A 66,045-nucleotide genomic window follows, 5' to 3' on the forward strand; every position below is an offset into this window, starting at 1 on the left:
TATTGAGTGGAAACAATTTAGGCGCCAAGTGGACAACAATTTTGCTCGGAATTAGAATGAGGAGAGCAATGAAGGTAATATCGACAGAAAGCCCAGGAAGCTTCTTGAAATAGAATATGTAGAATGGTTCATGAACATTATGTCTGACGAAGCTAATCATAATTCTTGGCTTCAACATCTACTCAAGAAAGAAGTACAACACACATTATACAGTGGAGCTGTATTGTGCATATATTATTGGCATGATACAGATATAATATAATAAATACCTTTTGAATAATTGTGAAAAATCTGGGGCGCAGACACAAAAAGGTGTGTCCAATAAACCAATGAACAGCAGTAGTAGCAGACGATGATGCAATCAGAAGTTTTAACCTCTGAGACATTGTTGCACCAAACATTTTTGAAGTACAGATATCAAGCAACCAACCAATGAACAGTGGGTGTAGTATAAATGTGTATAAAATATTAACACCAATATTGGCAACAGTGATTAGATTTAATACCCCTCCGAAGAATATACCAGGCAACCTTGGAAACAAAATTGTGATCCCACTGAAGAATATACCAGACAGTCTTCTACAGAAAATTGCGATCATAAGGGGCTTGCCACCCAAGTATTGATGAAAAGTAATCAGCCCAACATAAGATACGCCCGTAGTAAAGAGAAATATATATCCAACCAAAATAGTAGAAGCTGTCGAAATATAGGGGTTGACTTCACCCACATTGGCAATATTGAAAGGCGACATGCACCATAAATTTATCCTTCCAAGTGAGAATGGGAGAAAACCGAAAATGCAAGCAATGGCCATGTCAGCTATTAACACCTGATTAGACAAGCACATAGTCAGGATTTTCTGGAACTAAGTACCAAAAGACAAGCACAAGAAATGTTAGGTACTCGCAGTGGCGGAGCCAGAAAAATACATGGAAGTGGGGGGCGAGTGCTGTTAATCCATGTTGGGGAGGACCAGACAATAGAAATACAAGGTTTTAACAGCAAGTAAACAGTGATCTAATAGAACAATATGCATGTTCGCCTGGGCCTGAGTCCCTGCTGGCCACCCCCTGTCTCCGCCACTGGGTACTCGCTGCCTAAAAGGATTCAACTAAGCCACAACCCTATAGATACACCCAGGGTAGAACTAGCCTCAGTAGCAGGCCCAATATTTTGAAGATTGGTATTACGAAAATAATAAAGCAAACATATTGTTTGAAAGAGTAAAATCTTCAAAAGAGCAGGTTTTGGCACCACCATGCACGCCCATGTTAAAAGAAATAATCTCCAACTACGACTTCTGCAAATTTCATTAAAGAATGGGCATATTTGAGGTTTGTCCAAAAGTAATTGGCTGCGGAGATGCAATTTTCTTACAAAAAATAATTGCATGTACACAACGAGCTATAAAACGTATATTTGTATTTTTCTTTCAAATTTTATGAATTCACTTTTGTTTCTCAGTCAGGTGAACTTGTGCTTGCGTGCATTTTATAGTGTGAAAGGATCTAAAGTTGAGGATGACAAAGAAAAAACAAATACTGGTGTCAGAAAGTATAATGCAAGCGAAAGAAAATGGGAAAGGTGCAAAATGACAGAAAACGAATTGTAGCAAGAGATATCAAACTCATGAATACTTTCTTCCCTGAACAAGTCTCTACTAACTAAACAAATGCTTCCTTCTGTACTAAATTTGGTGGTTCACGTTTAGTACATATCTAACACATACAGTTTTCAAACCTTTTTGAGTATTCAACTGAATACTCATGAATTGCACTGGTGGGGCCACCCCTGACTAGCCTAAGAAGGTAACAGAAAATAATACATTTGCGGAGAAACTAAAGCACAAAAAGAGCATGGCAGGCTTATACAGTTCTGGTGGTGCACTTAAAATAATAACCAGAAGAAATCGCATCTATATTCTGGAATAGTCCTCCCACTATTGTCTCTATTCATGCTGATGAACAGTAAGCAAAATTGCAAACTGGAGAAGAAGTAAAGAATTGAACATCGTCTTATTTTACTAGTTTATCCCATGTTATCAGCTTTTTTTTACTGAACCTCCCACGTTATCATCGTTTTAGCGTTGCTACCATTTCTGGCAGTAACCTATACACGTAAACGATGATACACTTTGAAGTGGAGCCATACTAAACTATGACTAACTATAAAACATTGGGAGAATCATGACAAAGATGTGCTAATTGTTCCAATTGCATAACACAACTGCATTAATTGGTGTTTTACTACAATATAAAAACCTAGCACCACTCCAGTAATATGGTCTAATAGTCACCCATTGTAGCACATATAGAAATAAAATAAATAAAGTGGCAGGCAAAAGGAATTGGTTGAGAAGAAAAAGACATACCACCCAGCAAGCTTGAACAATAAGTAGCGCAAGGACGTGCAATGCATCAATCCCCCTAATCCCTTGACACCGATTTCCCAGACGTTCAACCCAGCGCGTGAATGGCGCTACAGCGAATGGCACATACATCTGCGCAAGCACAACCGAGAGCACTGCCCGAGCGACAATGGAGGTGGTAGAGAGGCTTAGGGAGAGCAGACCACGCGGCTGAGGAAAGCTCCTGGTGAGCACTAGATGCCATGACGAGAAGTTGGTGAGGTGGTGGGCAGTTTCGCGGCAGACACATGCGATGAGGAAAACGGGGAGCAGCAGGCTCATGAGCTTGCCCGGCAAGCCCGCCATGAACTCCGACAAGGGCAGCCTTGCGGGGGCGTCCTCGGCGAAGAGAGGGAGGGTGGTCATTTCGTATCTGCAGACCTGCAACAATTATGCGATCCATCAGCATGGGCATCACATCAACAAGAAAAATAAGGATAGTCACACCTACAGCAATTAAGCACAAGCACTGCAGCAACAAGATGACACGAAATTTTCCCGTTTCAGAAGGGATCATGGCAGGAAACATCACACCGCACCTAGATCTGACTGAAACCAGCAGTAAACAAGACGGATCTGGACGGATCAGAGCGTGGGCAGCCACGGGAGCAGACAAGAGGGGGGCCATGGCGGATGCGATGCTGGAAACCCTAGGCGGAGCGGAGGAGGCGAGAAGATAACATCCAGACCTGGCAGCGGCGTTGGTGTCTGGTGGCGAACCACTTGAGCTGGCACTCGTCGTGGACGTGCCCGATAGTGCCTTGGCAGGCGCAGGGGTGGCGCAGCGGCCGTCCCGCCACTCCGGGGCAGAAGCAGATTCGGCACAGCTCCTCCTCTGCGTCGTCGCTGATGTCTTCAGGGTGGTCCTCCTCTGGGAGCGCCATCTCCGGCGGAGCGGGATCTGCGGCGGCGGTGGCCATTGGAGGCGGTACTCGAACTCTCTGTCTGCTGTCTGCTGTCTGAGTGCGTCTGCTCTGCTGTCCGAGACACGCGCCGTGCGTGGTTCTATCGCCTCGGGCCGCGTGCGTTCTGTGTCGTGTGGGCCCAAGGGTTTGCAACACCTGTGCTCACGAGTTCAACGAAGTGTGTGAGATCTCGGTGGGTACCTCAAAATTTCGGGCCAAGCCCAAACGAATTTCAAGCATAACTCAAATTCGCCCAAAAATCATTAACATTGAGTGAATTTTGATAGATTGAATTCTGAAAGAATTTCCAAATTTCAGATACTTCTGTGTGGTCCAAAATTTACATGATTGCAAGATTTTAAGCAATCATCGGTCGTCAATGGAGATCCTGTGACCAATAGAAATTCTCCACTGTTTTTTATCGTGAAAGAACAACTGTTAATTAATTATAATCAGGAAAAGAAGATACTTTTTTTAAGCTAGGGGAAGGGGGTATTTTTTTAAGCATGGAAGAGATTCTTTTTTGAAATAAAGATGATCTTAGATCTGATTAATCTCAAGGAAAATATAAGCCACTACAATGGATAGACATCTGGACCTAGAACGACTAGTAAAAAATAAAATTACATTGAAAAGCATACTAGTCTTCCTCTTCCTCCGATCGTACGCTACCCACCGAGGATTGGAAATTGCACTGAACCTACAGTAAAAGAAAGTGACACCTACAAACGCCCTCGCCATACCAAACTTTGAAGACCGCAATATATAACCACTCATCCCTTGAGATGAAATCTATAAATCCTTAAAGCAACATCGGCTGGAGCATCACCCCGTGCAGAACAGTCTTGCAATGACTCACCAAAAGTTCAGAGGGTTGGAGAAACCGGCTAAGCTACAGAACAACATGGAAGATGATGTTGAAGTGGCCACATCAGTAGTCAGTCAATAACTCTCCTTGAAAGACACACTGACTGCCAAGATCTGGAAAGAACCAATAGATCCGGGGACACAAACACTCACAAGCCCTTCGCCTATGCCAAATTGGACATCGTCGAGGTAGGGAGAGAGCTAAGAGACGTTATTCCAACACGACATCGTCTCCACAAACTCGTTGATGTCGCTCTAGAAACAAAAAACGAAGTAAAATAAAATGAGACGGATGGTGCTCAACCCTTTTTGCCACCGACGAGGCTGCCGGACCGAAAAGAGGAGGGGGGCCAAGGCGAAGACGTGTAGGGAAGCAGTGGCAACGACTGCTGGCTAGGGTTGCCGCTGATTTCTAATTGAGCTGTAAATGGAAGGGATTATTAATGAACCGGGATGTAGCTTTCTCACATGAACTATGTTTTTTTCAAAAAAGGACCCAAATATATTAAAAACGTTCATGAGAAGTATATAGCACCCCAAGCATAATAAAAATTACATCAAGTACCCTAAACCGCTGAACGACCACTACCGCTGCCAAAATGAGCCGCCGATTGCCGCTCCCCTACCGGAGCCAGTTTGACCTTTTCGATGACAACCAGAAGTCTTCAGGCACGCGCCTCTTACGAATAGTGTCGTAGAGCCACCGTCATTGCCATTTAACCCTTAAATCGATCTAATGCGCCTCACACGAAATCTCGCCGATGCGCACATACGGCGAGAAACCCTAACCTTGCCGTCTCAAGGAGATGACAAAAATCTATGTCAGAGCTCCGTCGACTCTGTCCAAATGGACGAATTCGAGAAGGATCAGAGCCCGAAAGACCAGCTCGAAGATGAAGCGCTGCCATCTGCCAGAAAGCTGCCCCTCCAAGAAGAAAAAAACTAACTTTACCTACTAGCAGGAGACGAGGCACCGAGATCCCTTCACCACAATCAACCGCCCGAGTAGCAGGCAGTGGGCAGGTGGATCCACAGGCTTGCTAGCCAAGCTTGGAGGCAAACCATGATTTCAACAGACTAGATATGCCTTTGGCTTGGGTTGGACCGATGAGGTGAGGGGTGTGCATTAATGTTGCTCATGGTTCTTGGTTTGTTGAATTTCGTTTTCGTATGTTTCCAAAGAAGTTGGAGTGTGTTTTCACTCAGTTGGATCTGAGCAAATGTGAACTTGATCGGCGAGTGGTCTATATTTGCTGTCGAGTCTGATTTGAGTTATGGAACATAAGTGACAAGGACATTGTTTGATCTTCGTTTTCATTGGTTCCTCATTATAGCAGGCTTTTTGGCTGGAAATTCAAATGGTAGTTTACATAGTTTCTTTTATTATCTAAGTGGTGTGAGTATGTAAAGAATTTTGATCCCTCATTATAGCAGGGGGCACTGCCCTAAGTTGGTCCATATGGTTATGAAACACAATATTATGCCAAAAAATTATCCAAATATGTGCTTGTGTTGTACTGGTGTACTAGTTGGTTGCTAACTTGGTTTTACCTACAACGCTTCTAGGGCCACTGGCTACTTATACCTAGTGCAGTGCCATCTATATTTTGTTATGAGGACTAGGCGGGAATCTCACATATGCATGCATAGGATGGTTATACATTAACAGTTAAGAGAGTAACTATACAATTATAAGGTGCAAGGTTCTAATTTATTTTTGCAGACATTGAAGTGATTCAGTTCGTATGTTTAAAATTGTTTTGATCGCAACTATTCTTTTGTATATTGTTATTATATATACATGAAAATGATTCAAAGCCATTCTTCAGACTTGGGATTACCCGAAACAATCTATGCTCAGAGCAAACCCACAACCTTTGAAGGTTCTAGGCAAGCCCAACCGTCTTAGGATCCCCACAATCCCAAGACAAATGAGTCTCGAACTCCAGGCTCGTCTTTCTTTTCGCTTAAATGGATGAAGAATTTAGGGCACAAGGGGGAAACTAGCAAGCTTTTGGAGTTAAACAATGGAGGAGAGACTGTGTTCGAAGTCACACCTCTTTGGGGAAGAAGAGGGCGCCTTATATAGCGGCCCACTTGAATATGCCTGGATCCAGTTATCTGATACACTCACAATTCCATATGCTAGGAGTTTCAAGCTGAGCTCTAGGCAGTTATCCAGGCGAGTATGATACCTCTTGGACTCACCTAGAGCCTAAGACTCCGGGGTCAGAACGGAAGCAACCAATATGCTCATTGGGTTCTCTCTTGGATTTCTTCTTTGAGGATTTGTTTGTATCTAGGATTCTTAGGTCTTTGATTCACACTCTTCGTTCTTCAAAACCTCTCTTAGTAGTATGACATTCCTATGGTTCAAGCATAAGAAACATCCACATAAATTTAAATATGTCATCTTATTTTCTCAGTTTTGCTTGGGGTTTCCCTAACCACCTTTATTTCATATACATGGGACTGATACCCGATCATATAAATATAATTTACGACTGCCATTAGTCCCATAATCACTTGTCATTTTCACAGCTAAGATGTCCTTTCATGTCTCTTTTTTTCTTCTCTCCCTTCGCCTTCTTCCTTTCTCTCGGTTCCTCTTCTCGCGGGGATCACCTAGATAAGATAGCTCCAGGGAGTTTGCTCCCTAAAGCTAGGGAGCAATTCAGAATGCGGACTGAAATCCATCTATATCGTGCGATTATTGAAATGACCCAAATTACTTTGAAAAATAGATAAAATGCTTTCATGCAAAAAAAGAGGGTAAGATGTGTAATCAGGTTAAAATGTCATTCCCACCTGACCGAATACACATGCGGAATGGTTTTCTTGCTCCTCGTGCACAAGTATATGTCCTTCCTCCCTTTCCACACTGTTGCCGCCTCCAAGAACCACCACAAGGCGCCAAACCTGCTATCTCCCACTTCGATGTCGCACTCAGCGGTCATGGCGCTAGCGAACTTTGCTGACCATGCTGCGGCCAATGGCCACCGCCTGCTACGCCGTCACCATCCACCACAAAAGATATATTATTTTAATCACCACGAGGGAATCGTCTACGTATTCATTATACAATTTTAAGAAAGTCTGCCTATTTATAGATTAGGGAAAGAGTGGAATCATAAACTTTATGTGCAGAGTGAAAACAGAACCGCAAAGATAATATAGATGCATGCGTTGCATTTATGACATCTTGGCACACAAGTTTGCCCTGGAAAGTAGATGCATATACAAAATGAATTTCCCCAAACTCACATGGAATTCCATGTTGATTGTCTTCAACATTAGATTACTCTACCGACATAAAAAAAAGCATCGGTATACATACCTTATGACAGTGTGACAAAGCACAACTGGCACCGAAAACATTGCAAAAAATTAAGACAAGGCAGAACCACAAAAAATAAAGCCAACCATGTTCAAGGCAACCAACCAACAGTGCATCTTGCTTGTAAAATGAGCAGAAAGTTACAAACATCAGTTCAACAATGGATTAGGGAGCGGCATCCACAATAAGTTTGGGCCAGAAGTTAATCTGGCTGGCTGACATCTGTCTAATTAGAATGGGAATTTATCTAAGTAAACCAGATCAAGGAATTTAACAGCTGCATTGATACATATGCTCTCAGTATGTCTGCTCAGCCCATAACGATCCCCTAATAGAATCATGGAGCATAGTGAAGGCTACCTTCGCGAGATAGCAGAGCGCATAGAAGGCGATGCAGCCCAACCACGCGAAATGGTAGACCATGGAGTTTACGGCAGCTGGGTAGCCTAGTCTTGGGAAGACACCCTCGGCGAGCACATAAGGAACACCCAGAGCAGCGACTAGCTTCGTTGCAAAAGGTCCCATCTTTGAAAGAGATTCCAACTTGTCTCCGGTCCAATAGTTCTCAACGGAATCAGCCAGGGAAGGGAGCCCGCCTCTGACTTTGTACCGACGAGCCTTCAACAATAAAAAAATGTGTCTGTTAGAATATTTGCTACTTTTATCCGACTATATATATACCCAAAGTAGAGTGATTCGTGAATTAGCTGCATTCTGCCATAAAAGTGTGCCAGTTGCAAGGGTGAGGAAAAAAAATATTAGTCAACAATGGGGAAGGGAACTAGACAGATACAAAAGACCCCAAGGTTAGAATGATAACTTCAAAAATTAGATTGAATAGACGGAAAACATGAATGCATCTATTTTGGTAGTTGAGTTCAGGAGGTTTTATTTTTATTTTTTGCAACTAGTAAATGGTGAGAAATTATACCCAAAACAATTAATTATGCCTAGATACACATATAGGGTAATAATTTAAGTTTCAAGGTCTGCAAAGCAACAATGGTAGTTGTAACTCACCAATCTTATCCCATAAATCTGTGTTATCCGCCCCAGGGCCCAAGTGCAGAAAAAGTCTAGAACTGGAACACCATTACCAGGCCCGATGAAGGGTGAAAGCAGTGTTAAATCAACCAGCAAACCGATCCAAAGAGGAATGAACACAATCTGGCAACAGACAGTTGAAGTTCCTGAGATGTAGCGTAAAATACTCAAAAAGATGAATACAAATGAAGGCGCGACGACTAAATTACTCACCCATATGAAGAAAATGAGATGCATCTCCAAAGCTACAAGGTGTGTACCCCCATAAGCCACGCGAACAAATGCATCTCTAGAGGCGGCAATAACAATTGATACTATGCCATATCCAGTGGCAATAGCAAACAGATCTAACAGAAAAGGTTGCACACACAAGTAAGCTCAAATAAAATAATTATTTTTTTCTTTACAGAGGAAGCCCACTAATCATCAATGAATAATAATTACCATTGGACTTCATTTGAGCTCGTACTAGCAGCTCAGGGACGGCAAATACCAATGTACGGCCAATAGATATTGAAGATAAAAGCATAGCAGAATTGAATATCACAACTGCCAACCATGATAGCACCACCTGTGGCATTGTTTGAACAACAACAAATTTCCTGGTACAATGTACAACAAAGGTAAGCATCTACCGAAAATTGTGCGGCCAAGCAAAAGGCTTTAGTTCATTGAATGGTCGAAGATAGATTACATTACAAAACGAGCATATACTAGATTACATTACAAAACGAGCATATATGTAGTCAAGCCAAAATAAGTGCAGAGAGTTTTGCTTCGGTACACCCCTCTAGAAAAGTCTACAGATTTTAATGCAGATTAAAGGTGGAGATTAGAAGTTACACCTTCAATCAAAAAGATTAGACTGTTCTGATCTCTTGTTTGATCCATTGGGAGAATAGGGATTAGAACTAATTGATCGTGAATACTCTTTTTAAGTAACTTTAAGGTTTGCGTAAACGTTTTTTGGGTGGGTGGGGGGGGGGGGGGGGGGGGGTGCCGACTACCGAAGCAAAACTCAAGTGCAGATTCGGCAGTTTTCCATGAATGAACAAAACTATGCATTTGGTGCTTACCTTCTATTGTTAACTTCATCGCTGCTATCATAATGTTCCCTCGGTGAGACAATGTTCCACAGGGCATCTCCAGCAGTGAAGAGCCAATAGCATCTTACCCTCCAGACTAACCACTCGAGGTATAAAACTGTATTGTCAGTGAGAAACCTGAGATAAAGAATACCAGAAAGTGCCTCTGCATAGTACCGTGGCCCTTGCCAGAATGATGTGCCCTCAGCAGGACGATCAAAGTAGCTACGATCCACAAATATAAATTAGATGGGTTAACTCGCAAAAGGCTGGAAGATACATCAGATGGAGAACAAATATTATATACTTACGTGATGTCTAGCGGGAACTCCTCAGGTTCCAATTGGACAGCAATTTTAGTAGGAACAAGGATTACTAGAGCAATGAATGTAATGTCGTCAAAAAGGCCAGGAAGCCTCTTGAAATAGAATATATAGAATGGTTCACAAATATTATGTCGGATAAAGCGAATCCTAATTCCTGGCTTCAATACCTACTCACAGAAAAGTACAACACTCATTGTACCCCTGAACTGTAAACTGCATACATCATGGACATGAGACAAATATAATATAATATACTAAATACCTTGCGGAGAAATACGAAGACTCTGTTGCGCAGACTCAAAATGTTGCGTCCAGTAAACCAGTGAAGAGTCATAGATGAAAACGATGGCGCAATCAGAAATTTGAACCTCTGAGACATTGTTGCACCAAACAATTTTGAAGTGCACATATCAAGCAACCAACCAATGAACAATGGGTGTAGTATATATATGTATAAAAGATTAACACCACTATTGGCACCAATGATTGAACGCAAGATCCCTCTGAAGAATATACCAGAAAGCTTTCTAAATAGAATTGCAATTGTAAGGCGCTCCCCGGTCAAGTATTCACGAAAAGTATTCAGCCCAACAAAAAATACGCCCACAGAAAAGATATATCCATATCCAACCAGAATAGTTGTTGAAGTTGAAACGACTTCATCCACACTGTTAAAATTGAAAGACGTCTTGCACCATAAAATTATCCTTCCAAGTGAGAATGGGAGTAAACCAAAAATACAAGCAACAGCCATGTCAGCTATTAACACCTGATTAGAGAAGCATATTGTCAGAATTTTCTGGAACTAAGTACAAAATGATGAGCGCCAGAAAGGTGAGGTACTCCCTGCCCAAAAGGATGCAACTAAGCCATAACCCTATAGATACACCCAGGGTAGAACTAGCCTTAGCGGCGGTCCCAATATCTGTAAGATTGGGTATTAAAAACATAAGAAAAATATGTTGTTTAAAATAGTAGTAAGAGTGGGTTTGGCACCACGAAAACATAAGGAAAATATGTTTTTTTAAATAGTAGTAAGAGTGGGTTTGGCACCACGATGAATACCACACCAAAAGAAAAAAAGAACTACCAACTACTTTTGCAAATTTAAAAAAAATAATGTGCATATTTGTGATTTGTCACCCCAAAAACATTTGGCCATGAAGATGTGAATTTCGTACCGATTTTTTAAAAACTTTTCTGAATGCAGCTTTGTTTCTTAGTTAAGTCAACTTGCGCTTGTGTGCATTTAACAATGTCAAAGGATCTCAAGTTTGAGGAACATTTGGAGATAAAAGAGATACTAGTGCCCAAAGATACAATCCAAGTGAAAGAGATATCAAACTCACGAATGCTTACTTCCTTGAACAAGTCTGTACCAAATAAGCAAATACTTCTGTTTCAATCTGGTGGTTCACATTTATTATATACTATCTAACACATACCAACACATGTAACTTTTGTGTTCTGGAGGCATATTGATTTATCACCAACTATAGAACAATCAGGAGAACCATGCCAAGATGTGATAATCTTTCCAATTGCAGAACACAAACTGCACTACTTAGCACTTTAATCCAATATAAAAACCTAGCATTGCACCAAATATATATGGTCTATCACCCACCATAGAATATAAATTAAAAAATAAACAAAGTGGCTGACGGAGAACATTGGTTGAGAAGAAACAAGCATACCACCAAGCAGGCTTCAACAGTAAATAGCTGGAAGACTTGCCAGCCATCGATGCCCCACCATCCCCGACACCGGGTTTCTAGGCGTTTAACCCAGCGCGCAAATGGAGCCACGGCAAATGGCGCAAACCTATTCGCAAATGCAGCAAAGAACGATACCGAAGCGATGATGGAGGTGGCAGAGAGGCGGAGGGAGACCAGATGGTACACTTCAGCAAAGGTGCTGGCGAAAGCGAGGCGCCAAGTTTGTAAGGTGATGAGGTGCATGACTGTTTCGCCGAGGACACAGACGGCGAAGAAGAGGGGGAGCAGCAGGCTCGTGAGCTTGCCTGGCAAGCCCGCCATGAACTCCCACACGGACAGCCTTAGGGCTTTGCGCTCGCACACCTGAAATTTTTGAAAGGGATCAGCATCGGCATCATATCAGCTGGAAAAGGAATAGTCAGGCTGACTGCAGCAACGAAGCGCAACCACTGCAGCAAAAAGATGGCACGAAATGGTTGCCTGGCAGAAGGGGGGATTTCTAGCGAGATCCATGGCAGCAACATCAGCTGGAATCCAGATCCGACTGAAATCGGTAGTGAACGAGATGGATCTGGCGGAACAGAGCCCAGGCGGAGGAGGATCCATGCCACGCTGCACGGCCGCTGCTGGAAACCCTAGCAAGTGGAGGAGGCGAGGGAGGGGGAAAGGATGGAGATACCTCGCAGCGGCAGTCGTAGTGGACGAAATTGCCGTCGCTCACGGGGGCCAGCTTGCGGACCGGATCGGCGGGGAGGCGGCAGACGCAGCACAGCTCCTCCACCCTCCCACCCACGCCGTCGTTTCCGCGGCCGCGCGGCGCTGTGAGCGGCGTCTCCGGCGGGGGGGCGGTGGCGTCGGCGGCGGAGGCAGCCATGACCTTCCTTCTCGAAGCTTATCTCCGTCAGTTTACTGTCAGTGACCGAGACAAGGGCTCCGTGCAAATCTGTCTGTCGCCTCGATCGGGCTGCGTTGGGTTTTGTGCGGGGGAAGTGATCACACGAGCCTTTGGATGGAGATCCAATGGCCCACCAAAGAGGTTTCAGTTACTAGTTCTTTGTGGGGAAAGACCAATCATTAGTTTTCTTTTTGCGGGGTCAATCATTAGTTGGTTAATTACTCATACAGTAGTATACTATCATATGCTTAAACCAAATACTCCGTATGTGGTTTGACCTTATTCCATCGGTTTCAAAGATAGTCTTTTTCTCCACGTGAGTCCAAAAGTAGCCTCAAATTTGTGAGATCAGACCGCGCTTCGTCCTCACGCACCCGTTTTTGCTTTGCCCCCAAATCACATTATGACGCACGGACGAGAGCGTGACGAAAGGGCGCCGCTGATCCCGCCATGGACCAACTATACAGCCGGTCTCGAAGCTCGTACGCCGTCGCTCGCCGGCTAGCTGCCCTTGTAGAACCGCGTCCTCGCTCCCGGGTCAGCCGTGCTTTCCAGCAAAAAAACGAGGGGCACGGCTGCAGCAACACCCGCGACCTCGGTCCCCGGCAACCCCCTGATAGATCCATGGGATCATGTAGTGTAGGATTAGATCCGGTGAACCTACCTTCTGCTTGTCCAGACGAGGAACTCCCGGTGCCGGCCATGGTGACGGTGGCCGGTGATGGCAGAGAGTGGATGGCGGCAGTGGTGGAGCTTCCCGTGAGCACCGCGCTAACCCTAGATCGGTAGGGATTGTAGGTGGGGATTGTGGCAGCGATTAACCTCGTTGAGTCGTGCCCCGGCCCCACCTCTGTTTATATAGCACGGGTCACAGGGGCCCACCAACCATGGTTTGGTTGGGTGCCCCCGATCAGGGCGCGAGTCAGGGGCCCGTTTGACCCGTTGGGTTCGAACGGGAGAGAGATCAACCTAACATTCTCCCCCTTGATCTCAACTTTACTTTTAACTTTATACTTTCTAGTTTATTTGTTTCATCACATATTGGTACATAGAGCATATTTCATCGTCACAGCTTAATTGCCGATAGAATCATACAGCTACAGCATACGTTATGTTCAGAAACAAATTCTGTTCCTTTTGGGCCTATCCAGGAATCATAAGGCTTTCCCTTAAACCCATGCCGGCTAAGTGTTCCTTGAATACATTGGGTGGTAAGCCTTTCGTTAGCTGATCCGCAAGCATATCTTTTGTCCTTATATGCTCGAGACTTATAGTTTGATCCCGAATTTTATCTTTCACAACATAATACCTTATCTTTATTGTTTTGGCAGCATTACTCGACTTGTTGTTGTGAGCATAGAATACTGCAGGCTGGTTATCACAGTACATCTTTAGTGGTTTGTGAATACAATCTACCACTTTCAAGTCGGGTACAAACTTCTTTAGCCATATCGTCTGCCCCGTGGCTTCGAAGCATGCTATGAATTCTGCATACATCGTGAATGATGCAACTATTGACTGTTTGGAGCTTTTCCACGAAATAGCTCCCCCAGCGAGAGTGAAGACGTATCCTGACGTGGATTTTCTATCATCTCTGTCCCCCGCAAAATCTGCGTCTGAATACCCTTTTATCTCTAGGGAATCACTTCTCCTGTATATTAGCATGTAGTCCTTCGTGCCTTGCGCATAACGCAATGCTTTCTTTACCATCTTCCAGTGCTCTATGCCTGGATTCTCTTGATATCTACCGAGTACCCCGGTGATAAAGGCTAAGTCAGGGCGAGTGCACACTTGTGCATACTGTAAGCTGCCAACTGCCGAAGCATATGGTACTTCTTTCATTCGATCGATCTCGTACTGGTTCTTGGGACATTGGAATTTCCCAAAACTATCGCCGTTAACTATAGGAGCAGGTGTGGCTTTACTCGCATGCATATTATACTTTTTAAGAACTTTTTCTAAATATGCTTTCTGCGATAGTCCTAAGACTCCATTGTTCCTATCTCGGTGAATTTCTATGCCCAAAACATATGATGCTTCACCAAGATCTGTTATGTCAAAATTTGAGGATAAGAACTTCTTTGTTTCTTGTAGTAGACTAACATCACTGCTAGCAAGCAGGATATCATCCACATACAAGATTAGAAAAATATATTTCCCATTTTTAAACTTTGCATAAATGCAATTATCCTCAATATTTTCTTTAAATTCAAAACTTTTAATTGTTTCATTAAACTTTAGATACCACTGTCTAGAGGTTTGCTTTAATCCATAAATGGATTTCTTCAGGCGGCATCCCATATTTTCCTTGCCTTCCATGATAAAACCTTTGGGTTGTTTCATGTAGACATTTTCTTTTAAATCCCCGTTGAGAAATGCCGTCTTTACATCCATTTGATGTAACTCTAAATCAAAATGAGCAACTAATGCCATTATGATTCTGAAGGAATCCTTACATGAGACTGGAGAAAATGTCTCATTGTAATCTATCTCTTCTCTTTGTGTAAATCCTTTTGCCACGAGTCGTGCTTTATACTTTTCTACATTCCCTTTAGAGTCATACTTAATTTTGTAGACCCATTTGCAGCCTACTGTTTTGGCTCCTTTAGGAATTTCCTCTAAGTCCCAAACATCTTTGGAACTCATCGATTTCATCTCATCTTCCATTGCCTTCATCCACATCGATGAATGAGGGCTTCTCATGGCTTCTTCATATGAAGTGGGGTCTTTTTCCATATGAACCATTTCTGTGTTATAAACTTTAAAGTCAGTAGAAATAGCTGACTTTCTTGGTCTTGTAGACCTTCTAAGGGCCTCAGTTTCAGGCACATTCTGTGCCTCAACTTCTGGCACTTCTTCTAAAATTTGCTGCCGCACCTCCCTTTCATGCTCAACAACGGGTTAAGTCGGCTCCTGACGGACAGGTTCCGGGTCTACCCCCATAGTTGTCATGGGTGGAGTTGCAACTGGTAGTGAGAAAAATGGCTCCTAAATCATCGGATTAGGTGCATGCACCCTCTTCTCCTCAAGATCAATTTTCCGAGCTACCAAGCTCCCCCTCATCATTTCATCCTCTAAGAAGACTGCATGTCTCGTTTCTACAAACTTTGTATATCTGTCTGGGCAGTAGAAACGAAAACCCTTTTGATCTGTCTGGATAGCCAATGAAGTGGCAACTCACTATTTTGGGATCTAACTTTGCAATGTTTGGATTAAACGTTTTGGCCTCATCAGGGCACCCCCACACCCTGAAGTGTTGTAGGGAGGGCACCCTTCCTGTCCATAGCTCGTACGGTGTTTTGGGCACCGACTTGCTTGGTACTCTATTGAGAATGTGAATGGCGGTTTCAAGCGCCTCCATCCATAACCCCAATGGCAAGTTGGAATAACTCATCATGTTGCGCACCATATCCATAAGTGTACGGTTGCACCTTTCAGCTACTCCATTCTTTTCTCACAGAGTGGGATACATTAAAAGCACCTGAGTTATCATATCTTTTTCTTGCCAGAATTTCTCCCGCCATACGGGATTTTTGACATAATATTATGTCAACTTTACCCCGTCACGCAGGTATTTTCCTCGACTTTTCCCGCCATGCGGGTTTTATCATAATCATCTTTTCCCGCCATGCGGGTAATTCCGTGTAAGGGAACATAAATGCTAGAATTGGCTCTTTTGACTACATATTCAATCATCAAATTCAGGAATAAATCCAAATGCTCTTTGACACACATGCTTGATCCTACGTTGGTCAAATTAAACACGCATGTTGCTTGTTTCATCTCAAATCATGTTGACTGAAAAATCTTCTTCATAGAGAGTACATGAAAGACATTCATCAACCAAGACTCTCAATGATCTATCTCTTTTCTTTTGATGCCATTCTTTAGAGAGAACATACTCCCTCACGTTATGACCTTTCTTGGTCATCTTTCGGGTCACAAGTACCCAGCCATTCACTTTCACGAATGAAAGCATGGAAAACTTAGCCAATAATCAACAATAATGGTCATAAAAATAAACCTACGTTGGTCTGGTTAAAAGAAATGCACATTAAACTTTTGAAACTTTCTTTTATATCCTAAATCACCGTTGTGGCAGAAATAGAATAAACACCATCCTTCTACATTAATTTCATATCACCGTTGGGCGGAAATGGAAATAATGCATATAACTCATAAACAATGTGATGATAGTATTTCTATTAAACAACTTTGCTAAGAATTAATCATCATCATCATCAACTTTATTGCAGCGGGAACAAGAAATATACATTTCTCTAGTTCAAGAGCATTTCTTGATCTTTATCTGTTCATTGAAAATTGATCACTTTGATGCAAAATTTATTAGAGATTTAAACTTTGAACATAAGACTCATAGAATTATAGCATTGTTATCATCAACGTTGGTCAGAAAATAACAATACCATATTTTAACTTTAAAACAAATATTTTCTTTTGTCATAGCGGAAACTGTCTACATCTTATTCCACCCATAGGGGAAAAACATTGCTAAGAACATTTCTTCCAAATAAATGTTCCCGTTGGTTCCAATTTAATTGGAGGATAAAACTTTTACTTTGCAGCGGAAACTTTACAATATTCTATTCAAAAACAATTCTGTACTCTTTTACTCTCTAAGCAATTTTAACCGTTGGTTCAAAAATGCATTAGAGAAGCAACAATTTAATCTGTTACTTTAGTTCTATTCACTTTTAAAAGAGCATTTTTATTTTCAATAATAAAATATGATCATATTATTAACAAAGTTGGTCATAAAAATAACATAATCATTTTATTTCAACAATTACTTTAATATGCTCTTTCAATATAATTCTATCTAAACTTTTATTTTCTTTGTAAAAGAGCACTATTAATTGTTTACGCAGCAAAAAAACATGAATAAAAATTCATGAACTTTTTATTCTTTACAGAAACTTTTCTTTGACCAAATAAGAAATTCATGAACTTTATTATTTTCTTTGTAAAATTCATGAACATTTCTTTTTCTGAAAATTTTCTATTTTCATTTTCAGAAACTTTTCTGTTTACTTTTCAGAACATTTTCTTTTACTTTTCTGTACTCTAAACAAAATTTCATAGAAAATCTATTAGAAAACTGCCTAAAAACTATTAAAACGAAAATGAAAAATGGCAGCTCCACCCGGCCTCGGCCTGGCGCGGGAGACCCGCAGCGGCCCACGGCCTGCTCCCCCGCACGCTCGCGCGAGCCGAGCCTGGTCTCGGCGAGGGCCGCTAGCCTTGGCTCAGCGCACGCACCGGTGAAAGCCTCAGCCCAGCCTGGTCCGACTCCTCTCTCTCTCGGCCCAGAAGGCCCAGCGCGCTCTAGGGTTTAGATCCGGGCCGTCCACCATGATTCGACAGTCACCCGCAGTTTTCTCTCGGACAAAACCGGTGCCCAACGCTAGGGTTCGTCATTTCCCCACCCCGCGCCTCTCTTCTCTCGCTCTAAGCCGTGGCGCTCGACGCCGGCCGCTCGGTCACCTCGCCACGCCGGTCGCCAGCGACGGCGGCGAAAAGCCACCGCGCACCACTGCGCCACGCCGCGTCATGGCGCTCTTTTCTTTTCTCTTCCCACGCAACAGAGAGGGAGAGCGAGAGATGCGACGGGTAAAGGCCACGCCGGCCGCCGGCGTCGCCACGGCGCCGCACGAGCACCTTTGCTGTTCTTGTCCCCTTCCCCCTTTTTGTTCTTTAGACAGAGGAGAGAGATCCGAGGTCGAGCCCTCCTCTACTCCCCTTGTGCGCCTCTGTCTCTCTCTGCGCTACGGCTGCGTCGGGGCTCCGCTGACGACGGCGTGAAGCCACCGCACCGTGCGAACCGCGCGCGAGCTTTTCCCTTTCCCCGCTCCATCTCCACTTTCTGTGACAGAGAGAACGGGGGCTACTTTGCGCTTCTGCTCCCCTTCGTTTTTCGATGATGGCAGAGCATTCTACGGCGAGATGCGGCGCCGTGGCCTTCCCCCTCGCCGGCTACGCGTCCACCTTGCGGTGAGCGCGCCGCCGTCGAGCGGTTTGGCTGCGGTGCCCCCTTTGCCCTTTGCAGGGTTGTCCTTCGTCCGAACGGCTCGGCTTGCCGATGCCCGTTCGGATCGAGAGGAACCGGCGCGGCCTTGCGGCGGCGCACTTTGCTGGCGAGCACTAGGCCCTCTCCGGTGAACCACTTTTCTTTTCTGTTCTAGGGTTCGTGGGGAAGGCTCTGTTCACTGCCTAGGGTTCTGGCGAGCACTAGGCCCTCTCCGGCCTTGTTCGAGCACTTCACTAATCCACAAATTCACTGGCCCCTCGGCCACCGGATTCAGCGAGGAGAGGCGAGAGTGGTACTCATGCGAGCGAGCTCGCTATCGAGGATCTGATGCCTCCATCACCTCTTTCATTGACCAGAGAAGAATTTCAATAAAAAGCACCCATTTTTGTACAAGCGACATTCGCTTCACCTCCTCTTCCGACGCTTCCAACGATAGATTCAACGCATGCATCATGAGAGCTTTCTGGTTCGGAAACCAGGAGCTTATCTCCTTGCACTTTGCCAGCAAGAGCTCATCGTCGACGCAGAACTCTTCCATCCCTTACCTGACAGAGAATTGATTGAACCCAAAAATCATTACCAAGGGAGGTTCAAACTAACTAATTAGTTCACAGATTGCTAAATCATTATTCCAATTTGCTAAACCCAATGGCCCTATGAACTAATTCTATGCATATTCACAAGATATTTCAGGACTATTTACTAGGGGATGAACTATGGTTTTCTAGGGTTAGCATTTGATACTTACCGGATGGCCAATGACCTAGTACTCCTCAAATCGATGGACCAAAGGGTGACACCGCTGCACCAGGTACCTATGTCATCAGAGCTCTCCTAAGGAAGGTAGGCGGAGTGGGTGGCGGGAGAACGAAGGCGACGACGACTACGTGGGGGCGGCTAAATGGGGTCGGGGTCGGTCTATTTTTGTCGATAAACAGTGATACCCTAGCCCTAGGTCCCTCTCATCATAAGATCACTCGGCCCACCTGCCACAAGAGGCCTCGTCCCACCTGTCATAAGAGCCCCGGTGCCACTCATTAGTAACTACGCAAGGTAACGGTCAACTACTTTGAACCGGCGGCAAGACTTTCTTTGGGAACTTGTGAGAATGGGCCAAGTGGTGGAGGGGAAAAGCGAGGAATGTTAAGGGCCATGAGCAAAACTGAGTAGAACTAAGGAGTGGCATAGAAATATAAAACTCTTTTCTGAATGGGACTCCCTCCGTTCCAAAATAAGTGTCGCTGGTTTATTATAAATTTAGTGCAAAGTTGTACTAAACGAGCGACACTTATGGGACGGAGGGAGTATGAACCATTTTTTATGAAACAACTTGCATTGTTTTCATTGTATAAACATTAAAAAAAAGAGTTTTTTTGAATGGCAGGAAACAGTTTTTTCAGTTACACAAAATGTTGCTTTTACATTATGTAAACAGTTTTTGAAAATTTCACTAACATTTTTTCCAAAGACGTCAACATTTTTCCAAGTCATGAAACAACTTTTGATTGCTATCAACATCTTTTAAGAGTGGTGTCAACAATTTGTTTTACACTGCATGATCATTTTCTAAATGCACAATATTTTTTAAAAATTAAGTAATTTAGTTTTTGAAATATATATGTATGTATACTTTTGTGAAATATTAAGATATATAAAAATATGTAAATGCGGATACACTGATGTACCGTGTATATGTTGTGCTGCACGTGGACACTTTGGGTCAGGCCCGTTTGATTTGGCGATGTACGCGAGCATTCCATACACGGAAAAACCTATATGGCGCACGATGCGTCAAGTTGTTGAGAAATCGAACAGGGGTTCACAAGTGAGGTTCCTTCTAGGTTTAAAAACCTGGGCCAGCCCGTTCATCACTTCATCCATCCCGGTTTTAAGAACCTTCTAGGAGATTCCTAGCTGGGTTTCTTCGGTTTTGGGAACCTTCTAGGAGGTTCCTGAACCGGGTTTTTTCCTTTTCCTTTTTTCTATTTTTTCGTTTTCCTGGTTCTTTATTCTCCAAAAAAAATCTTTTTCTTTCCTTTTCGGTTCATTTTAAAATTTCACTTTTTTTCAAAAAAAATGTTCATGGATTTCCAAATTGTTCGCAATTTTCCAACAATGGTCATGTTTTAAAAAATTTGTGTTTCCAAAAATTGTTCAGGTTTTTCAAATTTGATCGGAAGATTCAATAAATGTTCATGTTTTCGAAAAACATCCGCGTTTCCAAAGATTGTTCCTTTTTTAGAAGCTCTCCTAGATATAGGAAAAAAATATGTTTCCTTGTTTTTTGCGTCGATTTTGCTTTCACGAGAGACACGGATTTGCTTCCGCAAGAGGCACAACGGGGCCTCTCGGAAACGAAAAAAATACGTGTTTTCTCTCTTTTTTTCTTCCATGAGAGGCACGGCCATGCCTCTCGGAAAAAGAAAAAAACACATTTTTTTTCTTCTACAAGAGGCACGACTGTGCGTGCCGAAAACAAAAAAAATATGTTTTCTTTTTTCCCTTCCGTGAGAGGCACGGTTTTTCTTCCATGAGAGGTTCAGTCGTGCCTCTTGGAAATGGCTTTCAGATAGAATAAAAGTGCTCCCAGTCTGGTTTTATTGTTCGATTTTGTCGTAATTGTTTTTTCAACAAAAGCCATCAACATGGGATCTAGTTTTGAAAATCTCGACGCGAGGGATCCAATGGTGAAAATGGTTCAATATTTGGACGTACAGTTTATGAGATAAAATATTTTGAATAAACGAATCTACAAAAAAGGGAAAACTCCGAGTGCCCCACTTGTCGCAACCCGGGAAGGTGGGAGTGACCTTTGCAAAGAGTGACCCTTAATTAATGATTTCATTTTTTCTTTCTTCTGGTCATTTCTTTTTGGGGTTTTATGTTTTTTATTTTTCTGTTTCTTATCTTTTTGTTTATTTAGGTTAAAAATTATTTCTGTTTCAAAAAAGTATTCACAAATTTCAAAATGTTTTCATTTTTCCACACATTTTTAAAAAATTGTTCAGAATTTCAAAAATGTCCCCATTTTCAAATTGCTCACAAATAGAAAAAATGTTCTTGTCTTAAAAAATGCTTTTCATTTCAAAAAATAACCACCTTTCGTAAATTGTTTGAAATTACAAAACATGTTCCTGTTTTCAAATTTTGGTCAGAAATTCATAAAATATTTTGTGATTGCATAATATTCAGAAATTTCAAAACAAACAGTGGTATTACAAACAATAATCTTATTTACAAAATTTGTTGACAAATTCACAAAAATGTTCGCGTCCTCTCTTTCCGGTGGGCAAATGGCCTTTCTAGCGGCGGGCCAGCGACTGTGGGCAGGTGGGCGGCGCCGGGATCGGCACGGAGGCGAATGGGGAAGTGGCGCCCTACAGTGTGCGGGGGCGAATCTAGGCGGGGAAAAGTCGTTTTTCGCCTGACAGTGGTGGTCCACGCGTCAGTTTTCCTTCCGTCGGAGCCCCAAACGTCCCCACGCTGGGTTCGGCCTGGGATCGTCGGGCCATAATATGGCCCGAACCGGCGAAATTCGGCGTCCTGTTAGGGGGGCTCCCGTTTTTTTTCCGGCGCCGGTGGAGGAAAACGCGTGCTGGGGGGCGGGCGCGAGTGGAGATGCTCTAAGCTATGTTCCTTCAGCCTGCGTGGGCCCACACACTCACACACACAGGACCGAGAAGGCCCACAGATGGCTTAGAGCAACTCTAGCAGACCCCGCAAAACGCCCGGCTCGCAAAAATTCCGGCGAGTATGCGGGCTCGGGCCAATTTTGCGGCCAGAACAGACCCCGCATACTCGCCCGGCCCGCAAAAACTTTTGCCGCAGCCCGCAAACCGCCCCCCCCCCCCCCCCCCCGAGCGCTATAAGTGCGGTTCCGCGACCCTTTTACGGGTCCAAACCCTATCCCCCACCGCCGCGAGCCACCCGATTCCCCTTTCTCCTCTCCCAATTTCTCGCCGCCAGCGACCCTCCACCCAACCTCCAGCCGCCATGTGGGGCGAATGTGGATCTTCGGACGCGGCTCCAGCAGCAGATCCGGCTGGGAAAGGGACCCGGAGCACGAGCGGCGCGTCCGGTCCGACGGCACGCGGAAGTGGACCAACCGCGGGCTTTCGCCGCCGGCGAGCTTCGACCGCCGCGAGACGGTGGAGTACGACCGCCGGCGCGCGTCGTTCTCCTCCGCGCGTTCTTCGTACGCCGGATCCTCCTCCTCCTCCGCCGCGGGCTTCCTCCCCGTGAAGAGGGAGTGGTCGGACGAGGAGGAGGAACCGGAGCCGCCGGCGCCGTTCCGCCCGGCCGCCGCAGAGTCATCGGGCCTGAGGACTACGTCGCGGAGTTCGACGCCGTTGCCGCCGCCATCGCCGAGCGGAGCGTGCGCGAGGAGGAGGAGCGTCGGCGCCATGCCGAGGAGCTCGAAGCCCTCGAGTGGCGGCAGGCGGTCGCCGACAACGTCGCCGCCAACGAGAAGGCGGACGAGTGGCGCCGCATCCGCAAGGAGCAGTCGAAGAAGTACGTCGATCTCTGCAGCCCCGGCGAGGAGGACTGAGCGTCTGGCTTCTCTCCGGCGTCGTTCAGTTGCCGCGACCTCGCCGCCGTCAGATCCGACCCCCTAGTACTAGTTTAACGTAGTATGTAGTATAACTATGCTTCTAGTTGTGATGAACTATGTAGTAATACCATGAACAATGTAGTATGTGATGAACTCTGTTCATGCAATTTCTTCTGCGAAACAATTTTTTCAAATTATGCAGGTTTAGATACGGGTTCTGCTCGACCGCGTATGATTTTGATACATAAAAACGATTTTCGTGAACCCGCAAACGCGTATTTTTGCGGGGTCTGCTAGAGTTGCTCTTAGGGACGGCGACTCACATGACCCAGAAGGGAAGGCGGCCATCCGGCGCGGCGGAGGCCAGCGAGGTCGCGCCCTCCAAGCCACCCGTCCTCGATGCGGGCCTCTGGAGGCTGGACGGCCACGTCTTGCGCGCGAGCGGGGAGAGGCTGGCGACTCGTCTGACTCCCCCAGGTCCGCCTCCCTCGCCGTCGCCGCCACCGGATTCCGTCGAATCGCTCGCGCACCTGGGGTATTAACAGGTCCCTTTTTATTACTGCACCACTCACGGATCACACGATGCAAATACAGTTGCATACGAGTCAAATACTAGATTGCAAATTGCAGTTAAACTTAGCCGCCAATACAGTTGCAGATAGGCAAATACTAGTATATTGCAAATTGGCATGTTCCAAAGAATACAGATGCTCAGCACTATGAATGTAACAAGTCTGATAAACCAAATAAGCCTACGGAGGATACAACAAGTAAATAGTAGCTGCTTCCATTCATCTACAGAGAAATCACAGCCTCATCACTTGTTTATTGTAGTGGACTGGATACTGATACCACTGGTTGCGGTTAAACCTGCTCAATCTATGGTGGTTGGCTTCCTCGTCATCCTCTCCCAATTCACAACCACAGGCACATACGTTTTATCACAAACCTCATCGAATAGCCGGAAGTAGGAGGCTCTCCATGTTTTCTTGAAGAGAAGGGAGCAGAACACCACCCAGAGGCCAACCACAAAGCCCACGCTGAGCCCGAAACTTCGGATCCTTCTTTGCTGGCTGTGAAGTGGCTTTCCACTGTGAGGTTTCCCGGGCAAGTCTTCTGAAGAGGAGGTCCGCAGAGGCCAGCGTTGCCAATGTACATGGATGCGGGGTCGGAAGGGTTGAGTGTGTCGAGCTGGTGCCCCGACGGTATCCTTCCTGATAATTAAGTCGTTGTAGGACAAGTTCAGATAGCTTAGTGATGTTAGATCTGATAGGCCCGGAGGGATTTTGCCAGAGAGCTGGTTGCTGGAGAGGTCAAGTGATTCCAGTGAGTGCATGGAGCCAATGTTCTCCGGGATTTTTCCGGTCAAGTGGTTCAAAGACAGATTCATATTCACTAAACCTGCTGCAGGACCTATGCTTTCAGGGATATTTCCAGTTAAATGATTGCAGGATAAATCAAGACTCACTATGTCTATGAATCGACCAATATATTCGCGCCCTTGCCCTTTTGTGACTACAAATATGCTAGCAATCATAGCATGCTCATACCCACCACCAGGATCTTGGGGGTCATCTACTACAGTAATGCCATCATCTACTGTAGCCATGTCGCTGGAAGTGCTGGATGGGTAATCCCGAGCTGCTAATTCTGTGGTCTTGGTCATGCCATCCATGTTTAGTAGGGATCGAGGTATAGTACCTGAGAAGTTGTTGTGTGCTAGGTCCAAATATTGGAGATACCGAAGTCCTCTAAGCTGCGTGGGTATATAGCCAGAAAACATGTTGGACCTGAGGCTCAGATATTTCAGCTGTGGTAATTTCTCTCCAATCCAAGGTGGTATACTTCCAAAAAACCTATTTTGCCCAAGATCAATAAAAGTTAGTTCTGGGCAATTCTGTAATATCAAAGGGAATTCATCCGAGAGGCTATTGTTGTTGAGCCTCAGAGTTTCAATTGACATCGACGATGATATCTCAGAGCTTGAATCACTATCCACAGAAGCTGTGTTTGATGGCACCGTTCCTGAACTTGACGCCACATTTTCTGAACATCGAGGGAACTGACCTGTTATCATATTGTTTCTAATGTCAAGCAATGTTAGTGACTTCATTTGGCATAACGATGCCGGGATAGTGCCCGTGAAATGGTTGTCAAATAGAAGCAAACTATCCATGAATAATGGCCATCTGACATTTAATGGCAGAGCCCCTGACAGGGAGTTTCTTGAGAGATCTAAAGTCGCTATATTCTGAGGCAGCTGTTCTACTGGACCAATGAACTGATTCGAGCTTAGATCTAAGAAACTGGTGTCCATCTGTCCAAGAGTAACTGGTAATGTGCCACTGATGTTATTGTTTGAGAGGTCCAAAACGTCAGCCTTTCTATACACAGTCCAAAACCAATCAGGCATGGTATTGGTATCAGCTATGCTGGCATTGGACATATAAAGGTAGGAGATATTCTTTGGTGATTTGAGCCACCGAGGAAATCTCGGCCCAAGATAGCATGATCTTAATCCTAGTGTGAGCAATCTCCTTGGAGGGATCCAGTCAGAGTTCAGCTTCATGGTAAAGGAATTTCCAGATAAGTGCAGCTCCTGCAACTCTGTAAGCTTGGAGAAGTGCTCTTGAGTGATGAGACCATCCATCTGATTGTACCCTATGTTCAGGTAAATCAGGTTAGAAAGCATGCCTATCGCAGTGGTCAGAGGTCCTGTAAGCTTGTTGAAACTGAGATCAAGAGTGCTCAAGCTAGTCATGTGGCTGATCCAATCTGATGGTGAGCCAGTTATGTTATTGTGGCCCAGATGCAGCTCCTGCAACTGACTCCATGAACATTTCGGTAACCTCTCGATGAACTCCGTCACGTCCCCTTGAACATCATTATATGCCAATTCAAATATTCTCAGGCTGCAAAGGCTGGTCAGTGTGTCTGGTATCATTCCCTTTATATGGTTCTCCCTCAGCTTAAGGACTTCAAGTGAGGTCAAGTTTCCCAATTGTGCAGGAAACACACCATATATATGGTTGGACTCAAGGTTGAGATATTTCAGGCTGCTTGCGTCCCAAACCCAGCTAATAGCGTCAAACTGCATTTCAATGGAGTTCCGAAAGAGGTCGAGGATCTTGAGCCTGGTGAGATTCGAGCGAGGCATATAGTGGTTTGTGGTAATAAGCGAACATGTTGATAGCCTGAGGACCTCAAGAGAGGACAGCATGTTCACTGTGTCAACCCAGCCTATCACGGCGCTGAGGTTCGCAAAACTCATGTCAAGATGCTTGAGCGAAGAGAGCTGTGACAGCCACCGGAGATCTTCTGAGTACAGACCATAAGATCTCAGATCAAGGTATCGCAACCTCGAGAGGTTGCCAAGCTGATGGGGCACCGTGCCAGAAAAATTCAGGCCCGAAAGGTTGAGGTACCGCAGATTGCCAAGAGACCCTAAGAAGCCTGGCAGGCGGCCTCGACGCCCGGTGAGATGGTAATTCCCGCCGAGGTCGAGGTGTTGCAGATGCTGCAGGGTTTTGAGAGAAGAACTGATCTCACCTTCCAGGGAAGACCGGATGTACCGTGCATGAAGGTCAAGCTCAATGACATGGCCGGTCATGTTGCTGCACCTGATGCCCTCCCACTGGCAGCAGTCCTGCCCTCGCCACGACGAGAGGAGGCGCTCCGGGTCGGCTGTGATGCCGGCTTTGATGGACAGAAGGGCCTCCCTCTCCCTTGCGATGCATCCTCCTCCATGCGTCTTCCATGAATCAGGTTTGGACCATCCTGCTGTGGTTTGTGTGAGCAGGAGCACGAAGACTGCAAGTGCAAGCATGGTGCATTGAGATCTCAGAAAGAACCAGCTCATGTTCTTCTTAGGTAGTGCTAGTCCTGGTTTGTTGTACAATTGGTGTTAGTGGTGTTTATAGTGTAAGTTGAAATGTATCTCATTGCTGAATTTAATTGTTACTGATATTATAGGAGCAGATTGCATGTTCAGTCAACATCTGATATGACAAGGATACTATTGTGGTCAAGCTGCAGTGTGCTGAATATTGCGATTTTTCAGCATTGCATTAACTGCGGTCAAACTGATTGTGGAACAGGGAAGAAAAAGAGAGCGTTCAGCAGGATTGACCCCATTTTCGTCCTAGCTGCTGGAGTCAATGGCTAGCTGTTCATTTGATACAGTCTAGTCACGTACAGTATATGCGGTTTGTTTTCAGTTTTCTATGTAACGCAGAATAGTTACTGTAAAGTTAGTTTGTTAACGAAGATAAAAAATATTTAATCATTTGCCTCCACCTGTAGGGCCATAGAAAAAAAAGTAAGGCAAAGACTAATACTGTTGCTGCCCAGGAAAACATCTTGGAACAAGGTCCTAGAGCTATGCCGAGTGTGTCCGAAAAGGAGGATCAAAGCAAAGGTAGCATTGTCAAAAGTAAACTGAAATGTATCTCATTGTCAATTTAATTCTTGTTGACATTAGAGAGCAAATTGCATGCTGGGTCTACATCTCATACAGGAACAGTGGCCTGAACAATTGCAACTTTTCAGCATTGTATTAATTGCGGTCAAATCAAAAGTTGGAACAGACAAGAAAAGAAAGAAAGCATTCAGCACTTGCGAGGATTGACCACATACACATGGAGGGAAGAGAGTACAAAGAGACAGTTTGTGTTAATTATCTCCCTGTCATGCTAGAGTTCTAACTGTTCTTTATTAGGTACTCCCTCCGTAAACTAATATAAGAGTGTTTAGATCACTACTTTAGTTATCTAAACGCTCTTATATTAGTTTACAGAGGGAGTACAGTTTAGTGACTTTAGTTGTATTTATGCAATTTGTTTCCTTACTGCTCCACTCTCCACGTAACACAAATTATTTACTGTGAAGTTAGCTTGTCGATGAAGAGAAAAAATGGTTTCATCATCTGACCCTGCTATGTACCATTGACTTGCAGAATAATGTCCATCTCTGATTCTGTCGTCAAGAAAGAAGAAACACAAGGTAAAGAAACATAATGTTGATGCCCAGGCCTTCAAATTAGCAGGTACCGGCGTAACGGACATAGAAACCCCGGAAAGCAAAATGGCCGAGATTCCCCAGCTAGGACGGCACCCAGAAAACAGAGGATCACACAGAAACAGAGGATCTCGCCCCTGCTTCGTTGTGTAACTGGTGTTGGTGGTGTTCATTCATGGTGTAAGGTTAATAAAATGTACTAGTAGTGTATCTCATTGTCAAGATGTCGGTGGCCTGGATAATTGCAGTTTCCGATCATCGTATTTAATTGCGGTCAAATAAAAGTTGGAAGGTGGAACAGATTTAAAAATAAAATAAATAAAGCATTCGGCAGCATTCAGCAGTTGCCAGGATTGACCACATCCACAGTCCAGTGTTGTCTCTCTGTCATGCTAGAGTTGGTGGAGCAAATGGCTAGCTTTCATCAAGTATAGTTTAGTATGTATGTGCAGTTTGTTTGCATTCCACTCACCATGTAACACAAATTATTTTACTGTAAAGTGTAGTATGTATCATTGACAATGCCAACACATTGCTGTCTGACAACAGCGCAAAGGATGCCAACACGAGTTGATCTTTCTAGCTTCCTGACGAACATGGCGGTTTGATGCGGTTGTCGTGAGAAGAATGGTGGCTGTGCCGTAGGCTTTATTTCTTTCTCTCTGTGATGATGCATCGTTACATTAGAGGCTGTAATGAACGATCTTGTGGAACTCGTTGTGCCTTTGTTGTAGAAAAACACAAATTATTTATTGTAAAGTTATTTTGTTAATGGAGAAAAAGATTGTAATTGTTTGCCATTTATAGGGCGCAATGCTATAACCTTTTTTCTAGGGAGCGCAAGGTTCTAGTTGATTATCTCATACATTGAAGTAATTCCTGTCTGGGTGATTAAACAAAAAAGACCATCCAGGACTAGCCCTTGGACGTATATTTTTTAGAAAGAAAATCTGTAAGCACCGTGTCACCTTGGACTCGAACACAGATGGGAGCGAGCCAAGCCAACAGGATGATGTTTGGATGATTTAGATTGTTTGGATCACAACTAGCCCTTTCTATATTGTTATAGGTATAGAAAATGATTTCCAATAAATCATTCTTTTTTAAAACTGGAAGAAATCAACTAGTGTGATACTTCGAAACAGACTTCCGCTCTGCATGGCATTGAGGAAATTCCTAGAGGCCGATTAAAAGAGAAACACACAAAACACGCCGAGCGCGCTAAAAAGCACAAAGAGTGCACTACTAAACACCTCCAGCAAGTCGCCGAGAAGAAGCACAGTAGACACGCTACCGCGACTTAGAGACATCCACACTCATCGGCAACATCCCCTAGAGAGTCATGACACAAAGCAGCGGCACCGCCACGTCTACCAAGGCGGGCAAAGGTTTTCACCCCCAAGTGTCAAAGGGAAGGGAGAGAGGTTGGTGCCCCAAGAAGAATGCGGCGCCCGCAAGCATTGCCGCCACCGGCACCGAGGCAGCAAGCGTTCACTTGACCCCTTTCGTGCACCACAACATGGGAACTCAGGCCACCAAACCCCCACAACAGCGGATCAGGGACTCCAGATACATATCAGGGCTTCGTTGCAACAACCTATGACAGCCTCTCCATGACCACCCGCCACAATACACCTCGCCACCCACATGGTCAAAGCACAACGCCAACACCAACGACAGCGCTGCTCGCTGAAGAACCAACAGTGCAGCCTGCCATCCAGGGTCATCGCCCCAGCACCTGGCCCCAATTCCACCCCGCACCAAGTATGCAGCCACGAACCTTCGAAAGAAAGGGTGGGAAGGTCTTTGCTTCCCCACCACTACACAAACACTATCCCCATAGCCACCAGTCAGCATACTCATGAGTGGGTGGTGTGGGTTGATCCTCCTCCTCCATTGCGTGTTGCCCTGGCTTTTGAAGACCTGCACGCAGAGGTAGAACAGAGCTGGATCAAAAGTCACAAGTTGAAGAAGGAAAACATGGAGCTGTCAAGAAAGAATCATGTTTTGAAGAAGAAGCTGAGAGAAAGAGATGAGATGATGCTTCTTTTAGCAATGTTGTTTGTAGGAATTTGTGTTGTAATGTTGTTCGTGTTGTAGTTGTATCAGTTTGTGCTTGTTGACCGAATGGTACAACCTAGTATGATGTATCTGAAGACGATGATGCACTGTTGTGGTCAAGATGAACATGCTATTTTGTCAATGCAAACTAGATGATGGTGTGGATGGATGCAAAGTAGATGTTGGTTTAGATGTCCTAAGTAGAAAGAAGTGTGCCAAGGTAGATGTAGGTTTTGTCGTCGACGACGTCGATGACAAAACTATGCCAAGGTAGATGTAGGTTTTGTCGTCGATGACAAAACTATGCCAAGGTAGATGTAGGTTTTGTTGTCGATGACAAAACTATGCAAAGGTAGATGTAGGTTTTGTCGTCGACGACGTCGATGAAAAAACTATACCAAAGTAGATCAACAACAATCCCAACTTATTAAACACCACAGTGTGCACAAAGCATTAAGAATAAGAAGTTGATCATCACACATGTACCAAAGACTGCATAACTAGTGCATAAAGCATTAAGAAGTTGATCATCACAGTGCACAGACAACAACATCAAGTGCATAAAGCACTAAGAACATAAAAGTACTGGTATCATAGTGCACACAGTAACAACATCAAGTGCATAACAGTTTCAAACATAAAACTGAAGTAACAGGACTAAAACGGAAGTTCTTTGCTCCTGGTGTTCTTGGCTGGGTTTGGAGCCATCTTTGCCTTGCTTCTAGTGTTCTTTGCTGGATTGGGGGCAGTGGGTGGAGCTTCAACTGCTGTTGCTGCTTTTTTGGCTGGAGAGACACCCTTGCTGTCAACACTGCTTCCAGTAACTGAGCAAAATGTAGTTGTTGGTCCATTTTTCTTCTGCTTGCAACACCTTGGAGAAGCTCCCCTCTCTGCTCCTCTTTTATAATTCTTTCTAGGACTAAAACAAGTTCAAACATAACACAATTTTTAAGATATGAACTAATGAAAACTGTAACAAGTTCAATATAAAACTGAAACAAGTTGCTGGCCCACACCTCACTACACTAGCTTGTGTAGATGCCTCATGTGAGATTTCCTTTGGTGGTGGCATCTGCTGCTGAAGAACATCAACTTCTGGCTCTTCATCCTCCTCCTCATCTTCTACTTGTGCTTCTGCTGGCTCATTAGCTGTTGGATGATCATCTGCATTATCTGCTCCCCAATGTTCTTCTTCTCCAAAGGCTGGATCAACAGATTCTTTGTAGCCTTTGGTTTTGTGTCCACATCTTCCACATCTCTTGCACTTATACTTCCTAGGACCAAGGCCCTTTCCTTCACTGGTAGATCTTATCCTCTGCTTTATTGGTCTTCCTGGTGGTCAGTTCTGAACAGGAGCACACAGTTTCAATCCTGGATCTACACAGTCCCACTGTTGTTTGCCTTCTAGAGCTGGTAGATTCTCAGCATAAGTTGCTCTAAACATCTCAACTGAGTAATATTTGTGGACATACTGATCTATTCCACTAGCTTCACCTCTTAGAGCAGTGATGACAAAAAGGGCATGGATGCAGGGTTTACCAGTGATCTACCACTGCCTACAACTGCAAGACCACTTCTCTATGTCAACAGGGTACCTCCATTCTCTTTTATCTCTGCCAGTAGCAGTCACCTCAGCCTCTGTTGGGCTTCTCCTAACTATGCTCATCACCAAACCTTTTGTCTTCTCCATCAAAACCTTCATTATTGCCGGTATGATGTAGTGCCCAATGAAATGGTCAGTGGCAATTATGTTTCTTAAATCAAATTTCTCCATGATGTATTGCCTAATCTTGTCTAGCAGGTCAACTATGTGAAGACTCTTGTATTTCCTGATTCTTGAGTTGAATGATTCAGCAAGGTTGTTGTTCACATAGTCAACCTTGGACATCTCATTGAACTCTGCTCTTGCCCAGATTTTTGTGTGGTGCTCCTCCAGATATTCCTTAACTTTGGGTTTGCTTTTGAGCTAGTTCAGATGATAATTATGCTTCTTGATACTGTAGGTTAGTGAACAAGGTCATAAGTTATCATCAAAGAACTTTCCCTTAAATTCTTACTGAAATTCTGAGCCAAGTGTCTCATACACTTTCTATGTTCCACTCCAGGGTACACATCATCAACAGCAGTTTCCAATCCCTTGCAAGCATCAGTATGTATCACTAAACCTTCTGGATGACCTACCATTTTCTTCAGGTTTGTGAAAAACCATGTCCAACTCTCAGCAGACTCCACTTCTAGAACACCATAAGCAACTGGAAACAACCATTTGTGTCCATCCAGTGCACAAGCTGCTACAAGTTGCCCTCTAAACCTACCATTCAATGTTGTAGCATCTACAACTAGGTATGGCCTGCACCCCTCCAGAAAACCCTTCTGGCAACCTTTGAAGCAAACAAACACTCTTCTAAAACACTCCTTGTAATACTTCTTGCCTTTAATCTAATACTCAACTGTGTGCCTGTCAATTTCTACAAGACTGCCTGGTGATGCCCTCTCCACTTCAGCTTTGAAAGAATAGAGAAGTTAGAAACTATCACTGTACTTGCCATATATTTTGTCCAGTGCAATCTCTTTGCCATTGTAGCACCTGTCATATGGCACCTCCACACCATACTTCTCTAACAACTTCATCTGAATTTCCTTAGGACCAATAGATGGATTTTGTCTGATCCAGGGCATAGAAGCATCTGCAATCCACCTTCTTTTTGAAGCTCTCAATCTCTGAGATCTGTTAACACTAGGACAAGTATGCTGGTGTTGGTTCACTTTAATCTAAAACAAAACAACACAATAAACATTAAGTACATATAACAGCAGTGAGTGCAGAAAATATAACACATTTCAGAGATCACAACATTTAATACCTGAAACAGTGTGGTCCTCCTCATTAAAGAGGCATATAGCCTCCATTTACACATGTCATAAGAACATTTGACAGTAAACCTAGTTGGGTCACTTTTCAGAATACAGAACTCAGTTTCAGCTTTGATTGAGTAGGTTGCAACTACATTTCTGCAATCAACTGCAGAAGGGAAGACCACACCTTCCTCAATAGATGGATTTTCCCTGGCATACATCATGACAGGTATGTCCTCATTTGCATCTTCAAAAGCTCCCATTTCATGATCCTCTTGCATCTCATTAGCATCTGTATCTGAAAATTCTGCAGGGATATAATCTTTGTCTGCTTTTTCTTCTTCATTGTTGTGTTGAACATATCCAGGATAAAGTATCTCATCCTCCAGGCCTGGTGCATCAGGCAATGCCTCCTCCACAACTGGATCACCCGTTTTGTTTGCTTGTTCCGGAATTTCATTAACACTTGGAGTTCCAGGAGCAGTAGAGGTGTCACTTGCTGCCCTGCTTCTACTGCTAGCCCTAGTTCTAGCCCTTGTCCCTCCAGCAGTGGGATTAAAACAAGATGGCCTAGATGCAGAGGGCCTAGAAGTTGATGGGTTTTCAAACCTTTGTGCTCTAGTTCTCTGTATCACTGTGATTTCCAAGTTGCATGACATAATTTGTTCATTACTTGCAAACATCACACCTAACTCTGAATCACACTGTACAGGGACCCAACAAAGGTTGCTACTATCCCAATATCTCATCTCAACAGCATCAAACAATCCCCATGGATACTTAGCACAAATGGCAGCCCTAAAATCCTGGTATATATGAAGTAGTGTTCCCCACAAACAATGGAAAAGTGAAGCCACAATCTTTTCCTTTAGTACCCGCAGAAACAAGAACAGTGGTCTCCATTCTAATAGATCGATAGAATGCGGTCGCTAGATTCATCCTACGATAAAAAACATGCCATCTGCAGTGAAAAAATGAACAAAACCTAGCCTAAAGCATCGTTGAATCAACCCTACAGCAGTAAACACGAGCAAATCCAGGTCTGATACTTACCCGGAGGAATTTCCCGTCCAGATCCGTTGCCCTTGTCGCCGTGGGAGCCGTCGGCGTCGCCTTGTCAGTGCTCCCGTGCATATCCGCTGCCCTTGTCGCCGTCGGCGCCGTCAGCGTCGCCTTGTACGCGCTCCCGTGCAGATCCGCTGCCCTTGTCGCCGTGGGCATCGCCAGCGTCGCCTTGTACGCGCTCTCGTGCAGATCCGATGCCCTTGTCGCCATTGGCTCCAGCAGCACCGCCGCCTCCACGCTGAAGTGAGGATGTGGTGTCCCTACAGTGGCGGCCGCGTCCGCTGACGCTTTCTCCGGTCTCCACCATCGCCTGCCAATGGATCTGGCGGTGCGGGTTTCGCCGCCGCCGAGCGAGCTAGGGTTAGTGAGAGAGAAAGAGAGACAGTGGGGAACGAGAGAGTGTGAGCTGGTTAGGTCGACCGGGGGGCTGCGGGGGCAAGACTTGTCCAAAATCTAGCGCCGCTTACGGTAAAACGGCGCTGACTGGACGGAGCCGTGCCGGAAGGGCAAAAACACAAAGCAAGCTAGCTGAGTTGGGCAAGACCGCGTGTTTTACAAAACTAGGGGTATTCATGTCGAGGGTGACACAACTAAGGGCTCAAATGCAATTATCCCAAATTATTTTACTGGAAGTTAGTTTGTTCACTAAGAAAAAGGAAAGCTTTAATCATTTGCCCACACTATGTATCATTGACAATGCCGACACATTGCCGCCTGACAGCAGTGCCAGAGAAAAAAAATGTTGCTGCCCAGGATGGAACTAGCTAGACCTTCAACATTGACGAAGCAGGCACCGGCACAATGGAGCACAGACATAGGAAAAGATAAAATACTCGAGAATCCCGGGCTAAGATGGAGCGGAAGGAACGGATGATCACGCCGAAGCTATGCAAGAAAGATGCCATGATCGTCGCGGATAATCGCCCCTGTCCCTCGTGAACCACCGTCTTCATGAATGAAACTAAGCATCAATGTCACATCCCAAAAATTTTGAATTTTGAATTTTTAATAAAATAAATCTAGAAAAAACAGGGCATGTACATTCATCAGAGTAGGATTTTCTACAATAGCTTGCCACAGAACTAGTTAAGGTTTTCGACGGTGTAAAAGTTCTTAAAAATCCTGAAAAAATACTGAACCAACACACCTGTAATATAACATGATCTAACGGGGGGTTGAAAAAATATGATTGCATGTGTCCTGAACAAAAATAACAAATGTTTCAATATATATTGATCCTGCAGTGAGCTAAAATGCTTGTTTTTTCTTGCTGTGGACACATAAATGCATATTTTCACAATCACACTGTTGGATCATCTTATTATATTAGAGTGAGGCTCCCCTATTTATTTCATATTTTTTACTTATTTTTAAACCGTTAAATGTTTAGCAAGCCATAACTAGTTCGGTGGCAAGTTATGATAGACACAGTTTTACCTATATATATATATCTTCCGTAATTTTAGGCCTCCATTGGTTTGAAGGAATTTTGTAGGAATTCCATAGGATAGGATTTCTATAGGAAAAATTTCTTTAGTGCCCTTTGGTTTGTAGGAATAGAATCCTATTCATAGGAAAATAAACATTAGGCTGGACTGAATGAAAAAAAAATCCTATGATGTTAATCAAATGACATCTCCTTTCCTATTCCTACGCACATGATTTCAGAACAAAGATCTTTTTTCACAAAAAATGGAAACTAGGATTTAAACGCAGCCTAAATTGTTCAAATTGTCCTTCTTTTAAAAGCAGTAATTTACATTGCATTTGGAAACTTACAGGCCCAGTTTGGGCCAACGGAGGACAACATTATTTAAGGTTATGTTGTCTTTTAAGACTGACCTTATTAATGTCTTCTTTATCAGGATGCAAATATACTACCTTTGTTGCTGGCTGGTGATGGAAACAGATTGTTCTGCCTCCGTCCAGGGCAAATGAAGATTTAAAGGAAGTACATTGCGTCTCCTTATTATAGGTGACCAGAGGTGTCACCGATTCTATTTTCCAAGACATAATACCCTACTAAAATTATAACCATACTTCTTTGGGTTTTTTGAGTTGATAAATAGTTGATCAAGCTAGGTTGAGGACCCTGGTTTAAAAGCCTAAAGCATGTTCCAATCATAAACAGTTTTCATTCTGAAAAGGATTTCAAACTACATCTCATGTATGCTCTGATGAAAGAGTTAAAAACAATTTTTTTTCTAAAAATTTAAGTTGTAGTTATCACGATTTAATACACATTGTCTGAATTTCAATTTGAACTTAAACGCGAGATTGCAGGTTATATATACACAGACCAGTTACTATAGAGTTGCATTTTTCTTCTCCGCGCCTCCGCCCCCTAGTAACACCTAGGCTGCCTAGTTACAAACTGAATCAGCATAGAATACTAATCCTATAAGGTAACTATTTCATGCACTAGCTGGACCCGTATACGTACATGTAATCCGATTGGACGTTAGGTTTACTTCCAACATACACTAGACCAATGGCGGAGCTTGATGAAGATTCTTGAGGGGGCTAATCAGAGTTCAGGGGGCGAAGAAGATAAGCTATGCATGAACTCTTAGAAATAATTGGTATTCAAACCTAATAATTAGGGGTATTATTTCTAGAGTAGGGGGGCAATGGCCCCCTTTGCCCCCCATGAAGCTCCGCCTGCACTGGACGGTGTAGTATTACCATTGGTTGCGGTTAAACCCGCTCAATCTGTTGTTGTCGTGGCCTTCCACATCATCCTTGCCCAATTCACAACCACAAACACATATATTTCATCACAGACCTCGTCGAAGAGCTGGAAATAGGAGATTCTCCATGTTTTCTTGAATAGAAGGGAGCAGAACACCACCCAGAGGCCAACCACGAAGCCCATGCTTAGTCCAAAGTAGAAGGGGATCATCTCGGATCCTTCTCTGCTTGTCGTGGAGGGGCTTTCCGCTGTATGGTTTCCCGAGCAGCTCTTCCGAAGAGGAAGCCCGCAGAGGTCGTCGGGATTGATTGTGTCGAGCTGGTGCCCTGACGGTATCCTTCCTGATAGATTAATGTAGGACAAGTTCAAATAGCTTAGAAATGTTAGATCAGATATGCTTGAAGGGATTTCACCAGAGAGTTGGTTGTTGGAGAGATCAAGTGATTCCAGTGAGTGCATTGAGCCAATGCTCTCTGGGATTTTTCCACCCAAGTGGTTTAGAGACAGATTCATGCTCACTAAACCTGATGCAGGACCTACGCTTTTGGGGATATCTCCAGTTAAATGATTGCAGGACAAATCAAGACTCACCATGTATATGATTGGACCAATATATTCATGCCCTTGCCCTTTTGTGACTACAAATATGCTCTTAATGAAATAAAACCCATGTCCACCAGCATCTTGGGGGTTATCTACACCATCATAATCATCTACTATAGCCATGCCGCTGGAAATGATGGAAGGGTTATCCAGAGTTGGTATTTTTGTGGTTTTGGCTACACCATCCATGTTTAGCAGGGACTGAGGTATACTAACTAAGAAATTGTTGTGTGCTAGGTTCAAATATTGGAGATAACGAAGTTCACTAAGCTGGGAAGCTACATATCCAGAAAACATGTTGGACCTAAGGCGCAGATATTTCAGTTGTGGTAATTTTTGCCCAATCCATGTTGGTATACTTCTAAAAAACTTATTTTGCCCAAGATCAATAAAAGTTAGTCCCGGGCAATTCTGTAATAACAAAGAGAATTCATCCAAGAGGTTGTTGTTGGCAAGCCTCAAAGTTCCAATTGACATAGACAATTGCATGTGAGAGCTTGAATCACTTTCTGGAGAGGCTGTGTTAAGTGGGACCATCCTTGATCCTGATGCTACATTTTCTAAACATCGCGGGAACTGGCTTGTTATCATATTCTTTCCAATATCAAGAAAATTAAGGAACTTCATTTGGCATAATGATGATGGGATAGTGCCTGAGAAGTGGTTGTTAGAAAGAAACAAACTAAATATGGCCATCCGAAATTCAAAAATAATGGTAGAGGCCTTGACAGAGAGTTTCTTGAGACATCTAAAAAATCTATATGCTGAGGTAGCTGTTGTACTAAACCTGTGAACTGATTCGAGCTTAGATCTAAGACAACAGTTTTCATTTGTCCAATAGTAGCTGGTAACGTGCCACTGATGTTATTGCTAGATAGGTCCAAAATTCCAGCCTATGCAAATACAGTCCAAAACCAATCAGGCATGGCATCGGCTATGCCACCATCAAACATAAAAAGGAAGGAGATACTCTCCTGGGATTTGAGCCACTGAGGAAACTCTGACCCAGGACGGCATGATGTCAATCCTAGTGACTGTAATCTGAACGGAGGGACCCAATCATAGTTCAGCCCCATGGTAACAAAATTTGCATACAAGTGCAATCCCTGCAACTTTGTTAGCTTGGAAAATTGATCTTTAGTGACGAGCCCATCCAGCTCGGAAAATAAAACATAACGCCAGCAAGTGTTCAGGGGGCCCTTGCCCCCCCTCCCCAAGTACTTCAACATGTTATATTTATCCAAATATTCTCAGGCTACAAAGGCTATTCCCTTCAGATAGTTACTATTTAGCTGAAGGACTTCAAGTGAGCTCAAGTTTCCCAACTGTGCAGGAAACATGCCATATATACTGTTGCGCTCAAGGTTGAGATATTTGAGGCTGGTCGTGCCACATGCCCAGTTAATAGTGCCGAACTGCATTTGAATTGAATTGGAAGAGATGTCGACTATCTTGAGCCTGGTGAGATTGGACCGGGGCACAAAGTGGGCCTTGTTATTAAGCGAACATGATGATAGCCTGAGGATCTCAAGAGAGGCCAGCATGTTCACTGTGTCAACCCACCCTATCACGGCACTGAGGTTCACATAGCTCATGTCAAGATGCTTGAGCAAAGAGAGTTGTGCCAACCATGAGAGATCGTCTGAGTGCAGATAATAAGATCTCAGATCCAGGTATCACAACCTCGAGAGGTTGCCAAGCTGATGGGGCACCATGCCATTAAAATTCAGGTAAGAGAGGTTGAGGTACTGCAGGTCACGAAGAGACCCTATAAAGTCTGGGAGGTGGCCTTGAAACCCGGCGAGATTATAGTTCCCGCCAAGGTCCAGAAATTGCAGATGTTCCAGGTCTTTTAGAGAAGAGCTTATCTCACCTTTCAGAGAAGACTGGATGTTGTAAGGTGCATGAAGGTCGAGCTCGATGACATGGCCGGTCATGTTGCTGCACCTGATGCCCTCCCACCAAGAGAGGAGGCGCTCTGGGTCGGCCATGATTCCTGCTTTAATGGACAATAGGGCTTCCCTGTCCCTCGTGATGCATCCTCCTTGATCATGCGTCCTCCATATATCTGGCTTGGGCCACCCTGTTGTGGTATCTGTGGGCAGGAGCGCCAAGAATGCAAGTGCAAGCACGGCGGATTTGGATCTGAAATGTGTTTCATTGTTGAACTTCATTGTTAGAGGAGCGATGTGATATGACAAGAGATGTTTTATCGCAGTCAAGACGAAGTGGCCGGAACAAGTTGATTTTTTCAGCATGGTAACATATCGCGGTCAAACCAAATCGATGTTGGAAAGAAGAAGAAAAAGAAAGCATTCAACACTTGGCAGGGTTGGCCACATTTACATGGAGGAAAGAGTATCTGCCGGGTCAAGAATGAAAAGAAAAGAGGATCTAAAAGACGATTTCTTCGCACCGCTCCCGTCCAGTGTTATTATTTCTGTGTCACTAGCGTTGGTGGAGTCAAAAAGGAAAAGAAAAATGATCTAAAGAGACATTTTCTTTTCCCTAGTGCTTCAGTCCAGTTTTATTACTCTGTCATGCACTCATGCTAGAGTCAGTGGAGTGAATGGCTAGCTATTAATCAAGTAATCCCCCCTCCGTTTCTAAATACAAGACTTTTAGATATTTCAATACGGATGTATATAGACGTATTTTAGAGTGTAGATTCACTCATTTAGCTCCCTACATAGTCTGTATTGGAATCTCTAAAAAGGCTTATGTTTAGAAACGGAGGGAGTACAATTTACTAATTTAGTATGTGTATCTGCAGTTTGTAATTCCCACTATCTGAGTAACATGATTCACACTAAAATCAGTTTGTTAACAAAGAGAACAATATCTGATCATCTGCCCCTCCTATGTATCATTGACATGCAGAACAATGGCCATCTGATTGTAATGCCAAGCAAAAAATGAAACATGGTAAAAGACAATAATGCTGCCGTCCAGGATTGAACCCCAGACCCTCAGTACTGATCAAGAAGGTACCAGCGTAATGGACGGAAAGGAGAATGCCTGAGATTCCACGGTCAAGATGGCGCCGAAGAGACAGACAGAGGATCGGATCACACTGAAGCTAGTGGGGCCGGGGACGCCTAAGGCTCGTGTATTTTGAGAAAACACATCTTCGGATCTTTGTCATCCTCTCCTGAGGAACATGATGGTTTTTGCTGTAGTTGCCATGAGAATAGCAGTGGCTGTGTGGTGTTGCCGTGGGGCTTTATTTTCTTCATGAAGAACATGATGATTTTTGCTGTAGGTTGTAATAGATGAAAAGACACAAATTATATACTGTACAGTTAGGTCGTAGATGGAGAGAAAAAAAACTGCTCCTAAGCTATATTATCATTGAGATGCAGAAAAATGCCAGATGATTGGGGCCAAAAAAATAGGAGAAAGAAAATGATGATTGGGGCCAAAAAAATAGGAGAAAGAAAATGCTGCTGCCCAGGATCGAACTGGAGACCTTCAGTGTGTAAGACTGACGTGATAACCACTACACCACAGCAGCTGTCGTGCCGATTTATAATCGACGCTTTAATTGTGCGGTAGTCATTATCATTACGTTCCTAAGCTCTCTGCTCCTTACCGTACGTTATTATTACCCTCCTCTGCTCCATAGGTACCAAAACAACTTTTAGGGCTCATTGAAGCTGCCGGGAGGGAATATCTGTATATGCGCGTACTCGTCGATAATGCATAAATCATAGTATATGACATGCTTTATCCGCAAAACATACAGCTTTGTCACATTATTACTGCCATGACAAGTACGTACATTGTCTAGCTCCAGACCATACATGAAGACATGAAGTTACAACACTGTCTGAACTGGATTAAGAGCAAGTTTGGTTGATCCCGTCAGAGAGATGAAGCGTGCAGCCTTTGGGAGCCATGCAGCAGTTGCACCTCGCCGGGAGCTTCTGTGACCCGGAGGACGGGCAGGTTATGTAGTCGACTTCCAGGCAGTACTGCGGGCAAGCCACGGCTTCCATGCCCTCTTGATTTTGCCCCAGAAGCACAACACCTGAATACACAGTGAAATAAATACTAATAACAAATTCGTTTCAAAGCTTTTGAAAAACTGCCATTAAAACAAGAGTTGGATCTGCTTTGCCTACCAGCGAGGAGGAGAGCGCAAGCGATGTGGAGTCTGGAGGTGGCCATGTCTGTACTCTGCACACGCTCTTGAGGTGGTTCTGAACTCTGATCTGAAACGCTGGGTAAGGTGTTTGCTTCCACTGACATCCTTATATGTAGCCTATGTCCTGAAGAGTACTGCCTTGTACAGTAGTGGGTGGCTACGCTGAAAACCACCATTTTTCGTAGCTTGGAGTCAACTAAAGCAGGCTTGAACCTTGACCAGATTCGTGATGTCTACTTTGTACTATGGATCTAGTGGAACTCTCACCGTAAATCTACCATGAGTGCATTTAATTCTCAACGCGTCTACCGCTATGGCCCTCGTCGCCGGCACTGCTCTAGCCCGCTCTGTTGCCATCGTCGTCGCTGTCGGAGTCACTGGAGCAAAGGTTGATGACCTATGTCATCCCGGCCTTGTACTGCTCGTACTCACAACGGGCATAAAACCGGATACCTAAAGCCCGAATCCTAAAAACCCGAGACCCTAAGCCTGCACCCAAAAAAACAGAACCCGAACCCATAGCTTGAACTCGAAAACCCTGAGCACTAGATCGGGGAACAATTTTAGAACGAAAAAACTAACGCCCACACGCCCACACGCCTCCATCACCACTCATTTTGCCACATATGAACAGATGACATGAGCAGAATTTTTTTTGCTTTTCGGCTTAAAAATGTTTTATCTCCTAATTAAAAAATCAAATTAAAAATCCGTTTTCACCATTAAATCCGTCTCGACGAGATCTTCAAAACTAGACCCCATGTTGATATGTTTCGACGAAATTTTTTTTTTGCCCAAAAGTTGCCATGATGTTTACACTGTAGTTGCCATAGTGCTTAAACTAAAGTTGTCATGTGGCAATTTTAGTTTGTAGAGCATGACAATTTTAGTTTTTTGATGATGGCAATTCCAATACTTTGACCATAAAAATATTTTTTTATGAACCATGGCAATTTTAAGTGCATGTATCATGGCAATTTTGTTTAATGGTGCATGGCAAGTCTAGTTTCTTAATTCTCTGTTTTATAATATGTCAAAATTTACTTTTAAATGTAGAAGAAAATAGTTGAAACATATCATGGCAAATTCAGTGTAAACATTATGGCAATTCATGTGCAATAGACATGGCAATTTTTAATCAAATTTTTTTGTCGAAATACATTGATATGCGATCTAGTTTCGAAGATCTCGTCGCGAGGGATTTAATGGTGAAAACGGATCTTCAATCGGAGTTTCCATTTAAGAGATAAAACATTTTGTAAACTGAAAAAAAAAATCCCACATGCATGCATGCAGTGACATGGCGTAGTCTGTGTGTTATAGAGCGTGTAGGCGGGTTTGGCTTCCACCACACGTGTGGACGTTAGCGTTGTCCTTTTAGAAACCTGCATTTTTTCTGAGAAAATCGGGTAAGAAGCCACGGTACCTGAATTACCCAAATAGCCCGAAATAATTTGGCAGCCCAGTTAAAATTGCCCTGTGGTGCAAACACTGATAAGGCCGAACCCAAAATCAGTGACCACAAAAAGGTCGTGTCCCTGTGCGCGAATGCTATTTCTCGCTTATAATGAGATCGAATGTAGCCTCGCCTCGAGGATTTCGCCTCTACATTCTAACTTGGCCGACATGTTCTTCTCGTTGTCTCGTTCCCTAGCTCAAGGTGTGGATCGTTGTATTGGTTGGTCTGGTTTCCGTTAAATTTTTTTTTTTTGGGGGGGGGGGGGGGGGGTCATTTTCATTTTTCTTTTTGTGTTTTCTTTCAGTTTACTTTGTTTCTTCTTGGCTTTTTTTTGTGGTTTTCTATTTTCTTTCTTTTTCACCACTTGTCTTCGTTCTTTATTGCTTTTCAGTAAAAAAATTTCTTCTTTTTTCTTTGTTTTCTTTGATTTTTTTGTCTATTATTTGGTTTTCATTGGTTGTTTCTTTTCTTTCTTTTATTCTTTATTTTCTTTGTTTTTCTTTTTGTATCTTTCTTGTTCTTCATCGGTTTTCTTCATTTCTTTGTTTTATTCTCGGTTTTCACTATTTTTCATTCTTTTTGTAGTGACTTTCTTTGTTTTCGTCATTTTATTTTTTCTTTTCAATTTTCTTTGTTTCTTTTCGGTTTTCGTTGGTTTTCTTTTGATTATATGAAAAACATGTTGATCATGTAACTTTTAAATGTTAAATGTGCATACAAAAATGTTGATCATGTATACAAGTAAGTAAGAATAGACGTAAAAAAACATGTACTTGTCTAAAAAATAATTTTATGTTAAACATGTATATCAAAATCTTCCTGATGAATGTACATGGTGTGTGAATTTTTTTTATTGGCATTTAGAAAATGTTCCATAAATGAATACTTTAAGACATGTTTGAAATTTTTAAATACATTATCAACATTTTTTATACATGTTCAACAGGTTTTTAAATACATGAACAAATTTTTTTCTTACACATTTTTCCTATACATGACAAACATTTCTTCCATACATATTTAACATTTCTAAATGCATTAATATTTTATTGCCATTTATAAAATTTCATGAATAATTTTTATACAGGTTTAACATTGTTTAAATACATTATCAGCATTTTTATACACTTTTAACAAGTTTTTCTAAATACATCAAAAATTGTTTTCTTTCACATTTCTTTTCATTTTGTAAACATTTTTCTATACATGAAAAACATGTTTTCTACATATTCAACATATTTTAGATGCTTGATTAATATTTTTGAAATGATTAATTAACAATTTCTAAATACATGATAAAAAAATTATACGCATGCTATATTTTTTGTATACATGAGAAACATGTTTCTATACACATTTAACTTCTTCAAATTCTTAATTAACATTTTATCAAATGTTTTAAGTAAAGTGTTTTCTGTAATATATATTTAGAATACTTTTTATGTACAAACAAAATAAAAAATAAAAATATGTAGACAACCCGAATCAATCTTGCACCGCATTGATCGAGGTGAACGGCTCGAGCCACGGTGACTCATGCATGTTTGATGAAGATATCGTGGAGTGCGCCTATTATGCACTTCTTGCGGCCCACTTGTCCCATAAACACGTCGCTGCACGGGCGAGGGTTGTTTCCACCTTGCGTCAGGCGAGACACAGGGTGGCCCGTCCCAGTCCAAGCGTCCGCATCCCCGATCTCCAATGGCCATCGCCCTGCCCCAGCGCCACCGCGGTCGCCACCTCAGCACCACGCCCCCACCACAAAGGTTAAGGGACCTTGGTCTGTCGCCAATCCACCTATGTGTCGTCGTGACGAGCAAGCCATAGGTGGAGGACATCATCCATCCATCGACTCGAATGACCTGAACGCGCCGCCTCACCTCATCTTCCCCGATGGCCGACGCGAGGCCATGAGGCCCACGACGACGATGCCTCCCCAACGTAACACATGCTCCCAACTCATGGCGATCGGCGTCCTCCTCGTTCCATAATCAGTGTCGCCAACACGACGCCAACCACCAAAGCATCAACCAACATAAATCTCTCCCTCCTCTACTCCTCTGTTGCCGACTGAGAAGTGCCAGAGGGGGCAACCTAACGAGTGATGCACATTGTTTTTCTTATGTTCCCGACTTTCTGGGAGACAACCCGGTGAGTGATGCATAACTGCTATTCCCTACTTCATGTTTAGTGTGAACTTTGTATGTGTCATGTTGAATTGATGTTATTGTGGACTTGTAGTCATTTGGTTGTTATGGTGCTAGAAGCCTAGAGTACTGCTAAAATTTTGTTGAAATGCCACTGAAATGTCTATTATGTTGTTGCATTGCTGTTCTTTTACTATCATTTGTTCTTATGCTATTATGTTGCCTAAATGACGCAGAAATGGGTCGAAATGTTGTAGAAATGCTGCAGAAATGTTGTGCAAACTTGACCTGTTGATGTCAATGTTCTTCACTATTTTTGTAAATCGGGTAGTGTTTCGGGATTACCCGAACTCACCCAAAATTCTAGGTACCCAAATTGTCAGGTAGTAAATTTCCTGGTCAAATTTTGGGTGTTGATTTTGAAAACGTAAAATATTTTGTACCCAAATTACCCGACCCAAATTTTGGGTAAACCCAAATGCCCAACGCGAGCTCGTACAGCCGACGACTCGGGTACAGGCGGCGGAGCTCCGCCATGTATTCCTCGTCGGCTTGCTCCGCCTCGAGGCACTCGCGGGACCCCGGTCTTCCCGCATCTCCCGGGCGGTGCCCACCCGGGGGTCGACCACCAACCGCAGCAGATCATCATCGAAGTTACACCGGGTGTTGCGGCCATGGAGGCATACCGGGATTATGTCGTATTCCCGCGTCGCATGCACCGCCAAAGGGGAAGATCCAATCCGAGCTCGTCGCTGTCACTGTTGGTGATTTCCCTGACCCACGTCCCCCACCGACGCCGCTGCACGCCAAGGTATTTCCTCTGCATCTTTGGCGGAGGCGGTGGGAGGTCGGGTGGAGGAAGTGTCGTCACGGACATGACCTCACGACTGCGTGTGGCGGTGCGGATCCGCGCTAGGATGGGCGATAGGGAGCGGCAGCGGCTGGATCTGGCCATTGTCTGAGGCGGTACTGTGCCAAAGTGGATGAGGTGGGGGTAGGGGAATGCCGACAAAGCTTGAACGGCGTCGGAATGGAAGATGAGGAGAGGTGGGAGTGTGGGGATTTGTACTCTCTGTAGGTGCGCGGCGGAGTATACTTAAGAGTCCGGAGTAAAAAATATCCTCCACTGAATGTTTTAGGAGTTTGATTAGGTGTCGGTTAGTGGAGGAAAACCAAATTTATCCTTATCTAACGGGTTACTGGGGATCGGTTAGAGATGTTCTGAGCACCATGCATGGCCCATTAGCCTAAACTCAGCCTGAGGATGAAACAAACAAGCAAATCTAGCTATTATCTATCTTCTACCTCTATAAAAGCACCACATGGGCAAACATAGAACATCTTAGGTATCTATCCTTATCCACGTGATCTAACGGTCGAAAGCCTTCCAATGGTGAGCATGAACCGTGTTAAGCGCCTTGACAAAACACTAATCTCACTAATCAATCCCCAATCCTTATAGCACTAAGATATATAAGATGGTCAAGGTAAACTTTTAATTTTATAATACTTTGTTTGTTCCTGCCATGCTTGAATTTAAATGTCGCAAATATATTTGATAATATAGGAATGGTTTGATTTTTTCGTGGAGAGGTAAAATTATTGGCACATATAGCAATCACCAAAAACAAGATATCTCACTCTCTTTTAGCATTGCATGTGCTCCTAGTTTACATAAATTTTGAAAAATAAAATAATAGACGACTATGCTTTCCAGTGCGATTGGACTCACTTGTAAATATTCAAGAAACTGAAAGACGGCACAACTATTTGCCGCACTTCTTTACTCATGGCATTTTTTATTAGATAACTAAAATCTATGATGCTCTATTGTTTTGTTTTTATTCACAAAAATGATCCATTGTTACTAGGCGTATGATGAGAAACATACCACCGAGCGTGCTTAGAAAGTTGACGACATGTATATCAGTGTATGATCTATTATTTCAGTTCAAATGAACCATTAAAAGTTTTTATTAGCTCTACACATGAATAATTTTACAAAATGGTAGAAATGCCACAACTTGGACTTCCGTCCCGTGTTGCTCCCATTTTAACAATATGGACTCAGAATTAGATTCAAATATTTTCCAATAATCTTTTCTCAAGTTACAAAAAATAAATGTACAAATCTGGCAAACAAATATACATACAAAATTCATGTATCCAGATACATCTGTTTCAGCGATAGCTAATATGATCCAGATACATCCCATTTTAACAATATGGACTCAGAGTGACATATTTTTTTGATGGTTATGAATTAAAAACTCAAGCAAATGGTATATTTTGCTATAAAAAGTTATAGTGGCCTTCATGTATTGTTTTCCAACAGAACTGTTGTATATTCAGATGAGTCATATCTTTATCTGGAAGGAAAATTATATCGGCTCAAGATGTTGCCCGTTCACGTGGCCTCACGTTAGCGCCACAGGCGGTGACTAGGCTCTGGCAGTGACCACATGCATGGTGGCAATCTGCAAAGATCCGAACACGCCATAGTCAGATTCCAAACTCTACTAGCGACTAGCGACAGAAACAAAACGCCTGCTTGTATGATTGCGCTAACACTTTTAACTTCACCGAGACTATATAGCTTTATAAAAAAACTAAAAAACTAAACTGCAAAGGGTGACGGGTGGCATAGCATGAGTGGAAGAATCTCACCGCTGCAGAGACGGGTCATGGATTGGGTCTGTGGGTACCATATACTCTACTAGTCTTTTTTCCATGCAGTGACGTGTGCGATGATGTGGTTGATCTTGTTCTACATCTGATTTTTCCTACAAGTAGGGAATCAACCACACACCACTCTTGGTTGAATCGAGTCGACTGGAAGGCTGCTGTTAGCCATGGCCTCTGCTGAAGGAGGAGACAAATACCGGTCGTTCCTGCACGGCGACGGCGAGAAGAACACCGTGTGGAGGCATGGAGCCCCTCCCAACTACGACCTCGTGAACAAGCTCTTCGAGGAAGAGCGGACCAAGGTACGTACTAAACCTGTCCACGGTCGAATGCTTCCTTCCGTGGTGTGCACAGATTAGTAGCTTGAACTGCCGAAACGTCTTACATTAGTGATCAGATGTAGTAGCTTAGTAAAAAGTTCTTCATCTTGGAAGTTAAATTTGTTCACATGCATGGCTTGGGTGCAACAGGAATGGGCCGAGGGATCTCTGGAAGAGAAGGTGCAGCGGCTGCTCAAGACCTGGGAGATGGAGTTGGTCCACAAGGTGCGGCCCGAGGACCAGAAGAGCGTCCACCCCAAGAACTACTCCGCCACCACCAACGGTACAAAAACCACACCTCAACACATACAATCGAACTATCGACCGGCATGAAACAAAACAAAACTTTGTTGCAGGGCTGAAGCCTCTGACGCGGGAGGAGGTGATGGCCATGGGCGGCTACAACGCGTTCCTGGCGACCACGCTGCCGCCGGAGCACCGCATCTACGACCCGGACGCGGAGTCGGTCGAGTCGGCCACGTCCACGTTCCTCACGGCGTTTCCCCGGGGCTTCGCCATCGAGGTGCTGGACGTGTACAGCGGCCCGCCCAATCCCAGGATCGCCTTCAAGTTCCGGCACTGGGGCTACATGGAGGGCCCCTTCAAGGGCCACCCTCCGCACGGCCGCCGCGTCGAGTTCTTCGGCGTCTGTGTCTTCCACGTGAGTTGATTTGATTGGCAGTAATTAATTCATGGTGGTATATTTGCTCTTCGAATGTTTAAGTGGCCTGCAACACTGTGATGATGATAGGTTGATGAGGGCACCAAGGTGGAGAAGGCGGAGTTCTTCTACGAGCGCGGCAACTTCCTCGCAAGCTTCTTGAGTGCGCCAGCTTCTGCTGCTGCATCGGCTTCAGGTTGCCCTGTGATGAGAGGAGACTGAAGCGCGAAGGAATTGGCGAAACGTGCGACTTGTTTCGTCTCCAGAATTTCGGATTTGGCTAAATTCCTTGTAATGGCAAGAAATATTTAAATAAATAAAATATTATTTCAACCCATCGACTATATTATCAGTGTTTTTTTAGCTTTACTGATATCTGACTTCTAGTTTAATTTCAAATGGGCGATGCTAGGCGTGTCCGATTGGCCCAACTGTAGTTGTTGATCCCTATCTCACCTTATCATCTTTTCACCACTTCGTCCCACTACGAGTCTTCCTCTCATCCTTCTCTCGCGTCGCTCGCCACCTTGCGCCCTCCCACACCTTGCCGTCGCGCTCGCCGCATCCCCCACACCCGCTGATGAGCTTATAGCTCCCTCCCCCCCCCCCCCCTCGAATCATTTCCTCCCTTCGCATCTCATCACCTGCCCTTGTTGTTTCCCGCGTGGCAAAATTTTGTGTTTTGACCCTTTTCTGAAAATTAATCAAGATCTGACCCAAGTTTGCAAAAAATTCGGAATCTGACCCTTTTGCTACCGCCAGGGGTGCATGACAGTAGGGTGTAATAGCCTACCGTCAGGGACCTTAACGGTAGAAAACATCCCTACTGCCAAACAGGCTGGCGGTAGCCCTGTACAACCCTACCACAAGGTGCCTGGCGGTAGGCGCGAGCACGCACTGTGTTTCATACTTAGAAGAAATTTGCAGTAGGGCATGCAACCCTACCGCCAGGCATCTTGGCGGTAGGCTGTTATAACCTACCGCCATGGACCCTGGCGGTAAGAAAAAGGTCAGATCCCGAAATTTTAAAAGGCAGGGTCAAATCTCGATCAAGTTTTGTAAAAAGGTCAAAACACGAAAATTCGCCTCCCAGCGCCGCCCCTCGTCCACTACTAGGGAAAAGGCTACTGGTAGCGCTAGAAAACTGGCTAGTAGTAGCGCGGACCCGCGCTACTACTATCGCGCTATAGCTAAAAGTTAGTAGTAGCGCGGATAAACCCACGCTACTACTAGTAGTAGCGCGCGGTTTTTTCCCATGCTACTACTAACTACTCCCTCCGTTCCTAAATACTTGTCTTTCTAGGCATTTTAAATGACTATCACATATGGATGTATGTAGACATATTTTAAGTGTAGATTCATTCATTTTACTCCGTATGTAGTCACTTGTTGAAATGCCTAGAAAGACAAGTATTTAGGAACGGAGGGAGTAATTACAAATTAAAAAAATAAAATCCCCAAATTCCATTTTATGCATTACACATCATTACACATCATTACAAATCCAAGATTTATTGTAAACCAGGAGCATTAGAGCATATCCAGACACCTACAGTTCTTACCAAGTCACTTATTTCCCAACTAGTGCAAACACAGTTACAAGCAAACCAAAATGCATAGAAAGACCAAACATTGGCATCCTATATATCTTCCACAATGATCTGCTCCCGCTGCGCGTTTTCACGATAAGCAAATCTGCAGGAAAAAAAGTCACCGCACCTGCGTTCGCGTTCGGCTTCGCATTATCCTCCCTCCTTCACTTGAACGGCGCACTGCATTTGTAAATGGATAGTCAGCTGCACATCAACAACCAGCAAACTTCATTACAAATCCAAGGTTGTCGACAAACAATAAGCCATGGATAGAATAAAACAAATCTAAACAAATAGCATATATACTACCAATTGCCGTGCCTGAACTGGCAGTAATATGGTATGAAAAAGAATTAGATAGTACTCCAATACATCAGATTATACTAGCAAATGTGCCCATGCGTTGCAACGGGAGAAAACAAACACTGCACGCCTCTAAACATGACTCCCAACCTCACACACATAGGTCTATGTCCTCTGCTTCAACATGTCACCCCACCGTGTCCTTGCTTTATATAAGCGATAAGTAAAAACATATTATCAACAAAATTCTCACAACGTGTAGAAATTGAAAAGATTACGAAGATAATTAATAATTGATTGCTACCAATTATAGTTCACTTCAAAATAAAAGAATCAATTGAGTACGAAGAAATTTATCTTAGAAAATTAGGTAAACAGTGGTGCTGTGATCTACCAAAATGATTAAAAAAATAAGCATTAACATATTCTAAGAATTCAAAAAGGAATTCTTCCAAACACACATGCTTTACTAATTAATTTTTTCCGCAAAATTGTTTATTTTGTGGCAACGGGAGCTCCAACGCTCTAGAAGAGGCACATGATTGAGGAACCTCTAGAATAACATACCCAGGTAAGACCACACGCATGTCTCGAGATTGAGTCAATCTTGACGCTCATGTTTATAATATAAATTTGAATCATTTATTCTTTCTAATTAGTTATTAGTACAAAAACAACCGCTAGCCTTCGATCCTTTGATCGTTGAAACTAATAGTTTGTATAGTTAGATGAAAGATCAATGATAATCTCCTCCAACCCTCTCCGTCCCAAATGTACACTTTCGTGCCAACTATTGCTAAAGGAATATCTAGGCATTCAAGGAAGAAAGAAGTACTCGAATGTTAGTATGTACCAGCACCATATAGAGTCCAACAACGCATCAATATTCTGGTATTAGAACTTTGTATAATATTCAATCAAGTGTGTCCACTAGTAGAAAACATGGCTTTGGTTCGGGCCTGGCTAGCCCATTAGTCCCGGTTCTGTCACGAACCGGGACCCATGGGGGGCATACGTCCCGGTTCGTACGCCCAGGGGGGCGCCCAGGCCTCGGGAGGCATTTGTCCCGGTTCGTGTGGACCCATTGGTCCCGGTTCTAGGCACGAACCGGGCCCAACGGTCCTTGCTCCTGGCCCACAGCCATTGGTCCCGGTTCGTGCCTAGAACCGGCACAGAAGGGGGGCCTTTAGTCCCGGTTCCAGCCACGAACCGGGACCAATGAGTTGCCTATATATACCCCATCGTCGCGGCAGAGCACTCCACAGAGTGCTCTGTTTTTTCTGGCCGACGAGGGGAGAGCTTTGTGGTGCTCTAGCTCACCTCCTATGCACATGAGGTGTTCGATGAAATGCCCGAGCCACACTAGTTAAGCTTTCTCCTCTCGAAGCTCGACCTCCAAGCTCCATTTCCCCCGAGATTTGTCTAGGTTTAGCGGTCCGTCACGTCCCGTCCCCGTCTTCACCGCCGTCGATCGCCCACGCCAATCTCGTTGCCGGCACCACCGTGGTGAGCCTCTTGTTCTTATCTTCTTTCTGAAAGAAAAAAATACTTACTTTAAATAGATACTTGTCTAATTTTCTTACTTTTATTATTGCTTGTTATTATATAATGCGATGGTTTTGGTATCTGCCCCCGTCGGCCCTCGTCCTGTCTATGATTCGGATGTGGTATATATTATCTTTTATTACTATTTGGTTCATTTATTGTTTATGATAATTATGCCGACCAACGTGACATAGATTTTATTTATCTAGGAGGTATGTGAACCGGAAATTCCAACCCACCCTATTGTCGAGAGGTTAAATTTAGTTGAAGAAGAAAACAATTACTTGAAGGAAAAAAAAATTGAGCGGGAGAAGATGATATTGGAGTTGCATGTTGTGGATGTCGTCGATGATCACACGATCAAGATGGATGCAATGCGCTTGAAGATTAGAAAGATTAGAAAATATGCCATTCATGCCGAGGCTTGGTATCATTATGCCGTTGGATCAATTGTTACCTTGCTTGCGATTATGATCGCATTTGTTGTTGCATTGAAATGTTTTACATAGTTTCAATGTATGGTTTAATTAGATGCTCTGGAGAGTTATATGTTGTTCAATGAGAACTATGTATGTACTTTGGTTTTAATATGTGATGATGAACTTCTATTAATTTGGTCACTTATCTATCCATTATGTTCTGTAATGGTTTTTGACACACTTAATTATATATAATGCACGCAGATGAACCGACAATGGATGTACGGTAACAGACACACCTCCGAGTACATTAAGGGCGTGCATAATTTTCTCGAAGTGGCTGAGGCAAACAAGCAGAATGGTTTTATGTGCTGTCCATGCCCTAGCTGTGGGAATACGAGGTCTTACTCTGACTCGAAAACCCTTCACACCCACCTGCTTTATAAGGGTTTCATGCCACACTATAATGTTTGGACCAAGCACGGAGAAATAGGGGTTATGATGGAAGACAGGGAAGAAGAAGAGGATGATGACTACTATGTGCCCCCTGAATACGGTGATGCTGCAACGGGGGAAGCTGCAACGGGGGAAGCTGCTGAAGATCAAGAGGAATCAGACGATGTGCCCGATGATGATGATCTCCGCCGGGTCATTGTTGATGCAAGGACACAGTGCGAAAGTGATAAGGAGAAGATAAAGTTCGATCGCATGTTAGAGGATCACAAAAAAGGGTTGTACCCCAATTGCGAAGATGGCAATACAAAGCTCGGTGCCGTACTGGAATTGCTGCAGCGGAAGGCAGAGAATGCTGTGCCTGACAAAGGATTTGAGAAGCTACTAAAAATATTGAAGAAGAAGCTTCCAAAGGATAATGAATTGCCCGACAGTACGTAAGCAACAAAGAAGGTCGTATGCCCTCTAGGATTGGAGGTGCAGAAGATACATGCATGCCCTAATGACTGCATCCTCTACCGCGGTGCGTACGAGGATTTGAACGCATGCCCGGTATGCGGTGCATTGCGGTATAAGATCAGACGAGATGACCCTGGTGATGTTGATGGCGAGCCCCCCAGGAAGAGGGTTCCTGCGAAGGTGATGTGGTATGCTCCTATAATACCACGGTTGAAACGTCTGTTCATGAACGAAGAGCATGCCAAGTTGTTGCGATGGCACAGAGAGGACCGTAAGAAAGACGGGAAGTTGAGAGCACCCTAATGACGGGTCGCAGTGGAGAAAAATCGAGAGAAATTACTGGGATGAGTTTGGAGACCCAAGGAACGTATGGTTTGGTTTAAGCGCGGATGGCATTAATCCTTTCGGGGAGCAGAGCAGCAATCACAACACCTGGCCCGTGACTCTATGTATGTATAACCTTCCTCCTTGGATGTGCATGAAGAGGAAGTTCATTATGATGCTAGTTCTCATCCAAGGCCCTAACCAACCCGGCAACGACATTGATGTGTACCTAAGGCCATTAGTTGAAGAACTTTTACAGTTGTGGAATGGAAACGGTGTACATGTGTGGGATGAGCACAAACAGGAGGAATTTAACCTGCACGTGTTGCTGTTTGTAACCATCAACGATTGGCCCGCTCTCAGTAACCTTTCAGGACAGACAAACAAGCGATACCACGCATGCACGCATTGTTTAACTGACACCGAAAGTATATACCTGGACAAATGCAGGAAGAATGTGTACCTGGGCCATCGTCGATTTCTTCCAACCAACCATCAATGTCGAAAGAAAGGCAAGCATTTCAAAGGCGAGGCAGATCACCGAAAGAAGCCCGCCATGCGTACCGGTGATCACGTAATTGCTATGGTCAATGATTTACACGTAATCTTTGGAAAGGGTCCCGGCGGGCTATCTGTTCTGAATGATGCAGAGGGACGCGCACCCATGTGGAAGAAGAAATCTATATTTTGGGACCTACCCTACTGGAAAGACCTAGAGGTCCGCTCTTCAATCGATGTGATGCACGTGACGAAGAACCTTTGCGTGAACCTGCTAGGCTTCTTGGGCGTGTATGGGAAGACAAAAGATACACCGGAGGCACGGGAGGACCTGCAACGTTTGCACGAAAAAGACGGCATGCCTCCAAAGCAGTATGAAGGTCCTGCCAGCTACGCTCTTACCAAAGAAGAGAAGGAAATCTTCTTTGAATGCCTGCTTAGTATGAAGGTCCCGTCTGGCTTCTCGTCGAATATAAAGGGAATAATAAATATGCCAGAGAAAAAGTTTTAGCACCTAAAGTCTCATGACAGCCACGTGATTATGATGCAACTTCTTCCGGTTACATTGAGGGGGCTTCTACCGGAAAACGTCCGATTAGCCATTGTGAAGCTATGTGCATTCCTCAATGCAATCTCTCAGAAGGTGATCGATCCAGAAATCATACCAAGGCTAAGGAGTGATTTTGCGCAATGTCTTGTCAGTTTCAAGCTGGTGTTCCCACCATCCTTGTTCAATATCATGACGCACGTCCTAGTTCATCTAGTCAACGAGATTGTCATTCTGGGCCCCATATTTCTACACAATATGTTCCCCTTGGAGAGGTTCATGGGAGTCCTAAAGAAATATGTCTGTAACCGCGCTAGGCCAGAAGGAAGCATCTCCATGGGCCATCAAACAGAGGATGTCATTGGATTTTGTGTTGACTTCATTCCTGGCCTTAAGAAGATTGGTCTCCCTAAATCGCGGTATGAGGGGAGAATGACTGGAAAAGGCACGCTTGGAGGGGACTCAGTAATATGCAGGGACGGGCATTCTTGGTCTCAAGCACACTACACAGTTCTACAGAACTCTACATTGGTGACCCCGTATGTCGATGAACACAAGAACAGTCTGCGCTCCAAACACCCGGAGCAGTGTGACGACTGGATTACATATGAACACATCAGGACTTTCGGCAGTTGGTTGGAAACATGTCTCAGAGGTGACATCACTGTTTGTGATGAGCTGTACTCGTTGTCCAGGGGACCATCTTCGACTGTATTGACTTACAAAGGATACGAGATAAATGGGAATACATTTTACACGATCGCCCAAGATCAAAAGAGCACCAACCAAAACATCAGTGTCTGCTTTGATGCAGCAACCAAGAGGGGAAAGGTCGACACATATTATGGTTACATAGTGGACATATGGGAACTTGACTACGGACATGATTTCAAAGTCCCTTTGTTTAATTGCAAATAGGTCAATCTGTCAGGAGGCGGGGTACAGGTAGACCCACAGTACGAATGACAACAGTGGATCTGAACAATCTTGGGTACACAGACGAACCGTTCGTCCTAGCCAATGATGTGGCGCAGGTTTTCTATGTGAAGGACATGTCTACCAAACCAAGAAAAAGAAAAGATAAGCAAGCGAACACATCATACGATGAGCCAAAGCACCACATAGTTCTTTCAGGAAAAAGAGGCATCGTGGGAGTGGAGGGCAAGACAGACATGTCCGAAGATTATGAAAAGTTTCATGAAATTCCTCCCTTCAAAGTCAAGGCTGACCCAAGCACCCTGATAAACGATGAAGATTATCCATGGTTACGGCGCAATAAGCAAATGACACAAGCGAAGAAAAAGTGAAGACTTTCTCTCCACAACTATTATGATGATGCCTTTGATCTAGAATATCCATGTAACAGACGAGTTTCCGTATGAAACTCTGATACTTCGAAAGAGATTGTCCGTTTTGTACACGAAGTGCATCCAGTTTTTTTCGTAACCCTCTCAACTTTTTAGCATATGCTATGTGGGTGAAATGATGATACCATGCCAACTTTCAACCTTTTCAGAGTTCATCTGAAGTGCTTTTCAATTTCAAGGTCATTTAGCTCAAAAAATAAGTAAATGCATGAAAACAACAAATGAAGTCAGAAGGGTTGAAAATTGATGATGTGGCTTTGAATGGTGCATTTTGAACACACAAAAAGTCTGCAGTTCAAATAAGATCAAAAAATGAAATCCCTTTGTAACAGATGAGCGTCCGAAACCCTGATACTTCGAAAGAGATTGTCCGTTTTGTACACGAAGTGCATCCAGTTTTTTCCGTAACCCTCTCAGCTTTTTAGCACATGTTATGTGGGTGAAATGATGATACCATACCAACTTTCAACCTTCAAAGGTTCTTCGGGTGTTTGGAGCGCAGACTGTTCTTGTGTTCATCGACATACGGGGACACCAAGGTAGAGTTCTGTAGAACTGTGTAGTGTGCTTGAGACCAAGAATGCCCGTCCCTGCATATTATTGAGTCTGCTCCTAGCTTGCCTTTTCCAATCAGTCTCCCATCATACCGCGATTTAGAGAGACCTATCTTCTTAAGGCCAGGAATGAAGTCAACACAAAACCCAATGGCATCCTCTGTTTGATGGCCCATGGAGATGCTTCCTTTTGGCCTAGCACGGTTACAGACATATTTCTTTAGGACTCCCATGAACCTCTCAAAGGGGAACATATTGTGTAGAAATATGGGGCCCATAATGACAATCTCGTCGACTAGATGAACTAGGACGTGCGTCATGATATTGAAGAAGGATGGTGGGAACACCAGCTCGAAACTGACAAGACATTGCGCCACATCACTCCTTAGCCCTGGTATGATTTCTGGATCGATCACCTTCTGAGAGATTGCATTGAGGAATGCACATAGCTTCACAATGGCTAATCAGACATTTTCCGGTAGAAGCCCCCTCAATGCAACCGAAAGCAGTTGCGTCATAATCACGTGGCAGTCATGAGACTTTAGGTTCTGGAACTTTTTCTCTGGAATATTTATTATTCCCTTTATAATCGACGAGAAGCCAGTCGGGACCTTCATACTGAGCATGCATTCAAAAAAGATTTCCTTCTCTTCTTTGGTAAGAGCGTAGCTGGCAGGACCTTCATACTGCTTTGGAGGCATGCCGTCTTTTTCGTGCAAACGTTGCAGGTCCTCCCGTGCCTCATGTGTATCTTTTGTCTTCCCATACACGCCCAAGAAGCCTAACAGGTTCACGCAAAGGTTCTTCGTCACGTGCATCATGTCGATTAAAGAGCGTACCTCTAGCTCTTTCCAGTAGGGTAGGTCCCAAAATATAGATTTCTTCTTCCACATGGGTGTGCGTCCCTCAGCGTCATTTGGAACAGCTAGTCCGCCGGGAGCCTTTCCAAATATTACGTGTAAATTAGAGACCATAGCAAGTACGTGATCACCGGTACGCATGGCGGGCTTCTTCCGGTGATCTGCCTCGCCTTTGAAATGCTTGCCTTTCTTTCGACATTGATGGTTGGTCGGGAGAAATCGACGATGGCCCAGGTACACATTCTTCCTGCATCTGTCCAGGTATATACTTTCGGTGTCAGCTAAATAGTGCGTGCATGCGTGGTATCCCTTGTTTGTCTGTCCTGAAAGGTTACTGAGAGCGGGCCAATCATTAATGGTCACGAACAGCAACGCCTTTAGGTAAAGTTCTTCCCCCATGTGCTCATCCCACGCACGTACACCTGTTCCATTCCACAGCTGTAAGAGTTCTTCAACTAATGGCCTTAGGTACACATCAATGTCGTTGCCGGGTTGCTTAGGGCCTTGGATGAGAATTGGCATCATAATGAACTTCCGCTTCATGCACATCCAAGGAGGAAGGTTATACATACATAGAGTCACGGGCCAGGTGCTGTGATTGCTGCTCTGCTCCCCGAAAGGATTAATGCCATCCGTGCTTAAAGCAAACCATACGTTCCTTGGGTCACTTGCAAACTCTGCCCAGAACTTTCTCTCGATTTTTCTCCACTGCGACCCGTCAGCGGGTGCTCTCAACTTCCCATCTTTCTTACGGTCCTCACTGTGCCATCGCATCAACTTGACATGCTCATTGTTTCTGAACAACCGTTTCAACCATGGTATTATAGGAGCATACCACATCACCTTCGCAGGAACCCTCTTCCTGCGGGGCTCGCCCTCAACATCACCAGGGTCATCTCGTCTGATCTTATACCGCAATGCACCGCATACCGGGCATGCGTTCAAATCCTTCTACGCACCGCGGTAGAGGATGCAGTCATTAGGGCATGCATGTATCTTCTCCACCTCCAATCCTAGAGGGCATACGACCTTCTTTGCTGCGTACGTACTGTCGGGCAATTCGTTATCCTTTGGAAGCTTCTTCTTCAATATTTTCAGCAGCTTCTCAAATCCTTTGTCAGGCACAGCATTCTCTGCCTTCCACTGCAGCAATTCTAGTACGGTACCGAGCTTTGTGTTGCCAATTTCGCAATTGGGGTACAACCCTTTTTTTGTGATCCTCTAACATGAGATCGAACTTCAGCTTCTCCTTTTCACTTTCGCACTTTTCCCTTGCATCAACAATGACCCGCGGAGATCATCATCGGGCACATCGTCTGGTTCCTCTCGATCTTCAGCTTCCTCTTCATCTTCAGCTTCCCTCGTTGCAGCATCACCGTATTCAGGGGGCACATAGTTGTCATCGTCCTCTTCTTCTTCGCTGTCTTCCATCATAACCCCTATTTCTCCGTGCTTCGTCCAAACATTATAGTGTGGCATGAAACCCTTATAAAGCAGGTGGGTGTGAAGGATTTTCTTTTCAGAGTAAGACCTCGTATTCCCACAATTAGGACATGGACAACACATAAAACCATTCTGCTTGTTTGCCTCAGCCACTTCGAGAAAATTACGCACGCCCTTACTCAGAGGTGTGTCTGTCACCGTACATCCATTGCCGGTTCATCTGCGTGCATTATATATAATTATGTGTGTCAAAAGTAAGAAAATTAGACAAGTATCTATCTAAAGTAAGAGTTTTTTTATTTCAGAAAGAAGATAAGAACAAGAGGCTCACCACGGTGGTGCCTGCGACGAGATCGGCGCGGGCGATCGACGGCGGTGAAGACGAGGATGGGGCATGACGGACCGCTAAACCTAGACAAATCTCGGAAAAAAATGGAGCTCAGAGGTCGAGCTTCGAGAGGAGAAAGCTTAACTAGTGTGGCTCGGGAATTTCATCGAACACCTCACATGCATAAGAGGTGAGCTAGAGCACCCAAATGCCCTTCCTTGCCGGCCAGCAAAAAACAGAGCACTGTGGAGTGCTCTGCTCGCCGGCGATGGGGTATATAGGCAACTCATTTGTCCCGGTTCTTGGCTGGAACTGGGACTAAAGCCCAGCCTTCTGTCCCGGTTCAAACCAAGAACCGGGACCAATGGTTGTGGGCGCTCCCCAAATCCGAGCCACGGCGCGGCGCGGCGCGGCGCGGCGGGCGGCAGAGGAGGAGCGCGCGTGGATGTCCCTCTTGTTCTCATGCTCATACAAGTGGGGAAAGAACCTCCCTTATAAAGAGGTCCAACTCCCTCTAAACTAGCAATGTGGGACTAAACTTTAGTAGTGTCCCTTGCCTTGCACGAATGGGCTAAGTGGGCCTCTAGGATTTATTAGGAATTTCTGAAATTGTTATTGGGCTAGGCCCATAAATAATCTGTGCACGAGCTACCCATTGTAATACCGACCGACGAGTGGCAGGCATCCATGCACCAGTATCGGTCAAGCAAGTCCTTGCAAATACCCTCTGCATCTACCGGCAGAAAAACAGAGCATCTTCACTCCACCCACACGGATTGGATAACAACCATCCAAATGACCGGAGTTGCATGGTCCATAGTCATCAAATTTTCAGCGAACTGCCAAGCATCATGAATAATAGTTCCTCTTGAGACTTCTCCAGCCTTCTGTTTAACAATTATTTGCTGCACAAGTCGGTTAGCGTTACCGAAAAAGGGTTGCCCCCCGCTTTATATTATAAAGCCAACATCACCACATACATCCGAGCAAACCAATACAAACACACCCACCACGACACACAGCACACACCCAAGGCAAGATACAAAGGTGCCGGGCACCGACACACCACTCGGACGACAACCAAGCAAACTAGAGATGAACCAAGAAAAACTACTTGGAGCCACCGAGGAGGGGTGAGACGGACAAAGACGGAGCAAGGACTCCAGGACGGTGCCTCCCAGAAGGGTACGACCACGGATAGCCGCCACCGTCCGATCCGGAGATCTAGCTTTCACCGGAGCCACACGGAGGAGTGGGAGCACCGCGACGGAGCCTTCAAGAAGGATACGACGTCCGTGGACGCCGCCGCCGCCGGCCAGTGCGAGGACTGGGCAAGTGATGGACCCCGGCGATCACACCCTCCGACACCCCCGCTTCGCCCACCACCCGCAGCCAAGCCTCCCATGAAGCCATGGCTACCCACCCGCACCTGAGACGCAGGTTCCGCCCTCGAACTCCACGCCTCCCTCCACTAGGGCCGCCGCCCAACATCCAGGCACCCCCAAGACCATCCAAAGAGGCCAGCTTTGTACCAGAGGGACACCCCCGACCAATGTCCCGCGGCAGACGACCCGCCTTGAGCATCGCCGGAGTGCGACAACCTGCACGTGGCTGGGAAAGGGGGAGGTAAGGGAGCGGACGCATCCGGACCGGCACACCCCTGTGCCAGTGACGGGTGACCCGAGCACGTCGGCGCCACCCATCCCTCCAGCAACCTCCCCACCGGACACACCCCCGTGCCGCCCCATCTCAGCAGCCGTCACAGAACAGCGCAAAGCCACCGTCGCAGACCCGGCCACCGGCGAGGAGGACCCCCAAGGACCGCCACTGACCACCAAGAAAACTCACCGGGGAGCCCATCTGTGCTGCCGCCGTCGTCCAGCCGGCGGGACGCCTGGATCCCGACCAGCACGCCCACTAGCCACCGCTGTTGCGCCTCCACCACCACTAGTCGTGGCCACGGTAGGAGCGGACGCCCGCAGCCCGCGCCGCCTGGGCCCAGATCTGGCCGTCTGTCGCCGCCGGAGCCCACCGCGCACCACCACTGCTGCAGCCCCTTCACGCCGCCGCCCACAGCCCGCGTCTCCGCCGTCGTCTGCTGCCGCCGCGCCGCCACGCCCCGAGCCAACGTCGCACCGCCGCCCGACCCTGAGGCCCGCGCCCGCCAGGCCGAGCAGGGGAAGGAAAGTGCCCCGCCGCCGCCAGCACTAGCCGGGCATTGCCCGCCAGTACGTCGAGGCGGCGGCGAGGGAAGGGAGGTAGGAGGAGTGTCGGTGTCAAAACCGGCGGATCTCGGGTAGGGGTCCCGAGCTGTGTGTCTAGGATCGATGGTAACAGGAGACGAGGGACACAATGTTTACCCAGGTTCCGGCCCTCTCGATGGAGGTAATACCCTACTTCCTGCTTGATTGATCTTGATGATATGAGTATTACAAGAGTTGATCTACCACGAGATCGTAGAGGCTAAACCCTAGAAGCTAGCCTATGATTATGATTGTTGTTCTTTTTCTATCGACTTTCCTGGCCTCGGTTTATATAATGCACCAAAGGCCTAGGATAACAAGAGTCCTATCCGAATACGCCGGTGGGGAGGAGTCCTTGTCTTCATCGCCAAGTCTTGTGGAATCTTCCTTGTATGCGGCAGCTATCCGAACTGGCCCATGAGTATACGGCCATGGGGGTCCTCGGCCCAATCTAACAGATCGGGAGATGACGTGGTGAGTACCCCCTAGTCCAGGACACCGTCAGTAGCCCCCTGAATCGGTCTTCAAGTTAGGGACACTCCTCGATTCTTCCGAACTGTTCTTCATCTTTGGTCGTCGGTCTTGAAACCTGGTTCAACAAATTTTCCCATCATCTGTCTTGAGGATTGCCGAGCTAAATATGACGAGTTTATACGTCGGGTATCCGAGGAGCCCTTTAAGTCTTCGACCTTTATCAATGCCTTGTTATTTTTATGCCACGCCTCGGGTTTGAAGTTGTTCCCGTGCGGCGGTGTCCTCTTGCATCCGAGCCCCAATGCCGGACTGCATTCGAGGTATCCTTTGCAGCCAAGCACCAACGCCGGACTGTGTCCAAGCTCCAACGCCGGACTGTATCCGAGCTCCAACGCCGGACTATATCCGAGGTGTCATAGATCACCTTGGTTCAAAAAAGTTGAAGGAGTTTACCTGAGATTAATGCCGGAAATGCCCTCTATGGAGCCAGCCATTCAAATCCGAGCTTTATGCTGGACTACCTCCAAGGTGGTGCACCACCTCGGGCTTCGGCTGATTGTTTACGGATTTTATTTCTGATGCGCGTAAATTTATTAGCTGTCAACATGTATAACTAGTAGCCCTCAAGGTGTGTGTCGGTCTAAAACCCGAGATGCACCTGAAGGAAAACATGAAACCGCTGATCCTAGAAGCCCCTGAGACTCAGGTCGATGCGCGAAATCGGCCTGAGCATCAACTCCTAGCTCGGTAGCACACGTAGGAATAGAAACGCAGTGTAATATATTAGAGATAATAGTGATCGGCGAACGGGCCCTTGAGAGAGGTGATAACCCACAAGTATAGGGGATCGCAACAGTTTTTGAGGGTAGAGTATTCAACCCAAATTTATTGATTCGACACAAGGGAAGCCAAAGAATATTCCCAAGTATTAGTAGTTGAGTTGTCAATTCAACCACACCTGGATAACTTAGTATCTGCAGCAAAGTATTTAGTAGCAAAGTAATATGATAGTAGTGGTAACGGTAACAAAAGTAACGGTAGCAAAAGTAATATTTTTGGTGTTCTGTAGTGATTGTAACAGTAGCAACGGAAAAGTAAATAAGCGAAGAACAATATATGAAAAGCTCGTAGGCATTGAATCGGTGATGGAGAATTATGCCGGATGCGGTTCATCATGTAACAGTCATAACATAGGGTGACACAGAACTAGCTCCAATTCATCAATGTAATGTAGGCATGCATTCCGAATATAGTCATACGTGCTTATGGAAAAGAACTTGCATGACATCTTTTGTCCTACCCTCCCGTGGCAGCGGGGTCCTAATGGAAACTAAGGGATATTAAGGCCTCCTTTTAATAGAGTACCGGAACAAAGCATTAGCACATAGTGAATACATGAACTCCTCAAACTACGGTCATCACGGGGAGTGGTCCCGATTATTGTCACTTCGGGGTTGCCGGATCATAACACATAGTAGGTGACTATAGACTTGCAAGATAGGATCAAGAACTCACATATATTCATGAAAACATAATAGGTTCAGATCTGAAATCATGGCACTCGGGCCCTAGTGACAAGCATTAAGCATAGCAAAGTCATAGCAACATCAATCTCAGAACATAGTGGATACTAGGGATCAAACCCTAACAAAACTAACTCGATTACATGATAGATCCCATCCAACCCATCACCGTCCAGCAAGCCTACGATGGAATTACTCACACACGGCGGTGAGCATCATGAAATTGGTGATGGAGGATGGTTGATGATGACGACGACGATGAATCCCCCTCTCCGGAGCCCCGAACGGACTCCAGATTAGCCCTCCCGAGAGGTTTTAGGGCTTGGCGGCGGCTCTGTATCGTAAAACGCGATGAATCCCTCTCTCTCATTTTTTTCTCCCTGAAAGTGAATATATGGAGTTGGAGTTGAGGTCGGTGGAGCGTCAGGGGGCCCACGAGGTAGGGGGGCACGCCCAGGGGGGCAGGAGCGCCCCCCACCCTCGTGGACAGGGTGTGGGCCCCCTGACGTGGATTTTTCTTCCAGTATTTTTAATATTTTCCAAAAAGATGTTCCGTGGAGTTTCAGGTCATTCTGAGAACTTTTGTTTATGTACATAAATAACACCATGGAAAGTCTGCTGAAAACAGCGTCCATCCGGGTTAGTTCCATTCAAATCATGCAAGTTAGAGTCCAAAACAAGGGCAAAAGTGTTTGGAAAAGTAGATACGACGGAGACGTATCAACTCCCCCAAGCTTAAACCTTTGCTTGTCCTCAAGCAATTCAGTTGATAAACTGAAAGTGATAAAGAAAAAAATTTACAAACTCTGTTTGCTCTTGTTGTTGTAAATATGTAAAGACAGCATTCAAGTTTTTAGCAAAGATTATGACTAACCACATTCACAATAACTCTTAGGTCTCATGTTTACTCATATCAATGGCATTATCAACTAGCGAGCCATAATAATAAATCTCGGATGACAACACTTTCTCAAAACAATCATGATATGATATAATAAGATGGTATCTCGCTAGCCCTTTCCGAGACCGCAAAACATAAATGCAGAGCACCTTTAAAGATCAAGGACTGACTAGACATTGTAATTCAAGGTAAAAGAGATCCAGTCATAGTCATACCCAATATAAATTAATAGTAATGGATGCAAATGACAGCTGTGCTCTCCAACTAGTGCTCTTTAATAAGAGGGTGATGACTCAACATAAAAATAAATAGATAGGCCCTTCGCAGAGGGAAGCAGGGATTTGTAGAGGTGCCAGAGCTCGGTTTTGAAGCAGAGATAAATAATATTTTGAGCGGTATACTTTCATTGTCAACATAACAACCAAGAGATGGCGATATCTTCCATGCTACACACATTATACGCGGTTCCCAAACAGAATGGTAAAGTTTATACTCCCCCTCCACCAACAAGCATCAATCCATGGCTTGCTCGAAACAACGAGTGCCTCCAACTAGCAACAGTCCCAGGGGGAGTTTTGTTTGCAATTATTTTTATTTAGTTTGCATAAAGCATGGGACTGGGCATCCCGGTGACCAGCCATTTTCTCGTGAGTGAGGAGCGGAGTCCACTCCTCTTGAGAATAACCCGCCTAGCATGGAAGATACGGACAGCGCTAGTTGATACATGAGCTATTCGAGCATACAAAATAGAATTTCATTTGAAGGTTTAGAGTTTGGCACATGCAAATTTACTTGGAACGGCAGGTAGATACCGCATATAGGAAGGTATGGTGGACTCATATGGAATAACTTTGGGGTTTAAGGGATTGGATGCACAAGCAGTATTCCCGCGTAGTACAAGTGAAGGCTAGCAAAAGACTGGGAAGCGGCCAACTAGAGAGCGACAACAGTCATGAACGTGCATTAAAATTAATAAACATTGAGTACGAGCATTAGTAGGATATAATCCACCATGAACATAAATATCGTGAAGGCTATGTTGATTTGTTTCAACTACATGTGTGAACATGTGCCAAGTCGAGTCACTTAAATCATTCAAAGGAGGATACCACCCCACTATACCACATCACAACCATTTTAATAGCATTTTGGCACGCAAGGTAAACCATTATAACTCATAGCTAATCAAGCATGGCACAAGCAACTATGATCTCTAATTGTCATTGCAAACATGTTTATTCATAATAGGCTGAATCAGGAACGATCAACTAATCATATTTACAAAAACAAGAGAGGTCGAGTTCTTACCAGCTT

The 66,045-nt window shown here is 44.6% G+C and overlaps 5 protein-coding genes, 1 non-coding gene and 1 pseudogene across 6 annotated transcripts in view; 1 reads left to right on the forward strand and 6 right to left on the reverse strand.

Moving 5' to 3' along the window:
• The window catches only part of LOC109773070 (probable E3 ubiquitin ligase SUD1), a 5,747-nt gene extending 2,359 nt beyond the window's left edge, over nucleotides 1-3,388 (reverse strand). Inside the window, exons 1-4 of the mRNA XM_040392530.3 lie at nucleotides 3,098-3,388; nucleotides 2,373-2,789; nucleotides 270-830; nucleotides 1-178 (exon numbers count right to left, since the gene is read on the reverse strand). The exon at nucleotides 1-178 is cut by the window's left edge and continues 4 nt beyond it. Coding sequence (XP_040248464.1) covers nucleotides 1-178; nucleotides 270-830; nucleotides 2,373-2,789; nucleotides 3,098-3,328 — 1,387 coding nt within the window. The 5' untranslated portion in view covers nucleotides 3,329-3,388. The remainder of the gene's footprint in view (nucleotides 179-269; nucleotides 831-2,372; nucleotides 2,790-3,097) is intronic.
• Nucleotides 3,389-7,607: 4,219 nt separating this feature from the next.
• LOC120972887 (probable E3 ubiquitin ligase SUD1) lies at nucleotides 7,608-12,635 on the reverse strand. Its single transcript, XM_040398436.3, has 9 exons — nucleotides 12,370-12,635; nucleotides 11,670-12,053; nucleotides 10,235-10,741; nucleotides 9,958-10,139; nucleotides 9,638-9,871; nucleotides 9,006-9,163; nucleotides 8,775-8,908; nucleotides 8,538-8,684; nucleotides 7,608-8,135 (listed from the first exon to the last, which is right to left on the reverse strand). The coding sequence occupies exons 1-9, from the start codon at nucleotides 12,562-12,564 to the stop codon at nucleotides 7,815-7,817; spliced, it is 2,262 nt and encodes a 753-aa protein (XP_040254370.1). The 5' UTR covers nucleotides 12,565-12,635; the 3' UTR covers nucleotides 7,608-7,814.
• An 11,246-nt stretch (nucleotides 12,636-23,881) lies between these two features.
• LOC109773066 (receptor-like protein EIX2) lies at nucleotides 23,882-27,146 on the reverse strand. Its single transcript, XM_073498691.1, has one exon. The coding sequence runs from the start codon at nucleotides 27,043-27,045 to the stop codon at nucleotides 24,061-24,063; it is 2,985 nt and encodes a 994-aa protein (XP_073354792.1). The 5' UTR covers nucleotides 27,046-27,146; the 3' UTR covers nucleotides 23,882-24,060.
• A 9,688-nt stretch (nucleotides 27,147-36,834) lies between these two features.
• LOC109773069 (receptor-like protein EIX2) lies at nucleotides 36,835-39,653 on the reverse strand (annotated as a pseudogene).
• Nucleotides 39,654-40,920: 1,267 nt separating this feature from the next.
• Nucleotides 40,921-40,993, reverse strand: TRNAV-UAC (transfer RNA valine (anticodon UAC)). The gene has a single exon. It is a non-coding gene; the product is annotated as a tRNA-Val (tRNA).
• A 79-nt stretch (nucleotides 40,994-41,072) lies between these two features.
• LOC109773064 (uncharacterized) lies at nucleotides 41,073-41,983 on the reverse strand. The gene is made up of 2 exons (XM_020331767.3): nucleotides 41,604-41,983; nucleotides 41,073-41,509 (listed from the first exon to the last, which is right to left on the reverse strand). The coding sequence occupies exons 1-2, from the start codon at nucleotides 41,800-41,802 to the stop codon at nucleotides 41,319-41,321; spliced, it is 390 nt and encodes a 129-aa protein (XP_020187356.2). The 5' UTR covers nucleotides 41,803-41,983; the 3' UTR covers nucleotides 41,073-41,318.
• Nucleotides 41,984-47,861: 5,878 nt separating this feature from the next.
• On the forward strand, nucleotides 47,862-49,358 carry LOC109773063 (pathogen-related protein). The gene is made up of 4 exons (XM_020331766.4): nucleotides 47,862-48,219; nucleotides 48,388-48,520; nucleotides 48,594-48,898; nucleotides 48,989-49,358. The coding sequence occupies exons 1-4, from the start codon at nucleotides 48,085-48,087 to the stop codon at nucleotides 49,118-49,120; spliced, it is 705 nt and encodes a 234-aa protein (XP_020187355.1). The 5' UTR covers nucleotides 47,862-48,084; the 3' UTR covers nucleotides 49,121-49,358.
• Nucleotides 49,359-66,045: the final 16,687 nt, after the last annotated feature.

Source organism: Aegilops tauschii, chromosome 1 (genome assembly GCF_002575655.3).
Source record: "Aegilops tauschii subsp. strangulata cultivar AL8/78 chromosome 1, Aet v6.0, whole genome shotgun sequence".
Taxonomy (NCBI): domain Eukaryota; kingdom Viridiplantae; phylum Streptophyta; class Magnoliopsida; order Poales; family Poaceae; genus Aegilops; species Aegilops tauschii.

Excerpts from the sequence above, each read along its gene's own strand:
- LOC109773066 (XM_073498691.1), bottom strand. The coding sequence starts at position 27,045 with ATGAGCTGGTTCTTTCTGAGATCTCAATGCACCATGCTTGCACTTGCA.
- LOC109773063 (XM_020331766.4), top strand. The coding sequence starts at position 48,085 with ATGGCCTCTGCTGAAGGAGGAGACAAATACCGGTCGTTCCTGCACGGC. Across the intron at positions 48,220-48,387 it reads TCGAGGAAGAGCGGACCAAG|GAATGGGCCGAGGGATCTCT; the intron begins GTACGTACTAAA and ends TGGGTGCAACAG. Across the intron at positions 48,899-48,988 it reads TCGGCGTCTGTGTCTTCCAC|GTTGATGAGGGCACCAAGGT; the intron begins GTGAGTTGATTT and ends TGATGATGATAG.
- LOC120972887 (XM_040398436.3), bottom strand. The coding sequence starts at position 12,564 with ATGGCTGCCTCCGCCGCCGACGCCACCGCCCCCCCGCCGGAGACGCCG. Across the intron at positions 9,164-9,637 it reads GATGAAGTTAACAATAGAAG|GAAATTTGTTGTTGTTCAAA; the intron begins GTAAGCACCAAA and ends ACATTGTACCAG. Across the intron at positions 8,909-9,005 it reads AGCTCAAATGAAGTCCAATG|ATCTGTTTGCTATTGCCACT; the intron begins GTAATTATTATT and ends CTTTTCTGTTAG.
- LOC109773064 (XM_020331767.3), bottom strand. The coding sequence starts at position 41,802 with ATGGTGGTTTTCAGCGTAGCCACCCACTACTGTACAAGGCAGTACTCT. Across the intron at positions 41,510-41,603 it reads TTGCGCTCTCCTCCTCGCTG|GTGTTGTGCTTCTGGGGCAA; the intron begins GTAGGCAAAGCA and ends CTGTGTATTCAG.